General features: G+C 44.8%; 1 protein-coding gene across 1 annotated transcript; it reads left to right on the forward strand.

Moving 5' to 3' along the window:
• Positions 1-22,042: 22,042 nt before the first annotated feature.
• LOC8032087 (monocarboxylate transporter 6-like) lies at positions 22,043-48,266 on the forward strand. The gene is made up of 6 exons (XM_042290193.1): positions 22,043-22,247; positions 28,625-28,768; positions 33,993-34,808; positions 41,341-41,513; positions 47,698-48,156; positions 48,255-48,266. The coding sequence occupies exons 1-6, from the start codon at positions 22,043-22,045 to the stop codon at positions 48,264-48,266; spliced, it is 1,809 nt and encodes a 602-aa protein (XP_042146127.1).
• The last annotated feature ends 23,823 nt before the right edge of the window (positions 48,267-72,089 follow it).

Genomic DNA, 72,089 nt, shown 5'->3' on the forward strand with positions numbered 1-72,089 from the left:
ACGGCTTAAACCCAGCGGCAAATACAAAAAAGCAAAAAAAAAAAAAAAAAAAGAAGAATCCGCGCATGCAGAAACCCACAGCAACACAATATCATGATAACACTCAGACATCATACACCTCACCCCTGGGGTACCCTGTGCCGTTTGCACAAAGCGCTTCTGAAAGTGTTTCTCAACGCTGTCGCAACTTGCGGCCGAGATTTTTATAGCCTTTGACACCTGGTCCTTACGTTTAGACCTTCAGCCACTATCTAATGCGCTTCTGATGTGCCCAAAACGGTGAATATTTGACGCACATCTCCGAGAGATTCGGGAGTAAAAAGCAGTAAGAAGAGACAAGGAATGCAATTGTGAAAAAACTATTCTTGTCTTTACCTCCAGTACTTCTGTTGTAACTCAAAAACAGGAGGAGACGGACCCCTTCTACGTGGAGGAACTTTAAATGATAAATAATTCGTACACTCCGGTGAAATGTAAGCAGGCCCAATCTATCTATTGCCGTGGTCTGTATCATCATTTCATAGGCCGCACATGAAGTCGGTCAGCTGCTCAAGACGACGGTGTATAGTAGTCCGTGCAATTTTCGCACAGTGCATATTACAGCCTTAAGTGCTTCCTCGAAGGTTTCTGCACATATCCAGCTGATTTTTCGTTTCTGTCCGTCTTTGCATGGTTAATCAGAAGTATTCTGAGGAATCGTTGCCAAAACAACAACCTGCGAAGCTCGAACACCAGCGCAAAGCAGTTCGAAGGGACTCTCCGAGTGGGGTGAAGTGGGGTGAGGTGGTTGCGCCCCTGGCGGCAAGCAAGTGAACTACATACGGAGAAAAAATGCCATTGGCTCCCGGGCGATTGCAAAGGCCGTAAGAAGAGAAAGAGAGCGCGCGCTTCCAGTCCGGCCGTGGGTAGAGCAACATTACATGTTCTTCTTAACACGGAATCTAATGCTGAAGAAGTCGCACTTTTGAGTCATGACGATCGGCAGTTGCGTCTGCTCTGCACAAGCACCAAGATGGCGGTGCCCACAACAATGTCGGGTAGCAGAGCGCCGATACTCTAAATGCAGCTTATTTAGTCGCTTTACCTTTTAATACCATAAAACAGTAACAAAAAACGAATTATTTTAGTCTTGTGACAAACAATACACCCCGCGACTTGTGGATGAAGGCTCAAAATAGAAACAGGTTCTCAGAAATGGGAAAAAAAAATCTTTAATCGAAATGCTAACCTCACTTCAAATCAGTTTTTTTTTATCACCATAAACGTTACTATGAGCTTATGATACAAAAAATTTAATGTATTTTAAAGCGTTTCCCTGGTTTAGCTGTATGATATGTTATCGGCTCAAATAAAAAGAAAGTCAAAAACTTTTAAACGAGCCTCGTCAGTACACGTGACACTGTGGCCGCATGAAAGATGCAAAATTTCGCACACGGCCCGCTAGGTTTCTGAAAATAATTTATCTCGCCCCTTCACTGCCTGAGAAAGGTTCGTAAAGCTTAATTTTTATGCTTATTAAATTTTAAAAAGACGTTTCGAAAGGTTTATTTAAAGGAAAAAGTGAATCTCAAGATTTTAATAGAACTGGACATGTGCATGAATTTTTTTTTAATTATAATATACGAGTCGTGCCTCATTTTTCCAAATGGTACATGATGTATTTCATAAATAATATGGTCGCCCGTTACAAGCACATATATATATATATATATATATATATATATATATATATATATATATATATATATATATATATATGTGTGTGCAGGGTGTTTTGTTTTATTCTTACACATTTGTTTAAAAAAAACGCGAAAGTTTCACAAATCCGGTTTGTGCAGGTGGGTTATACGGCCAGGCGGACATTATGTGGGTGGCTAATCTTTGCGATAAGTCGGCTAATTAATTAAAATTTGTTAATTAACTTTTTAATTGGTGGAGATAGACATATGGTTTGAATTAGAAACTTATAGAGCATCACCGAAAACCACTAAATCAACTATTTTTGGAAGGAAATAACGCCGGTGCAGCATTTTACGGCGTTCTGTAAAAACGCTCCATTTGGACGCGTTTCTAGATTTCGGTTTCTTATCGGAGCGCATCAGCGCGCCCGCGGTTCTGCTCCCCAGTGGCTGGGACGCGCAACACACGTGCGCCGTACTTCCCTCCATTCTACGAGGGAGGCGAGGAGGTGGCTTCGAGCCGCGATCACCGGGGAGCAGGGATCGCAGGCGCGTAAATGCGCTCCGATAAGAAACCGAAATCTAGAAACGCGTCCAAATGGAGCGTTTTTACAGAACGCCGTAAAATGCTGCACCGGCGTTATATCCTACAAAAAATAGTTGATTTAGGGGTTTCCGATGATGCTCAGCAAGTTTCTAATTGAAACCATATGTTTATTTTAAGTAATTAAAAAGTTAATTAACGAATTTTAATTAATTAGCCGACTTATCGCAAAGATTAGCCACCCACATAATGTCCGCCTGGCCGTATAACCCACCTGCACAAACAGCATTAGTGTAGCTTTCATGTATTTTTTTAAACAAGTGTGTAAGAATAAAAAAACCTATATATATATATATATATATATATATATGTATATATATATATATAATTACGTAAAAGATTTGGCAACGGCTCATATTTTTTCATCTTTGAATAGAGGTAAAAATATGTTTGTTTGTTTTTCAAACGCACTGCTTAAAGGGACAATGAAGACGATTTTATTTAATTTCTTAAAATGGTGTTTTAATGCTTCTTGGGAGCATAGCATGCCGCCCAATTTTTTGTAGACATTTATGACGCGTATTTATGTGCCGACGAAAGAAGTAAAGAAACCGAAACTGAACCATCTCCAGTCTCGTTTCTGTGCCTCTGAAAACGGAGGTGACGTAGGGAGTGACGTCAAGTGTGAATAGTCGGTATCGGTAGTATTTAGGAGATCGAGACTCTGGTTATCGCGGTGGGTTATAGCAGCGCGGTGGCGCGGTCGTTGCGCCGACTCTGTCGACATTGACGAATGCCGCCCTCGCGAGCGAGTTCGAGCTTCCGTTCAGTGACCGAACACCAACGGTACGGGAGTACGTGTGTGGCGGCCTCTACCATCACCCGACGGAGACCGCCGAGCCGGCAACGAGCGGCCCGCATGCCGAAGGACGGACGCGGGGGAGATGCCGAAGGGAAAGCGGCAGCGATCCCGCCGTTCCGGGATCCGGTTCCTCCGCGGACGTCCTCTTTTTGTCATCAAAGAACACGAACAGCTACCCACACGTGAAAACTAGCGTCGCCCGAACGAATACTGGTCTTCAGTCGGCCGTTAGAACAGCCATCTACAGCTACCATTTTGCGAAATCTTTCGAGTACCGTGTTCTTTTTTAATTTTATTTTGTTGGCACATAGTTGCTCGTTTCCGGTTTCGCGCCCAGCGTAGCAAAGAAAAAAACAATGATGCTGCTTTATTTACGGTTTAGTAATCATTTCCAGTCCGATTTATACTTTTGATGGTTATTCAAGCGGAAATTAGAACAGTATTTCTAAAAATCGCGAACTAAAACGTGACCGAGGGCACGTTTCTCGTTTCGACCAATCGCTGACGCGTCTCTTGTGACGTGGCGCTCCTTGGCCCCGCATCGGTCACGTGAGCTCCGCTTCTCCTCGCTTCTCCCGCAACTCTTGGGGCCTCGCCCCAGTCGATCCCGGTACGATTATTACCGCGACTGTTTAATTGATTTGCGCGGCACACAAGCGCCGGTTTCGGCTGAAATTTGGGCAACGTGGCCTGAGACGTGCCTGGAACCCAGTTCAATCGCCAAAAAGATGTCCGAAATTGCCTTCATTGTCCCTTTATAGGAATACTTCAATGAAATTTGAAATATATCCGTCGTTTTCAAAAATAGGTTGAATATGATTCCCAATATCCGTAAATGACAATAGCACGTTGGTATTTGGAGGCTGGTGGCTGTATTTTTTGTTATAAACGGCCCACTCTAGCAAGCGTTCGGAGAAGGTCCAGCTTAGAGCATGTGACATCCGACGCAATCGTGACGTAGGTCGTCTTTGGACGAGCAAAGCTACGGCGAGGCTGACCTCAAGGAGATGTCCTAGTCGTTCCAGCCACCGAAGCGGCTGCTTTGTACGAATTTTGAGTGGCAGGTTAATCTTTTATAATCTTGTAGGGGGGCAATAGCTACTTCTGGAACACACAAAAGGGATTCTCGGGAAGACGGGAGTTCCTCCTTCCCCTCATCTCTCGTCGTGGTCGGAGGCGAGACACTCACCTTCACCCAACCCGAATGTGGCCGAGGCCATAGAACCAAACCCGAGCGTAGCTTGCTGCTCCCATGATGGAAACGGGGGGAGGCAGTAGTGACGGCCACATGCATATGACCGGAACTAACACCGAGCGCAAGGCAGAGGAATTGGGTCTTGTGTGGCAGTGGAACTGCAGAGGCTACCGCCGTAAACGTGGAGCACTAACGCAGTTCTTAGCGACGCGAGACTGCAAGCCTGTCGCTATAGCTCTACAAGAAACAGGCAACGTACCCTCGCTCTCAGGTTACGTAGCCTTCTGCCAGGAAACAAAAGACGAAGACGAGGAGCCAAGAGTCGCCACACTGGTAGCCAAGCACGTTCCCGTAATAGAACACAAACTCGCTGCGCCCGTCCCTCACGTCTTTCTCGAACTCTTGGCCAGGGATCGAGGGAAGTGCAGTCTCTTCCTCTTAAATGTCTATAGCTCGCCGAAAAAACGCAAGACGTGTTCGATGAACTTTTTCGGGACGCACTCCGCATCACTTGCCCGAGAAGGAACAACCTACTCATAGTGGGAGACTTCAACGCGCCGCACGGGGTTCTCGGCTACCCACGAGACACCCCAAAGGGTAGGAAGCTGATGGTCGTCATAGAAAACCTCGGACTGACCCTCCTCAACGAACCGGGGCAGCCCACGCGCATTGGCAACAGCGTCTCCCGGGATACCTGCCCGGATATCTCTCTAGTCAAAGCACGCGGAAACTGTACTTGGGCCAATCTCGAGGAAAATTTGGGCTCTGACCACCACATTCTGGAAATTGCAGTTCCCAACCACCTAGGAAAAAAACGAGGCAAACCACAGACACTCACAAACTGGGACTCCTTCCGTCAGCTACGCATTGCAAAGGCGGAAGGGATCCCCATCACGCAGGACGACGGAGCCTTAGAACGCTGGGTAGAACAGGTTCAAGCGGACGTGAAAAAGGCCTCAAAAACGGTGCTCACCACCGATCAAGCTCCCGAGATAGATCCGCACCTTCTCCACCTGTGGGATGCCCGTCACGGCCTCACCAAGAGGTGGAAGAAACAGAAACGCAACCGGACACTCAGGAAGCGCATTGCCGAGCTTACGCAGGAAGCCGAACAATATGCTGAAGATCTCACTCAAGCTAACTGGCACAGGATGTGCGATCAACTCCAGGGCACGCTAGGTACGAAAAAGACATGGAGCATACTCCGCAACCTCTTGGATCCGACAAAGGCCAAAACGGAGACTAATAAGGCCCTAGCTAAGCTTCTCCACACACTAAGTGGAGAGGAAAGAAGTCGTCTCTGGGAAACTTTGATTGAACGATACATCGCGGCAGGGCCCAGACCAAACTATCACCAGTACCCGGAATGCGAAGCCGAGAAAGACGAACATCCCTTAGACGCAGACATCACGGAGCAAGAAGTTCGTAATGCGCTACTACACATTAGCCGTAGCGCAGCCCCCGGAAAGGACGGAATCACGTATAGGATCTTAAAAAACCTAGACGACGACTCGATTTCGGCCTTAACAAAATACTTTAATCGCATCTGGAGCACAGGCGAGCTTCCTCGGGCTTGGAAAAGAGCGGACATTACGCTGATACCCAAGCCAGGCAAGCCGCTCTCGCTCCAGAACTTGCGACCCATATCACTCACATCGTGCATAGGCAAATTGATGGAGCACGTAGTGCTCCGGAGACTTCAACCGCACTTGGAATCGACGAGCTTCTTTGCAAACTCGATGCTCGGATTCAGACCCAATCTTTCCACGCAAGACGTTCTTTTGCAACTGAAGAAGGATGTCCTCGATCACCCGAGCAGAGCCCAAACTCGAGCCGTACTCGCACTAGACTTAAAGGGAGCGTTTGATAACGTGTCTCACGACGCGATACTAGAAGGTCTCGCCCGGTCTCGATGCGGAAAACGAACGTACGATTACGTGCGTTCGTTCCTCAGCGACCGAGTAGCCACCTTAGGTATCGGGCACCTGCGCTCCGGCCTCATCCAACTCACGGGAAGAGGTACACCTCAGGGGTCGGTGCTTTCTCCAACACTATTTAACGTAGCAATGGCAGGGTTACCGGCCCTACTAGATGCTATTCCGGGCATCAGGCACGCGTTGTACGCGGATGACATCACGGTCTGGGCCGACAGAGGCTCGGACGGCGAAATTCAGGACGCGTTACAGGCGGCGGCTGAAACTACTCAGGCGTACGCTAGAAAAATCTGGCTCTCATACGCGGCAGACAAATCCGAACTTCTCCTCATCCGGGGGCCAACCAGAAATAAGATACTTCAGGACATTACCGTCGAAATAGATGGCAGACCCGTACCCAAGACGGACAGACTAAGAATTTTGGGACTATACCTTGAAAAAGACGCGAAAGCCACATTCACCGTTCAGATGATTCGAAAACAGAGCCAACAGACGGCTCACCTCATCCGAAGAATCACCAACCGAAGAAGGGGACTCAAGGAAGGAGACTCTATCCGAATTGTACAGGCTCTGATAGTCAGCCGTATAACTTATCACATTCCCTACCACAACTTGCGTCGGGGGGAGATCGATTCGCTGAACGCTACACTGCGCATCGCGGTGAAGACGGCAATCGGCCTACCTCAACACACTTCAACAGAAAGACTCTTTAAACTAGGACTACATAATACAGTAGAGGAGCTCGTCGAGGCACAAGAGATTGGGCAGAGGACTCGGCTCGGCCGCACGCGGACGGGGCGAGCACTGCTCAGGCGACTGGGGTACGACGGGCACCCAACACGAAAGGAAGAGGAATCGGAGCGGAAACCGGCTCATCCGACGATAGCCGCGAAGATTCGAACAATGCCGATTCCCAGAAACATGCACCCGATAGTTCACGCAGGAAGGAGACTGGCCCGAGTCAGGTACCTTCGCAGACGCTATCAGGAAGACCCGGACGTGCTCTTTGCGGACGCGGCCTCGTACTCTACTCCCATCTCGGGCAGGTGCATCGCGGTGTGCGGCCCGAACGGTGAGAGGCGAACAGCTGCCTCTTTGCTCGGATCACCGTCCGTCGCAGAAGCGGAAGAGGCGGCAATAGCCTTAGCTATAACTAGCACCCAACACACAAGGAGATACGATCCAAACGAAACGGTTACCATACTCACCGACTCTCAGGCTGCTTGCAGGGCCTGGGCAGGAGGACTCCTTTCTAAATGGAGTAGAAGAATCCTAGTCCACCTAACCCACGAACAACTCCCTTTGATTCGCATACTGTGGACACCCGGCCACACTCTTCTTCAGGGTAATGAGAGTGCAAACTCTCTCGCTCGAGGACTGACCTTCCGAGCAGCCCGGCATGGGGAAGAGGAGTTGGTCGAGAGCAACTCGACTAGACCCGTCTGCAACCGTCAACAGTCAGACGACAAAACCGAAGAATGCCCCACACAAAGTCCGCAACTTGAAACCTTTAATCAGGTTACAGAATATTACCGCTCTGGGCGAAGGATATACCCACCTCCACACAAAGACTTAAACAGACGCGAGGCTACCGAATGGAGGCGTATACAAACACAGACTTTTCCAAATCTACACCACCTTCACCTCTTCTTTCCTGGCAGCTATCGAGGCACATGCCCGGGCTGCGATTCCCCGACCCCCACACTCTATCACTGTACCTGGGCCTGTCCGACTCCACTCGGAGAAGGGATCCGACCCATACCTAATCCTTCCGCATCCTCCTGGGAGACTGCCCTACTTGGCTCGGGCCCTGAGCAACAGCGAGAGCTGACCGCTCGGGCGAGAAAAATAGCGGTAGCCTGCGGGGCCCTGGACGTGGGGACCTGAACCTAGGGGGGGAAACCCCACAAATCAGAAACAATTAAAAGTTTTTACCACCACCACCACCACACTCACCTTCACTAGCTGTCAAGTTTCCTAGCCGGGCATTACAAACGAGGCGTTAGCGACAACCACCAGGTGCTCTTTGCTAATCGTTTAATTCGTTTTAAAATTCCTTTTCGTGACTTTTTTAACAAGATACTGGTGTGTTCGATGTGATACTGCTCCTTTGAACACATAGAGACCATAATATAAGCGCAGAAATTTCGTTGCAGTATCCCTTTAATATGACGAAACCATATATCTGAATTTTTTGTTGCATATGAAAGAACATATCTAAATCTTTTCTTATAAAAATTAAAAAAAAAACAATCAAATACGCGTTTTTCAAAACACGTTAACGTTTGTATTTTTACCATTTCTTCTAAAGTTTACAGTGTAGTTTCTTCTATGTAAAATATACCTATATTACAACGTTAAATTTTATAAATTTACTTCGATAGAAATTTTCATTTCATACGTTTCTTTTTCCTTAAATACCTATACATTGAAAGCTAGCTTGAGTCAAACTTGGCTCAATATTGTCAAAGATAGAAGACCCAAGAAATTTTATTTTATAAAATAAAATAGAAACGCACTTCTAGAGAACTTTATCCCTTCTACAGGAAGTCTTCAAGCAGTGATGAAAGCTATATTTCTTGTGAATAAAATAATTTAAAAGTTTCGAGACTCCCAATTTGTGTTTCTCGTGAAAACTGCAAAAGTGGCAAGACGTACTTTCTGCCCTTTCGAAGCCCGTATTCCAAGAAACAAAAATTTTCCGTAGTTTTGATTTGCAGCTTTGTTCCAGTAACACATAGGGAGAGAGGAGAGACTTTATACGAACCTTCAGTGTAAAACCTCTGACATTTTTTTTTCTTTCTTTGTTGTTCCAAAATCGTAATTCGCGACAGGTTTTAGACGAAATGAATACCAGGTCTTGTTTTCTCTGAGGTCTGCATGATGGTAAATTTACCTCGTTTCTTTATCCTGGCTACTGCGGGTCAGGAACATCCATGGTTTAAAAAAGAACCGAGTTGGATAGACATCTCAGAATTCTAACTTATTAGTTAATATCTGGAGGCGATACGTACTCAATACATGTAGTGATTGTAGGAGTGTGCCAGGTTTAAGAATATAAACTTTTCATTATAACCTCGACTGCTGATGCCAACTGAGTTTTCTAAATCCTTAATTTATATTCAACGGATATGTATTACCACATGCACCAATCGCTGTTGCTAACTCTGTCAAATGGCAATGACATCTGAAGATCCCTTCTCAAGAACATTCTTGAGATAAACTTTTTTTTTTATTTCGGTTAATATTGGTTAATATACGTTACCGGTAAAAATTTTAGGTTTAGGGTACGATTATGGTTTTCACAAATTTCAAATAACGGTTTCGTTCCGGTTACGGTTACCGACAAAAATTTCGTTCCTAGACGGTTCCCGGTTTCGGTTTCGGTTACGATTTGAGGCCCTGCCACAAACCATGGACAGCGTGTTGAATTTAATGGCGGACGCCTCCGCGCCGATTTGTTGCATTTGCGCATACGTCGAGCTTCCGCCGGGAGAGGAGGAACGCCGGCAGAGAGGTGGTGACGCTAGCAGCCGATCAACGCTTTGGACACCTACTCTAGTTTGTATAGCAAAAGCGGTTCATAAACCACACGACACCGAAAGCCCAGTTGGAAGCACCCTCAAAGCGACGTGCACTTGCGCTCGCTGACTGCAGCAGCGCCACCATAAGGGACCCAGCCCATTCTGTTTAAGCGCGTGGTGGGCTCTGAATTCTTGGCGAAAACTTTGCATTCAACGAATACTACATAATCTATATAAAAAAGAATGGATATTTAATTATTTACTATGACTCAATAACTTCGTTGTATATTTTAATTGCTTTATAATTGCAGCCGTTGTACACCTGTCTAACATCGATAGTCACTGACGGCTTCAGAAATTCAGGGAAAAATACAAAAAAGACGCGTTAGTATTCTCGTGCTTCTTGCTTGGTGAATCGTTTTTCAACGTTCTTTATCGAGGGCTCATATCGCAATCTTATTCGCTGAGGAGCAATAACAAGACGCCCGGAGCTCGACGCGCCTTAACTTTATGATGATCTCACTGAATACAAAATGCGCACTGCGATATTTTTGTCATATTATTTTTCTCATATTTTTCTCAAAGACACGCTTTTTTTTATCAACCGTCTACAACATTCAATGAATTCCAAGAACAAACATTTGACATATCTTAGATGTCAGGACGGTCGTGAGGTGTTTCCTGTCTATACCTCTTACGTATACAAAAATTGTGTTCACTTTTAATTTAGAGAGACATTCACTTCTGATAAAAAATAAACAAACATTCCATGTGCAATCTCGCTGTATTGAAATAGCGTATGTCATAAAAAAGAGTTTTCGCCTGTCATTTCCGTCGCCCCGCAAGATTCAATGAGAGCAGTATTGACATCTTTGTTACGGAGAGTGTAACATAGGGTGCCCCGCTGTTTGATAAAATCCCTTAATAAAGTTTGTTAGACATTAATAGTCCTGGTAACTGGAAGCGCGCAATAGATATGGTAACGAGAATGTCTCACCTACAATAGTTTAGCTAATCTTATCATGCATACCTCTTTTGCTATTAAAACAATGTTTTGATAATTGTGATTTCAAATAGCCCAATGCACCTCTGCTATGTGCCTCGGCAGGTTGAGCAAAGTAACTTAAGAGCCGAATCATAACCTAATTTATGAGTCAATAACGCTCCTTAAAATATCACTCGGAAAGTCATTCAATCGTTACTTTCTTGAAAAATGAGTAAAGCATAAATGATATATTGTAGGTAATAAAAATAATGATACGTTCTGGCGCTGACGTTACTTAAGGACAAAAAAAATTAACAGAATTTTTCAAGAACATGTTAATTGTGGATTCGTTTTTATGACAGATATACATATATAACGCGAATTAGAAAAACAGTCCGGCCAAAAGCCTGCGCTGAACATACAGAAAAGGGCAGACCAATTCATGGGTTTAATATTAATCATCAAACAGAGGGTGCGGTCGTCTTATCGTTGTAGATCTTGCCAACTGCTTTATTAGGGCATATCACCTTTGCGCGCTTTAAAATTAAAACTGGCAGAGAGTGCCGAAAGCTTAAAGGGGTACTCCGCCGATTTTTGAGCTACCTCAACTAACTATATTTTCTGACTCCCCGGCCTTTGCCCTTTCTGGTATGCTATTTAGTATCGTGAAATTCATAATAGTTATTGCGAAATCGGCAAATGAAAATAATGCAAAAACAAACATTCAAATATACCCGCCCTTTTCAGGGCCGTGACGCCAGGGGAAGGTTAGCTTGCCAGTCGGGCGAGCAGTCTAAAAAATAAAATATGCCAATCATTTGTTTCGTGCTGGAGCGCGGGGACTCGAGCGAGCTTCCAAAGCATTCATTTGACACCATGAAACTGCTTCGAATCAGTTGGGAACAAATTCTACAGTCCAAAGAGTGAACCCCTGCACTTCCAATGACGTCACTTTTTCATTGTTGCCAGTAGAAACTTTCAGTTTGAAAAACACGGTCAGGACCAAAATTGTAAATTCAATAACTTCGTGAAAAAATATTATTTTGTCCTAATATTTGGGATACTATTTTGGCGATGTTGTTTGGCGAGTTTAGCAAAATTTCAAGCAAATCGGGGACCATGAAGAAATCGGCGGAGTACCCCTTTAAGGCGACTCGGAAACTGTAGTTGAGATCGAAGGTTACAACCCGACGTCTCCAAAACCATTTTTTTCCGCTCTCGTTTCGTGTGGTCTAGAAATTGGACATATTTTGTGTGGAGCAGGCCGTAAAAGCAATGGCCACACTGGAACCGTGTCTGAAACGTTCGGATAACAATTTTTCCGGAGGCTATAAAATAGGAGTAATTGTGATGTGTGCATGCGCAGCGGGAAGTTAGCTTCACTGCGCGTTTGGTGCCTCAGCTGTAGATGAGAAATGTAGCCAGTGCAGTACCAGTCTGATGCCTGGAACGCGTCTCTGACTGGTATGTTTACTGCGTCCAAAAAAGCGGTCCCTCGATTTCCGCCTGATGACGTCATAGAAAAGTCACGCTGTCGCCTGTCACGTTCCTGACGGCGTCCCAACAGCTGTGGTGTATGTGTCAGACGCCTGTTCTTCTGCTGGTCGCTCTTCAGTGTGGCAGTCCACGGAAGCTTCGGCCACCAGAAGTCGGGACGCCGTGACGACAGCGCCACTCGTGCTTGGTTGTGCTACTCGCAGCTTCTCTTTAGCATTTCTACGACCAACCGCCAGGGTCGCGACATGCAACAGCATGACACTCCGGCTTCTGGGACATCATTTGTTTGCCACTTCGGGAGCACTTTTGATGTATGGGCAGCATAAACACACCAGTCGAAGACGCGCTCCAGGCACCATAGTACCACTGGTCTCCTGGGCTATTATGCCCATGGAGGTAGGAAGCATCTGGACGCGGCATGGGGCAAACAGAGGTGAAGCCAGACGTCTGGAGGGACGGCCCCGAAAGTGACCAAAGCAGTTGTTGAGTCAGCTCTCCATTTCGTCCGATAGCGCATCTTTGTTTTGGTCACCGTTGGGGGCGAATCCCTCCACACTTCTGGCTTTACCTCTGGTGTCTTCATATCGTCTCCAGAAGCTTCCTACCTCCATTATCATACCGCACGCCGGTACGATGCTCATCCAGATTGAGACGGGCAAGTGTGAGGATTGAACCCAGGATCCGAGGGTTCTGCAGTGCGAGTTTTCGCTCCACGTGCTCCGTGTTGTGGAGCTTCGGAGTACCGAGATACAAAAATTCTCGGAAGCTATTTCAACTATTTTTTTAAACATTTATATTCAGGAGTGGTTAGCTGAAGTGGATAACAGGAAATTAACAGTTTTCCCTAAGTGAAAAGAGAAAGAAGTCTAACTGCTTTATAAAGTGTGGCGCGGTTTACACAAGGAATAAAGAGTTTAGAGTTTAACTGCAATTTATGACGCCATGAATCTGATGATTTTTTCCCGCGATGTTTTTAATGATGCGGCATATTTAAAAATTAGTCTGCTCCACTTAAGAAAACATGTAATCAGAATAGGAAATTTGTTTATGTGAAGGGATTTAAGTAATAATACTATTTCTTCTAAAAAATCTGATTTAAATAAAAATAATTAATCTAAATATCTATAAATCGTATTTATTTATTTATTTTTGGAAATATTCTTCTACCTTTTCCGGACGCAGTGCAAAAAACTAAAACGTTCCGGACCTCTCAAGCTGAAGTTCACGTTAATATAATCGATCAAAATTACGTGTCTTCTGCACGCGTCCTATTCGCGACCGCTAGCAGGTAGACAACGGCAGGTGACCAAAAACCTTAGGTTTGTCATCGGGCGGTTTTTTCTTGCCATGCTCATTGCCTCGTGCCTGGACATGGCTTTATCTAGGTCTGTGTCAAAATGAGAGCCTTTGATTCCTTGATCGAGATGTTTTAACACGTAATAATCTAACCAGCTTGCCTGCCTAGTTGGTTGTTCTTTTGGAAGTCCGCTATCAGCTTGAGCTCAACAGGAATTTTGAAAGGGTATCCTATGAGTAGGGCGAGAAACGAGATAACTAAAGCTATGAAGAGTGAAAGGGACAATATATAAATTTCGTTTGCATTGTCGGAGCCAACGACGCTGGCGTCCAGTGTGCCTGGGCTGAAAGTGAACTTACCTTTTTCTATGAAACGCCGTGTAGTAGTAAAACAGGATGTATGACACAAGCCCTAATGGCGCAGGATTTTCGGTGGCTAAAATTCAGCGGCATTACCTCTGAGCGCAGGAGCACTGTATTTTCACTAAATGGTGAGGATCATAGTTTCAACCTGTTTTGCTTCTTTAGTGCTTGGAGGCAGTGCCGTTCCGAAATTATTATGGCCTATTGATGTTTCTTTTACCGCTCTATTAAGGGGGATTGACGGCCGAGTGTGGTAATGTAACGTAGCCCGGAGCAGGGGGTGCGATAGCTCGCGCTGCACAACTCGGGGACCCTGGGTTCGAACTCCACACCTGCTCATTTCGATCTGAACGAACACCGTACCGGCGTGCGGTCGTGTCCATACTCTTGCGTGGTGCACGTTAACGGCTCCTGGCTAGTTGTGGCACTGCACTGGCTAAGTTTTTTCCCTACAGCGGAGGACGCCCATTCGAGTTAATCTAACCATTCGCCCTTTCTCACCAACAGCCTCGCGCCCAATGACCAGACGGTAGCTTCAGCGCACACTAGCGCTCCCGAAGCGCTTGAAGTATTCTTAAATTTTATACTTAAGTATTTTTAGACCATGATCAACCAGCTTTTTTTTATTCCAACTATGTATTTCTCTTCCGAAATTAAAATATATATTAAAAACTATTCTGCTTATCGGGGCTATTAGACCCTAGATTATGTCCTTCTGGCATTACAACTTACCTGCACAAACCGAATAGGTGTAGCTTTTACAGATGTATATATATATATATATATATATATATATATATATATATATATATATATATATATATATATGCATTTTCGGCACTGCTTCGCTGGCTCCATATATCGGATGGTAGCACCGGCTGCGGTCGTACTTGATGTCAAACAAGTATATAGTACCCGTCAGACAAGGAACGCTGCTGTGCGAGATGGGCGGGATTGAGTCAGCAGACTTGGAGATCAAATATAACGCATTCGCGTCACAGTATTGAAACGCACAAAACATTCATGCTTTACGACTACGGATTTCAGGCCCCCCTGACAACTAGCTAGCAAGTCTTACGAGGCCTCATCCGTGATTGCTATTTTCAGCACCTGTGTGCACATTCACTCAAAGTCTGGTAATACTGCGTTTCAGTGAGATGAACGTAAACTCGACATTTTGTTACGGCGCAAGAGCCTGTGCATGTACAGCCAAACAGCTGTGTTTTTGTATTATGTCAATTGTAAATTTTTCTGAGCCTGATTATAACATGGTTAAGCTGCACGCTCGTGAAGGCTCAAAACTGAGCCTTTTCCTTCTAACTCGATTTCGTAAGCAACCTTTCTCAAGTTGCATATGAATAAGAATACCTAAAATCAGTTAATTGATCACTAAAATTTTGAATATTATTGGAGTGCTGTTCCGTTCGGTAGGTGACGATCTCAGGCGCGGAACCAAGAGTTGGGGCTGTGGCTCGCTGCTAGCATTGCCCCGAGGAAACAGGCCTGGAGTGGGGGTACTGAAGTAGAACTTTTATGTACAGTGAATATGCAAGTAGCATGGTTGCCTGGTTAATCGGCAATCGACTTCGGGCTCCCCAAGCCCATGTTACATAGCACTCCGAGCGCGAGAAGGTCCTCTGAGAGAGAGGAGCCTTTTCCGGTGTTCGAGTGTTCACGAGGTGTGCGAAGTGCGGGGGCGGCTGATGCAATTTCCGAGTGTTCTTTCAGCGAGGGGCAGATGATGTAATCCCTCGACGTTCTTGCCGCGCTCGTTCCGGTGGCTGATGTAAGAAGTCGACGTTCTTGCTGAAACCCAACGCGGACAGACCCACACACATACACAGGCACGCACTCGCACGCCGGTGTTTCTCCTTGCGAGGGCCGGCAATCTCAGATGGTCTCGTGTCCTCCGGAAGACCTTCTTTTTTTTGTGTTTGGAGCCCTCCTCGAAGGCAACCAGCACCGGCCCGATGACTCAAGGGCCGATCTCGGGAATCTCAACGTGACTGTCTAGCACCGTTGGTGACAGGTGAAGGCGAACTCCAGGACGGAGCCAAGGAAGCCAGTCCTAACAGAGCCCACAAACGCTTTACATCTTTAGGTGCTGGACTTTAGCGATATAAGGCATAGATAATAAGAACAAGCCGAAAAAGAAAATAAAACTTGAGACAAATTAGTCGTTAGTTGCTTAGGCAACAGTAGCTTAGACTACCAGTGTACAGGCGACCCATTGTTACCCACTGTAGATAAAAATAATGTAGCCTCAACAGTATGACTGATTGCCCCGGGACTTTAACGTGCGCTACGCAGTAGTGGTACACGAACGGCAGTACGACGCTCATCTAGATTTAAAAAGGGCAGGTGTGGGGATTGAAACCAGAATTCGTGGGTTCTCCAACGCGAGGTTTTCCTCTGTGGTACGGAAAAAATAGAGAGCAAAAATATTGAGTTTTAGAATAGGGGTTTGGGGAGTGGACCAGAACACGTAGGTTGTCAGGTCACATGTTCATCTGGCAAGTTGCCCGTAATAAATAATGTAAATAGCATGTCGTCTCATAACAGGATGGTGTCAGGTAATGCGAAAGGAAGCAGAAAAAATTTTTTTTTTTAATTTCTTTTTATTTTTCAAAAATGATACGGGGAAGACTCAGATATGCTTGCAATATCATTACAATATTCGTGTATTTTATAACGTGTAACGTTGAAACTAGTTGCCTCAAAACCGATGGGTGTATCTACGAATTCATAATAGTTTACGGCGGCAGCTGTTAGTGGCCCGCACCCCGGTCTCCTGACGGCCTAAGCGTACACGAAACGATTTCCCGCTAAATCTGGCAAAAAAATTAATGTCACGTGACCTGACGTCACGGGACTACAGAAAAATTCAGGTTCCCCGCTAAATTTAGCGGTAAAATTTACGTAACCTGACCTATGCCCCAGTTCAGTCTCCCCACTAAATTTGGCGGTAAAGTTGATGTCACGTGAACTGACGTCATGGGGCCTACAAATTCAGGTTTCCCGCTAAATTTAGCACAAATTTGATGTCACGCGACCTAACCACCAATTCAATTTTTCCGCTGAATTTCGTCGGAAAACACGTCACGACTTTAAAATAATTTATTCACCAACAACGTATCGACGCTAAATCAACGCAACGTCATTTCAATATCAGATCACCGTTTGACGCACGATTGGTGCAATATCAATCGATCGTCATTGTCATATCGTCAAATAAGCAGTAGAGCTGCCTTCGTCTAAACCAGACTTGTACGTAACGCGTTACAAGTAATGGATTACTTGCAATCGATTACATTTTACAGTACTTTTGTAACGCTTCAATTACTTCCTTTAAGGAGGAACGATCCTTGTAACTGAATTACTTTTTTGCTGTAATCGATTACAACATTGCCCATAACAATGTGTCTCAATTTCCTTTTTTTTTTGGGGGGGGGGGGGGGAGGGGGAGGGGGGGGGGGGGAGAGAGGGGGTTAGATGTGCTGAAGTCACTCAGCTCTGGCCAAATATCAATGTTTGTTTTTTCTTTTTCGAAACCACTAAGCACTGGCGGGACCTCGAGGAATAGTAGACCACTTTGCTGCTTCGTTTCCTGGGTAAAGGTTTTTTTGTTTTGTTTTTTGTACACCGGGGAGATTACGTTTGGGTACAAACAATTACCTTATCCAGCCTCTTGTGAGTAATGTATTTAAACGGCACTCTTTTTATTCTATTTTTTTTTTTTTTTTCACGAGAGGGATTGGGTGTGTTGGCGTCGCTCACTTAGCTCTAAGGAAAGACGGTCAAGGCTTTCTTTTCTATCTTTTTTTCTTTTAGAACAACTGAGCGCGAGACCCCGAGGATTATGCAACCGTAATAAAAAAGAAGTTGAATCAAAAGTAACGTGGGAAGTAATCGATTACTTTAGAGTACTTTTTCGATAACTTTTTTAAAAGCTGTACGCGTAATCGGTTGCCTTTTACAGTGAAGTAAATGTAATTGTAATCGGTTACTTTTTTTCATTATTGTGTGCAAGCCTGGTCTAAACGCATCGCTTCGTGTAATCGTCGTGCGATGTTTCGTAGTCCACCTTTAGAGACATAACTGCTCAACATACATGGCCCTTGTTTAAGCTTCTACCAAAAAGAAAAAAACTGATGCACTCTACGTTGGTTAGACCAACGCAATAATGTTCACAGGCCTATAATAATAACTGCGATATATTTTTCGGCAATAGGCCAAACTGGCTAATAACATTACCCAGCTTTTTTATAATTGATGATGAAACATTTCAATAGAAAAGTTGTAGAACTTATGTTGAGAAGCATTTCATCACGCCATTTCTAGTGTTTTCACTTCGTGTAACACACTACTTCAAGCTCAAAAAAAAAACATGCGAGATTTTGAAAGTGTTTTTTCTATAAAACTTCTATAAAACATCGTTTTTTTCGGAAGAATTATTCTTTGAAACGTTTGCTAAATAATGGGTGTTGATTTGCCAGTTTGACGAATCGAAATCAATATCTTGACTTGCTGAATAGGACCATGAAAAATATTTCGTTATTTCGAGCGTCTACACTGCACAAGGTTTACTTAAGGCCATGGAACCCGTTCGTTGAATCACCCTCTATATTTATTATAGAATTAAATAAAACATCCACAAAAAAGCGACCATCACCGCAGCTGCGAAAAATTCAGTATTTTCATCCGTGAGTCATAGCCAACTCAACTCCCATGTGTTTGTTGCTTGTGCTTGTGCCATCAGGCGGGAATGAAACGGTCGGACCGGTTCCATGGATTCATTGGCGTGCTGCTAGAGTGAAGATTGTGAAGCTGTTACCTGCACTCACGCTCTCGTGGTAAAAACTGAACATCCGTTATCAATCGGCGCAGCAGCAGGTCTGTAAGTAGCTTAAAACAATATTACAAAAATGTGATAATGTTATTCGTAACAAGCGTGTTGGGATAAGGATACTTGTATTATTTGAAGTATGTTCTACCTGCCCATGTATTTTTATGAATGTCTGTTTCATTTAGACAGTTTTACTTTGAAAATGAAATGAGCCTAAAGACTCGTAAATATTAATAACATGGAAGTTTTTATGTAGGTAATTGTTTCAAGTTTCGCATTTTCAGTGTGCGCATCTACCGTACGCGACGCTATTAGAGTGAACGAGCCTTCGACAGTTTATTTATCTCTCAGTATAGAAGGACTGTTATCAAGACTAATATAGTGGTGGAAACGGCTCAGCTGAGGTGATCACCTAAATGGTAAATATTTATGGCCGTCAGCACCCTTTCAATGCAAAATCCGAAAACGCACCGAAGTCGTGTTACCGCTAACAGTGTCTGGCAATGCACCCCTAGAATAAAACTCATAACCGTGAAGGTATTCTTGCGCGTAAGAATCGCTTTTCAACATTAGCTAGCACTTACCGCCTCAGTTTCAGATCGCATATATACACTACACTGTACCGGGCATTTTAAACTTTTTGATGCTTCGAAAAATATTTAGAAATTTATTATAACAATTACCCTCATCGAACAGGGAGTGAATGTTGCATTGAACAGTGCACATTTCTTGGTCTTTTAAACTCGGTATTGTTATTTTTTTTTTAATTTTTACTCAGTGCATACAGCGTTTGCCTTTTTTTTTTTCTGACGTTGTCAGCATCGTAAGGTAAATATGAAGTAATTAGGCGCTTCAATGTTTCATGTTTCACTTTTTGTTTTCTTTCTTGTGACATGCCGCTCACTCAGGGGAATACACAGCTCAAGAAGGAAATAGTGGGCTTCTTGTACGTCCATGCCCAAACACAAGAGCAGATAAAGACATATAGTTAGAGTACAAGGAAAGCGGCGGATTAAGGAAGGCGACCCCCCCTTTACACATACTAAGCTACCCAAGGGCAACTTCTTTAAATCTAAAAAGAAGGATAGACATAGACCAGCGTTTTTGGAGGAAGAGATGTGTAGATTCTTGTGAAATTGTAAATATTAGGTAAAAAAAAGAAAAAAAAATGCTTTTAGGCACGAGCAAGGAAGTCATACTATAATTCAAACCGGTGGCTGACTAAAAGGTACCGCGGAGAGCAAAACGCAAAACGCGTCAATAAATGTATGACTTACATAGTTCAGTAAATCACACGAGGGTTCAATTCTTATCATTAAAACTGTACGGAGGACTGTACTACTTTGGTAAAGTTTTCAATTCCCATTAAACATCAATTTTTTTCTTGAACCATGAAAATACCCGAGGCACGAAAGAAGTAAAAACATTGAGTGAATTGTAATCATGTTGTGGGAAGCTCGGCCTGATCCGAAAAGCAAACGTTTCGTACTGTCTTTCCGTTAAAGGGACACTGACAGGGTGTTTATGCTCGCCGAGGTTTTTAGTTGTATGTGACATATGAGAGCTGAACTACCCAGAACAGAATTTGCGGCTCGAAATTCGGTTTCTTTCCGCCCGAAAACCGCCGATCAAGAACTGGCCGGTTCGAGTCTCGCTCACTCTCTTTTCCGTGGTCACGGGCCGTTTTCTAAGGTATCGATGCGACCACCAAATTTAATCAAAGTCGTGGGTCACTGAAGGCAGACACTCAATATTAAAAATAGAAAAAAATATGAAACCCATTTTTTGTGGCTTCTAAAAAGCTGCAAATACGTTGATTGAAAAAAAAAAAAAGTTCCAGAGACAACCGGAAGCATTCTGTGCGCTCGTCGTTTCGCGTATCGTGGGACTCGCGGGGACGGCGATGGCAGCGGACGACGGGCGTAGAACCTCTATTTCAGAACTGTCGTTCGCGGTACCGGCGAATTCTGTCTACTTTTAAAAAAGAAATTTGGGAATGATCAAAAGATTTGGTATTCATCCCGTACGACACGCCCGACCACCAAGCCGATTTGGACGAAGACGTCGCCGAGCCGTCGCTCCCTTCTCGTGGCTGAAGACATCGCTCGCGCAAACGTCAAGCACGACGTGTCTACTTCGAGTTTAATATGCACGCGTACGATTTCTTCACTAGGTGCAGATGTCGCCAATGCGTGGTGCTTCCCGACTTCGACCCGGGAGTGCTTTTGCTAGAGGAAAATCGGCAACAAACTTTCCAACTTAGTTTACCGGCTGAATTATTACTAAGGAAAAAGCTCCGCCAGTGAAGAGATGCTCCAGTAGCTCAGTGGGAAAGACGTCCGCTTCACACGCGGTAGGACCGGACTCGATCCCCCGTGGAACCTTTTTTTTTTTTTTTTCGAACATTTTTTGATGTTTACATATCTTCTTTTTTTTTTACAATTATCGTTGAAGAAACAAACAAAAAAAATAACAAACAAATGTTGTGGACGACACTTCGCTGAATTAAATGGTATGGGATTTCCTTTTTGACACCTGCGAACTCAATGTAATCACTTTCCACAAAATGCAAGGAGCCTATAAATCAGGTAGCGTCCGCTTTCCGAGGTGCCCGTATATGTTCTACAGGAATTGCAGCCAGCCATTGGTACCGATCCCGTTGATCTTTCGGAAACTCCGTCGCACAATGCCCCCTTTTTTTTTCGAACGCAGGACATGTGAGCCAGCTCTTCACGCAACATCTTGGGTGTATTCTTTTCGGAGCCGATAATGGAAATTCACCACGGGTACTCACTACTCATCTCCAACTCCTCAATGTACAAAACAACTCATCTTGGAGTACAGAACAACGAGCGGAACAAACATGACTGCAAAAGAATCGCACGGCGAAGTTCCCGTACGCCGCATGTCGTGTCGTCTGCTACCGGATAAGAGAAAAAAAAAAAAATAACCCGCACGGTCGGGTGTAGCCACGTGACTTCCGCCACTCAGTCTCTTCTCTCCACTTCTCCGATCACCGTCGGGTTTCGGTTTCGGTTTTGAGCAGTTGCGTCTTTTGGCTTTATTAAAAGAATACGCAACTCTCTTGCAAAATAGTAATTGGGTAGTCCTCCGACACCATAATGAAGCGCCTGGCAAAAAATGGAAAAACATTTTTGGGGGGTGTCAGTGTCCCTTTAAGGTAAATTTTAGAAATAGTTATTACAGATGGCAAGGCTCGCTTCCTGTTTGAGCCCATTTTACTCGAGGAACATGTGGTTACTGTGCGTCATGCATCTGTCGTGCAGTTGGTGCATGACATACTGAGGCCACCAATTATGGAAGAGCTTCCAAACTTCAAGAAACGAAGAGGAATTGCTAAATGGATTCCTGTGATCATCGCCGCCTCGATGCTCTTCTTGGAGTCGTCCACGTACCGATGCTCCGGTATTTTTTACGTCATTATCATGGAAGAATTCGCCATCGCCCGTGGCCCCGCATCTTGGCCAATCACCATTCTAGGTGCATTAAATGATATCGGAGGTAAGTGCCTTCACACAATAAAAAGAAAGACGTTTACAATTTCCCAATGCCAAATTAGAGCGTAGCTTTCGAGGGGGAGGAGGGGAATGTATGCCCCTCCTCCCCCTCCCCTTCTCTCCTGTTCCCCTTCCATTTAGTGGAAAATTTTCGTTAAATTTTCAGCTTAATATAGCCAAATTTCTCCGCCAAATTTAGCGGGAAAATGTTCCCGTTAAAATTAGTGGAGAAATCTGCCGAAAATATTCCCGCTAAATTTAGCGGGAAATGGCGGGAAAATGTCCTCGCTAAGTTTAGCGGGTTAAGTTTCCCCGCTCAATTTAGGGGGAACTTGACGTCATGTGACCACAACACCAATTCAATTTTCCCAGTAAATTTAGCGGGGAAACTCTGACGTCCCGTAATGCAACACACGCGGTTACGCCGACCGCGATGCCGATGCTGCTCAATCCGGAAACGGGCGCCTAGCCGCGCTCTAAAAAAGGAATTGAATTCTTTTTAGCACGGAATCTGTTTAAGTGGCTATGCATCATCACGGGAGTAAAGTCTGAAGGGATGCCACGGGAACTGTTACGGAATGTCTAACGCTTAATTCAGATGGAATGCGTAACGCGTAATTCTGAGAATTCATCAATATCTTAATCCTACGGGTAATGCGGATATACGCACCATGTATTTTCGCGGCACGATTTGGGACTTGTGGCGGACTTCGCAATTTTTTCCTTTCTCCTTTGAATTTTGTTGCGTTAGACTGCTATGAACATTTGGAGAGGGGGAAATGAGAGCAAGCCGGGACGTCAGAGGACCAAGCTCTGGTTGGAATGATTAGCCGGTAGACGCTAACATTGTCGCCACTCATTGTTCGAACGCGGACGCCGGACGTCGGCGTTCGAGTTCGAAAAGTGATTCGGAGTTTTTTCGCTTTTGTTTTTCATCTTTGCGTATATCCGCTTAGTGAAAGAGTTTCGGGCTTCTATGCATGGAGTCGTGGGTTCGAATCTCGTCGAGTCGCGTTTAGACATTTGTTCTTTCTTATTAAATAGTTATTATTTCTTCTGAATTATGTGTTCTTTTGTATTGACTGTCGTCTGAAGTACGCGTTACACATGCCGTAATGGCTTACGTGGCGTCTCGTCACACCCTTCTTCGGGAATCCCAGTCCTTAGACACATTCTGTGTTAAATACGCAATAACTTGAACGCGTTTTTCGGTTTCGGATTCCTCTTAGAACCCGCTTTCGCGCTAGCGGTCCTGCTTCTTATAACCAAAGCGCGCCACTATAAGCATTTAGAGTAAAGACGCAGGCGATATGATGACGAATCAGAGTAGAAAAGCCGAGAGACAAGGAGCTAAAAAGTACAAGAACAATACCGTCTCAGAACCAGCTGACAAAGGATTTAATTTGACGCAGTCTTCCTTCGTCTCTTCACATATCACGAGCACAACCTCCGGTCGTCGGTAGGCACCACATTTGAAGGACTCAAACAAAAATACACGAGCACGACTGCGGTCTTAAGCTACCGGTGAGTACATCATTGTTAGACCCGCCATAACGGCGGTGTCTCATCGTCCAAAACAAACCTTAGCTCCCAAACAACGGTTTGGTACAATTTCGTGATAAACTAAAAAATGAAAGCCGTTTACAATTTCCTGTAACGCCGGTTAGAGCGCAGCTCTTGAGGAGGAAGATGGAAGCGTACTGAGGGATAGGTGACACCTTGAGGTCACGTGACCTCGAGGGGGTCACGTGACTTCAGGGGCTCACGTGACCTTTGGGGGTCACGTGACCTCTCACGTGACCTGAAGGGTCACATGACCTTAGGGGGTCACGTGACCTAAGGGGGTCACGTGACCTCAAGGAGGTCACGTGACTTCAGGGGGTCACGTGACTTCAAGGGGTCACGTGACTTCTGGGGGTCACGTGACCTAGGGGGGTCACGTGACCTAGAGGTGTCACGTGACCTGGGTGGGTCACGTGACCTCGGGGGGTCACGTGACCTCGCGGTTACGCCGACGGCGACGCCGACGCCGCTCCAGCCGGAAACGGGCCCCTAAGAGCTGCGCTCTAAAATAAAGAAGAAAATTAGGAGAAATCATCCCGCTGTACAAAGAAAGTAAACCAGAGAGAAAATAACGTCCATATCTCCTTATCCAAAGTCAAAGAGGGCCTACTAATACAATTTCCGGCGTTCGTAATCCTAATAGTGTTTTTAAAAAACCCTCTTGAATAAATATTTTTCAGTGCTAACAACAGTCGTCTCAGCCCAGTCTGGGTAACAATCATTGCACTCACTGAGATGGTTTACAATTTCAGAATTGACCGAAGAGGAATTAATCGCTGTTTTATGTTATAAAAGCCGGTGGTTAAGGCAGCGGCCGGTTTGACAAACATACGAGAACTCACGTGCCAAAAGAATTTCATACACTACTGCAATCTCACATTTAGTGGCCGGATCTCTATGATTTTTTTGCCAACCATGCTTGTCCCCCGAACGTTTACGCTATGGCTCTTCGTCAAGGCCTTGAGGTTCTGAGAGAAGATGGGGAAAAAAGGCAGGCACACACACTTCTCAGGTTTCTTGCGGAGAACGGTAACAGAACCGACATTAAAGAGAACACTCCTAAACACACTCAACTGGAAACACGAGCTATAACCCGAAGAAACCAGTCGTGTCATTTGAAAAGTAACTCTTATCATAATAGTAAAAACAAGACTTGCTCAAAGCATTTTTGAGGAGAGAGCATACTACTGCCCTTTTCACTGCTTTCGGTTCGCTACTTTGAAATAACAGCACCGGTTTCGGGGCAGCTTTGCCATAGCTCCAGCTCAATCCTTGCAAATGGAAAAAAAAATTTAATCTAAAAACTGAATACAGCCAGAAGTGCAAATTTCCCTGGTAAAGATGAGTTTCGGAGCTTGATTCTTTATAAAGGAAATCCAACGAAACACATCTGGTCCTTCAAACACGCAGATGAGAAAAATCGTAGACATACCGCTTGATAACTACACTATTCGGCACGACTGACTGAACTTTTGAAACAACCACCCGGTCTAAACCAGCTGAAAAAATTTCAGAAAGCAACGGGGCCAAGGGGGACCTAATATAAATACCCTGTTTCTGGGCGAAAACATTCCTATCAACCTCAACTGCTGCTGATCTTAGATAAAGTTCCAACGAACGCATGAAAATTTCAACATCAAGGCCAGGCAGCTTGGAACATAACCAGGTTATCATCTAACAACTGACGCACGTCGAACTTTTTTCGTAAAGACGAAAAGGGCATCAATCTTTGTACAGCGCAATGCGTGCTTTTCGCTTAAACGATTTGAACGGCGTTCCGTGAAACACCCTTTTTACGTTTCTGTAAAAACAAAAAAAAAAAAAAAACAACAACACCTGCAGCGCACGGGGATGTATGTACTTAAAGTTGCAATAGGAAATGTTCGCTACACAAATCGAGAAGTAACTAAAATGGGAGCTTTCTTCTGCTAAGTAATGTATATCTTGATTAAACGAAAGCGATAACAAATGCGACCCATTAGGTCTTATTTTTACAGATGACGTATCTTCAGCTATGTGACAAAATTTAAATAGGCGAAATGATTTTGAAAATTGCGTTACCCTGGTATAAATACAGCAAACTTCGCCACATTTCCAAGTTAAGTATGTGCGCTTGGTGGTATCCTGGGGCATCCATTTTGGGTATTTTGACAAATTCATTATTTGGAGGCTTTTACAAAAAAAATTTTTCAGGATAAAACGGTGTACTAACACAGTTTACCTCCCCGCTATTTGTCCGAATTTGCGCATAATAACTTTCAATTTCGATAACCTACCAGAAATCAAACACCTGGTTATAATCGAAAGTTTTTGTAGCATACAGTGAACAATGGTTTTCTAAATGCCTGAAACGGTGCGAAACAAACACCGAGTAGACAGACTCTAAAACAATTGTTGAATGCGGAATGTTATTACGGACTGTGGTGTAAACTGCAATACGGCTTGGCGAAGAAAAAACAAACGCCTTTTTGCGCAAAACCAAATTTGCCAAGATGATATTGTTCATGAAACACGTTCTACATGCTTCCTTCTTGATCAATGGCATATTGGGTACATTCTTTTTGACACCAAATGCGTAAGGAATGCTACGTTGATATCTTCTAAATTAAGTCTTTCGAATGAACGCATTATGGTCTAACCGTCATTCAGTTATCGGCGCTAAAAGTTGCAATATTTAATGTCCTTTTACACGCTGAGTATATATTTTCTACAATGAAAGAACCTTTCAGATTCCACCAAACAGTTACCTATGTGTTGGATTTGTCCTTGTCAGTCGCGCTGTTTCTATTATGAATACATATACCTACTAGCCCAGCTATGCGTTTTGTCAAACAGTTGTAATCATCTGCGTCCGTTTGTAATCATCTTGAACATACATTTAGAGAGACAATATGCTTTTGCGTATAATTACCACAGATATGAAAATCTATCGAAAACTATCGATAGTTTTTCCAAAACTGTTGATAGTGTTAAAAACTGCGATGGTGGACTCCAGATAGCACTATCGATAGTCCACTGTCGATAGTACTATCTATAGTTGACAATCGATAGAACTATTGAAATCTGGCTTTCGTTCGGCTATCGATACAATCAGAAACAAGCTTTCAGAAAACTATCGAGTGTTAGGAAAATTAAAGCACTACCCTAAAAGATAAGGACGACGGATATGTACGGGCAGGCAACGCCTGGTTTCGGGGAAAAGCATGACATTTAAAGGAAACCATACAGAGTGGCATTCTCGTACAATTATTTTACCGGTAAAACAAAAATGGCGGTTCGCTAGTTTTCTTGCGTGCATATTTTGTGTGTTCATGGGGTTCTGATATCAGGTTTCACACTTTAGTATGCCCGCAATTGTAATACAATTGACTATATTCAGATTTGTTTTTTTGTTTTTGTATTTGGAGTTAGGGGAAACATTTGCTGAGATATTTAGGATCAGGGTTTTCACAAGTTTGTTTCACGCTTGTGTCTACTTTATTACTCAATTGGCACATATGCTTTTTCATACCCTTTACCACTGAAAGGTGAAAATGAGCACTCTGCTAGGGATGATAGAGCTTTACTTCTTCTGATGTCCAGTTATAGCAAATATCAAAAAATCGAAAATTAGCTGTTGACGAAAGAACTTAGGCTTGTATGCCGTGTTATATTGCAACTTTTTGGTCAGTTCTATTTTGTCCGGGTTTACTAACGCTGGCTAGGAAAATATTTATCTGTTGGTGTAAAATACAACTTCAAAATCCTGACGCCGTCACATAATATATAGTGTCCTTATCAGGGGCGACCAATAAGAACAGAAAACGTTGCTTAGAAAGTATGGCTTCCGCCACATCTCTTGACTGGAGTCATCTGGTGACAGGGATGACAGGGACATCCATTTTTCTGATTGAGCTAATAAAAAGCCGCAGGAACACCCCGAACAAAAATCTAAAAAAGCAACAAAATATCCTTCGAGAACTTTCAAGTTTATATTTTTTTTATTAATTTTTGAAGTGTATACAATAGATATTTTAATAGCAGCAGCTTTTAAGGGCGATTTCTAGCGTTTTTGTGATTGCTTTCCGATACGTTTTAGATTGTTTCGCGATAACTATGCGGAAGTTCCTAATTGCAGTTGCGTCTTTTGCCGACAAACACCACATTTCCTGGATGTCGTTCGTCAACTAATAAAATCCCATCGATAGCATTGGAATAGTTGGCTATTGATATTTTCTTAATATGCGCCTATAAACAGTTTCACAATAGTGGGCTAGTATGGCTATCGAGTTTCACGATGGTCGACAATCGATAGTTTTACGATAGTCGACTATCGATAAGTAGTATCGCTTATATACTATTGATAGTAGTATCGATAGTTTTACTATGGTCCACTATTGATAGCACTATATATAGTTTTTCACTATCGGTAGTTAAATTTGGCTTCTACTAGTGAAAGTATCGACAGCACTATCCATCGTTTTCCATCACTAAGTGTCACGATATGTCACACTGCGTCACATAACGTTACAATCTCACGTCGTGCGACATCGCATGAGTGTGACATCACATGCGTCGTATTAAAGCGCCACAAATAGTTAAGATTGCGTGAAAATGACGTCACATCACGTCAATATTAGGTAACGCCGCAGTGTCAAGGACGTCAGCAATGCAGCAGGCAAAAGAACCCAAATGCAATGACATACATCTAATTTGGCAGCAGTCACAATAAAATCTCCAGTTTTTTTTTTCATTCCAAATTATATTAACAGCTCGTATAGCTCATTTCTAACTCTTCCCGAACTCAGACCCTTTACTATAATGCTTTTTTTAACGCAGGAATTCTAGCTGGGCCTCTGTGTTACCTGATTTCTTTGAAGTCGGTTATCTTGATTGGGTGCCTCGCGCACGTGCTCGGCATGGTGGGCGCATCCTTCGCACCCACAGTCGCCTGGATGTCGGTCACTTTAGGCTTCATTCACGGTAAGAGGTATTGAATATAGAGGCTACCTAATTAGTTTAAAAAAAAGGGTAGCCAAATCAAGAATTGTTCAAATATTCAAGAAAAAACTTTAAATTTATTATCACGTTCTTTTACTCCCAGATGCCGCTTAGTCAAGCGCGCGTAATGTTGTGATGACCTTTTTGGGTGTATTTGAATATGAGCAACTCTCTAAATGATGCTTTTTTTATTAGTATTCAAAAAGCGGAACACGGCAGGGTAGGATGATGGCTTATGAAATTGTAGAAAAACGTTCCTGAATATAAGACGTCTTGAAAATAAACTGCATTAAACAAACACACGTCAAAAAAAAACATACTCCACAACTCAAAAAATCGTTACAACAATTGTTAGAACTCAGCCTGCAGCATAGGGCTCACGTAGAGTGCGGATAATGGGCAGCTTCGTCCAATCACATGGCACATAACCAATTAGGGTTAAACCTGCAAAACGTTATGACAGCGCATACAGAAATAATGATTTCTTTCATATTTATCCCCAATAGTTTGGTTCTGAAAGGTGAACTGCAAAAAGAAGGGCCGATTACAATTGGCAATTGCCAATCTAGTGCTTTTTACAGTTTATTAAATAAGTAATACGAGGTTATTCGTAAATTTACTATGTGGCAATGAGTTATCGCATATAGTATTCTTAAATTTCAGAAGTTGTAAAGCTAGGTTCAAACAATGCCTTCCCTCTCCGCTCTCACTATCATAGCGCCCACGAAGGGCAGCCATATAAGAAGAAAACTGTCTTCATGCGGTGCACCTCTACTTTCATTTCTCTTTCCATGATATTGTGGTCGTTAGTCCTCTAATATTCCTCGTTGACCAGCCGATTCACTCGAAAGAAAGCTTGTTACTGGCTATCCTGCGTAACACGTAAAACTTAAACCACCGCAAACAAACACACGCAAAAAAGAACTCAGCGAATCGCTTAGGACGCGATGAGACATCAAAACGCGATCAACGCTAGGATATTGTACTTGACTTACTATCTTGCTCTTTGACCTTGCACACATCGTATTTTTCAGGTAAATCCTATTAAATAATAATTATGTTGCATGTATGTTTAGACAGCCGAAAGTTAGCTTAACTGAACAGAGGAGTTGTCTCAGTTGTAGATAAAAAGTTAACGAGTGTAGTACAACCACTGGCATGGGGTCTTTAACGTACACCACGCAGTATTAATACAGGACCGCACGCCGGTACGATGTTCATGCGGTTCAAAACAGGCAGGGGCAAGTATTGAACCCAGGATACCTGGGTTCTGCAGCGCGAGCTTTCGCCACGCTGCGAGCTGCGACGCTTTAAAACATTTCGCCACCGATCATCTCCTAATAATATTAAGGGGTTCTTTATTCGGGAAGATTATACTGTAGCTCAAGTTTGATTAGCTAAATGTTGCTTAGGAAATCCGCAGTTGCTGGTATATCTTTAAACTTTTTAGCGCGCTAGAAAAAAATCGGAGGTTAGGCAATTTATATAATTTTATATACCCTATTGAAAATAACACATCAGCCCTGATGCCCTATGGAACCCTCTCAGCGCTTCAAACCCCTTGAGCCCTATAAACCAAGCCAGACCTTCAAACCCCTTCAGCGCGTAAGAACCTTCAGCCTTTCAAGCCCCCTCAGTCCTTCAACCCCTTAGATTCCCAAATGACTGTGAACTTTAGACCAAAAAATGCAGTTTAAATCGTTACTGAAAATTTATTTCAGACATTGAGTTTTACATGCATATTGTAACTGGGTAAATTCGTGAGATGTACGGTAGTTCAACTAATAATACCGATCAGGTTCACCACACGGACACATACACACTATCAGTAGCACGTTTAGCGAAAACCACGAACACGTAACCTACATCCGCCACTCTTGAGAAGTCCTGAGCACAGTCACGGTGTCGCCTCCGGCGTCTTTTTTTCGCTCGCTGGATGCTTCGGATGACGGACGAACGAAGGGGCTGAAGAAACAGGGCATTGAGAGACCTTCATCTGCACACCCAGCTGCTGTAGAAAATGCGGAGAGCAAGTCGTCTGCTTCTTGCGCAGGAGTTCCGCTGACGTAAGAACGACGCCGAGCTCTTGTGGGCTGTTCAAAACCAAATAGTGGGTACATCTCAATGCTAGGTGCTTTGAGGTCCACCCACTATTTTTTTTTTTTTTTTCAATAAGCCAATAAGAGCTCGGCGTCGTTCTGACGTCACTGCAACTCCTGCGCAAGAAGCAGACTACATGCTCTCCGCATAGGTCCCACGCGAGCAACGGGAAGCCGACACTGAGAGTCGGTTTGTTGTTGTGCATTTAATTTGCGATCGTTGACGGAGAAAAAATAGGGCGACCAGCTTGTGACGAAGGCTCCATTTCGACTGACTGAAAACAGGTTATGAACAAACAAACAACAACACGCCCCTCTTTTACTTTCCCCACGCACCCTCTCTCCTTCTTGAGCAAAGAAAAACAGTGCAAAGGGGAAAGGGCGAAAACTAGGGAAGCTGAAGTGAGATGAGCGACCTCCTTTCCAGAACGGCTTTTCTCGAACGCGCACTTGTCCCCTTCGGTGGAGCCGCGTCAGCGTCTCGACATGATGCGAAGGGGCAACGCGTCTTCAATTTTGAAAACTCGTCACGCCCGCCCGGAACAAAATGGCCAGGCGGCTTCCCCGACGCATATATCCTGAAGGGTCACGTGATCTCCCACACAGATCCGTCAAAACGATTCTGATGGGTGCTGTCATTTCACTGAAAGCATTGGGACAAACTCCACAGGCCTCTCAAAAAGCTATGGCGGGCCTCTTACACCCTTTCGGCATTTTTAAAGCGTACGTCAGGCCCTTTAATAAACACTTTGATGGGTACGTCAAAACATTTAAGAAATCGAGCTATGGCTCATAGACGGATTTCAATAGGGTATCTATTACTAAACAAGTCTGCTTCTAAAGGTCAGCTATTAGCTCCACCTGGGTTTTTCTGAGACTCAATTTCTTGTTTGAGACTTTCTTGTCTCCGGTTGCAGTCTTTATTGGCAAAGGCCAATATAAAAAAATCTGGCACAGCACCCTCTTATCTAAGGTGTAATACATCATAGCTCAACAAAGTATTTTTTTTAAACGTTAAACAACACTATTGCTTGTTTTGCTCGTGAACCGACTAAAACAAGATATAAATATTTTGAGAGATTAATTTTCTTTTAAACAAAATGTTCATAAACAGAGCGTCACACAGTTAGCACCAGACGACATCGGCACAGTTTTTTTTGTTGTTTTTGCTGATTCAAGGTATTTATGAAAAACAAAATGTAGCACCTAAGTTATTGTAGAGGCTGGGTATGTTTAACCACATTCGTTGATTATCGAAAACCTTTTGTTCCAAGACAAAAAAAAGTGAAAGCCGTTTACAACTCCCTGTAACACCGAATTAGAGCGCAGCTCTTGAGGAGGAGGAGGGAAGGGTACTGGGGGGGGGGGGGTTAAGAGACCTGGCGGGGGTCACGTGACCTTAGGGGGTCACGTGACCTTGGGGGGTCACGTGACGATGCCGATGATGTCATCAGTGACGTCACTGATGACGTCATCAGTGACGATGACGATGCGGACTCCGATGACGTCATCAGCAATGATGACGATGGCGATGCGGATGTCGGTGACGTCATCAGTGACGTCACTGATGACGTCATCCGTGATGATGACGAGTGACGATGCGGATGCCGGTGACGTCATCAGTGACATCACTGATGACGTCATCAGTGATGATGACGATGACGATGCGGACGCCGGTGAGGTCATCAGTGACGTCACTGATGACGTCATTTGACAATGACAATGCGGATGCCGGTGACGTCACCAGTGACGATGACGTTATCGGGGAGGTCACGTGACTTTGGGGTGACCTTGGGGGTCACGTGAAATTTAGGATGACCTTGGGGTGAGCTTGGTTACGCCGACGCCGCTCAAGCCGGGAACGGGCCCCTAAGAGCTGCACTCTAAAAGGTGAAAGCCCTGTAACGCCGAATTGGAGCGCAGCTCTTAAGGAGTAGGAGGGAAGGGTACCGAGAAGAGGGTAGACCCCTCCTTGTCCTCCTCGTCCTCATTCTCCTCTTCCTCTCCTCATTCTTTAATATGCTGCGGGGGTCACCTGACCTCGGGGGAGAAGGTCACGTGACCTCGGGGGGTGTTACGTGATTTGGGGGGAGGGGGGTCACGGGACCTCGGGGAGGGGCCACGTGACCTTGGGGGGTCACGTGGGGGTCACGTGACTTTGAGGTGACTTTGGGGGGAGGTCACGTGACCTGGGGGTCACGTGACCTTGGGGTGACCTTAGGAGGGGTCAAGCGACCTCGGGGGTCACGTGACTTGGGGCTTACGTGACCTTGGGGGGTCACATACATGGGGGTCACCTGACCTTGAGGTGACCTTGGGGGTCACGTGACCTTGGGAGAGGTCGCGTGACCTCTGGGGGTCGCGTGACCTTGGGGGGCACGTTACCTAGGTGTCATGTGACCTTGGGGGTCACGTGACCTTGAGGTGACCTTGGGAGGGGTCACGTGACCTTGGGATGACCTTGGGAGGGGTCACGTGACCTCGCGGGGTTCGTGACCTGGGGGTCACATGACCTTGGGTTGACCTTGGGGGTCCCGTGACCTTGGGGTGACCTTGGTTACGCCGACGACGACGCCGCTCAAGCCGGAAACGGGCGCCTAAGAGCTGCGCTCTAAAAACTGAGAACGGAGGCGCAGTGACTTGCTTGCGTTAACTCTGTCGTGCTCTGTACCTTGAAAGCTTGTATGTTTGATGCGTCGAATTCTTTAAAGCTACGTACTCATATGCACCTTACCCTGAAGGTGTCAGAAAGCCGAATTGGCATTCCTAGTCTTGGGTGTTTCTGCTGAAGTGGCTACCAGTGTTCTGCTTTGTGTAAACGAGATTAATGCCCGGAGGTAGAATATGACCTCACATCCACAGCCACCTGTAAAAATAGGTTCACCTGATTGTGTTTTAGTTTGAATTTTTATTTCTCTCCTGACTGTAATTTCTGGTCAATAGCCGAATATCAGAGCTAATATATCCCTATTATGTACAGCTTTTTATACAGCTTGAATGAAGTTTAGCATAAAATGTTGCACTCGTGTCAGGCCATTGTCATTTAAAGTGTTGTAAAGTACGTATAATCTCAGCTTTACAGAACAGAAACGAATCTTTTATTTCAGGAATTGGAGGAGGCTTCATCCGCACTTTGCTGCAGGTGTACCTTAGCACAAATTACAAGAAACACCTCGGAATGGCTCATGGCCTGATGTTCGCTGGAGCCACTGCTTCCTCCTTCGTTTTTCCTTCCGTCCTAATGAGTTTGAAGGAGGCAGTCAATGCTCGGGGATGTATGTTAATATTAGGAGCAATTCTTCTGCACTATATTCCATTGTGCATGCTCATAAAGCATCAGGATCGCGTCGACATATCGAAAAATGTATCCACCAACGGCAACATCGAGACCATCGAAACTACGGAAGAATTAACCACCACAGAAACATCTTCAAGATCGTGTTTTGTGATTGCCCGGGATGCTGGGAAAATACTGTGCACACCAACGTTTTATATCATCGTAATCTCCTGGTTATTAGTGGTGTACGCACTCGAACTTTTCTTTATTACTATAGTGGACTTCGCAATAGACAGGGGCTTAACTGCCGATGATGCTGTGACCCTGCTCGCAGGATACGCGGTGACGGATCTCTGTGGAAGGGTACTCCTCCCAGTGGCCGCTGACAAGCAGTATGTTCGTACAAGTACGCTCATGGCTGTTAACTATTTTTTCCTCGCTAGTTCATTTCTGGCGTTACCAGAAGTGTGGTCTTTTGCCAGCCTTCTTGTTGTCGGTGCTCTGGCCCCAATATTTATGGGATGTGGACTAGCCATGACCGGTGTACTGATGGCCAAGTACATGGGCAGGGAACGTCTACCGCTCAGCTATGCAATCGCCAGTCTACTCAGCAGTCCGTTGGTCTTCCTCAAGCCTGTAGTCATTGGTGAGTAGTTTTCTTCTCATTTCTCCCTACCATGCATATTCAGTGCCTTTTCTCATTTCTTCGTGCGGTGCATGTTTAGACGCGTAGATTACATCATAATGTATTCTCTCGCGTGATATTCTATTGAAGTATCAAAGCTTATGGTAGGGAAAATAAGGAGTAATTGGAACTGTTACGTTCGACCTTGATTGTGCACGAAACCAAGAGGGGTAAGGGGTGAAATCCGTAAATAGTTATATATTTACACAAAGAAGTAAATAAAGTTAAATGAAAAAACCAGTTGAAAAGAAAAAAACACGAATTCAATATCTAAAATACAGTTCGATGTAGGCAGTTCCCGACTCACGTTGCCGTGGAGATGGAGTAAGTGATTGCTGGCAGACTTCCCTCTGAACGTTGGCTGTTGGCCACACTTGTTCCCGATCAAGTTTCCCAGGGTAGCTTTCGGGGGCAAGACATGAGCTTGCCGGACGCTGGAACTAGGCCAGCCACCGGTGTATTCGCTCTGGGACGGAGCCGAAATCTAACCGTCTCTCTCGTCCAGAAAAAATCTCTCGCACGCTCCCCGAGCCTTGAGTCTTCCTTTGTTTTCGTTGTTTCTTTTTTTTTTTCGTCCTTTATCAACCTTGTCAGGGACATTATGCCAAAAACAACCCACAAAATTCTGCGGCATGTCCTCTTATTTTAAATTATTTGCATATAAATCAGAGGTTATTTTATTGTGGTGTAGCCTCAGAGTTCCTAACTATCACAGCATGGGTGCCTCTCAAGTGAAGTGTACTTTGACTTTTCTGCGGATTCGTGACTTCGATGACTATGTGACTAGCAAAATAGTTAGAAGCCGAACCCCTATACTCTGTGCCCTGCCTTGCACAATGGGTTGATTGAATTGAATTGAATTGAATTGGTTTTATTCAGACACAAGGTCTCCGATGACAAGGCAAAAGGCAGATGGGTTCTGCCTGACTTGGCCCTATCACCAGTTTACATTGCTCAGCGTATAGTACGACACGTTGTAATATAAACACAGAAACCACGGGGAAACAGAACGGCCCACAAATAAAGATCAAAACAACATAACTTATACAGTAGTCATGTCATAACAATTTTCGGGGACATAGGACGCACTAGAATAAATGAAGCTCAACCATTGGATGCAAACACTTTTTAAAAACATTTATTCAATGGGACATGATAGAAGGTACCGTTTTATATTTCTTTTAAAGGTATGCTTTGATCCGCATTCATGAATCATTTCTCTTACGGCCGGATGTTTATTTAAGAAATGAGGAATTAAGTACGCTAATTGAGTATGTCCGTAATTCGTCCTTGACCAAGGTATTCGATAAGAGTCAAACCGAAGATTGTATTGTATATTTCTAGGAAGGAATGCGTCAAAAAAAGTGGACTGGTCACGATTGAACTCATTAAAAATGTGGATTGAAAGTTTAAGCTGGAATAACTGACTAATATTAAGGAAGCTATGTTTTAGAAAAAACGGCGTTGTGTGGTCGGTGCGCTGAAGATTTTCAATACAACGTACTGCTTTTTTTTTGCAAAACAAACAGCCTATCAATATTTGTCTTAGTCGTTGAACCCCAGACTAGTAGACAGTAATGAAGGTGGGAATGAACTAGTGAATAATACAACTGACGTCTTAACCAGCCTGGGACAAGTGTTCTTATTTTGTATAAAATGCCAATAGATCTAGAGATGCTTGCATGAATTTTATTTACATGTGGAGTCCAGCTTAAATTTTCTTCGAAGAGAATTCCCAAAAATTTGTAGATAGTGACACGCTCTATCGTAGAGTCTTGGAATTTTAAAATAATTTCGCAGTCATCCGGTTTACTTCGCGGCTTAAAAATGATATATTTAGTTTTTGTAACATTTAACTGAAGCTGATTGGAGTCTAGCCAGGACGATAACTCGCTCAGCCATGTATTAGCAGAAATTTCAAGATCACGGAGACATGGGCCAGAGAAAAATAAGCTAGTGTCGTCGGCATACAAAACTATTTCAGGAGTTCTAGGTATACGTACGATATCATTAATATAAATAATAAAAAAGAGAGGACCTAAAATAGACCCTTGTGGGACACCGTACGAAATTTGTTCTAACTTGGACCTGTAGCCATTAAGACTAGTATATTGTTGTCGACAAGATAAGTAGCTACGAACTAAATCTAAAGCAACACCTCTTATTCCATAAAACGGTAATTTATAGAACAAAATATCATGTTTAATCGAATCAAAGGCCTTTCTGAAATCGAGAGGGTAACGGAAGGGGAGGACGTGTGCTGCTCGCTCATTGCTGACGACCAATAGTGAAATGTTTGTTTTCAAAATTATTAAGTATTTTTTCTTTGATGCTAAGTAGAGCCATTTCGGTTGACTTATTCTCCGTAAAACCGTATTGCTGAGTAACAAAAGCATTTCTTTCAATAAGAAACTTTGAAAACCGTTTTTTTATAAGAAATTCTAGAACCTTTGAAAACAAAGGAAGTACAGAAATAGGCCTATAGTTGTTAATGTTGTCAAAGGAGCCTCCTTTGTGTAGAACAGCCACTCTTGCAATTTTCATGCCATCAGGAAAAATGCCCGTTGCTATTGCGTTATTGCATATATGCTGCAGAGGAAAACACAAGAGGTCTGCGACAGCTATAATTGGTATAGCCTTGATGTCATCCTCTCCAGCTGCAGTATTTGTAGATAAAGATTTAAGGATTGAATATATTTCTTGTTGATCGCTTGGAGCCAAGAAAATAGTGTCGACAGCTACAGATGAAATATATTTGTCTAAGCTTTCGTTCGGACCATGTGGCTGCAATGACGCACCTGCGTTTAAAAAATGGGAGTTAAATTTGTCTGCCAGTAAGGCATCGTTATACTCAATACCATTTAGAGTTAATGTATCGGGAATCTTACTCTTGTGTTTTCCAATTAGACTTCCTACTGCACCCCAAAGTTTTTTTGGTTCATTCGAAATAGATGCAAACTTGTTTTTATAGTACTCAACACGTGCTTTCTTGAGGTCCTTATTTAATTTATTTCTTATTTGTTTATATTTAATTAATATTGTCTGGTCCCTTAGTCGAATAACTTTATCGTAGAGTTTGTTACGTTCATTAATCCTTTTATACAGCTCGCGAGTAACCCACGGCTTCCTAGACTTCTTGTGATTTATTACAGGTCGAAGAGGAAACGCTTCATTGTAAATGTGTTTTATTTTATGCAAAAATATGTCGTAACACGAATTTGGGTTTTCTTCATTATAAACGTCATCAAAACTGGTATTTTCTATCATGTCCCGGAAAAGAGCAAGAGCATTCACGCCGAAATTGCGTCGCAATACAGGAGGGTCACGGATGTTACACTTTTTCTTTTTGACCAGAGGAAAAAAAACAATATATTGGCAAATGATCACTTAGATCGAATGTAAGAATACCCGATACAACATCCTTTGGGTCATAGCTAGTAACACACAAGTCGATCAAAGTTTCACTTTCAGACGCTAGTTTTGTTGGTGAATGAATGACGTTTGAGCAACCAAAAGATTCAATGACATCAAGAAAACGTCGGCAGGAACGAGTAGATGAAAGCAAATCAATGTTGAAGTCACCAACTAAGACAATTGGCAAATTGAGACATGACACGTAGTCTAGAATTTCATTTACAAACTAAAAAAATTCATTTATATCGCCCGATGGGGGCCGATAAACTGAAGCAATCAGTGACCCAAGGCACTTTACAACAACCGACTCATACTGGTCACTCATCTGCGTAAATTCGGGCAAGACTACATACTCAAGGTTATTTTTAAAATAAAGCGAGGTCCCTCCTCCCTTGCGATTTCTTCTGTAAACCCCTTCAGATTTATATCCTGCGAAATTGACTACGTCGTGTTCACTCGAAAACCACGTTTCAGTAAATGCCAATAGATCGAATCTGTGATCTAAAGAATCCAAGGCTGTTTCTATTTCAAACCATTTATTTTGTAAGCTTCTTATGTTGATATGAAAGATTGACATCTTATCACTTCGAAGCAGAAAAGGATCGTGCACAACAGAGTTAAATGACGTGCTGTCAAGATAAACAGTTACTGGTGGTTCTGCCATCACAAAAATACAAATAAATTAAGCTTCTAACTTTCACTGATTCAGCAGATCTTATCTAAATCAGCCTCACACTCAATGACGATTGCGCGTTCGCCCGCTGCCTTACGCACAAACAAGAGACCATTCTTCTGCCAGGCAAACTGGTACTGTTTTTCCTCAGCCTTAACCCTCATCAGCCAAAGCAACTTCTTATTCTGCGGTGTCAGGTTATCGAGAAAATACACGTTGGATTCGATATTCTTTAGAAGACCCCTTTTTGCCATCCACTGGTCACGTGTAATGCGCGACACGAAGCGAATGAGTACGGCCGGAGTTTTGCCTGGCTTTGAAAACAGCCTGTGAACGCCTTCTAGTTCGTTTTGTGACAGTTCTGGTAGTTGCAGTTCAGTTGCTAGCTCGTTTATCTTATTCAGTAGGTTTTCGTTGTCAGTTTGTGGCAATCCATGTATTTCGAGATTCTGTCGCCTACTGTACTGCTCCATGCTGTTGACTTGTATTTTTAGTTTCTGAATTTCTTGGCCAGCATTATCAGCCTCGATCTTCTCCACTTTTTTTTTCAGGGTTGCAATCTCAGTGGATTGGCGTTTCATTTCTTTAAGAACTTCGTCGTACTGTTCAGACATATGTTGAACGGACTGTTCCAGCTTGTTGACGGTCTCTTTTACCAACATCAATTCATCAACTTTGCACCTGATTACTGGTAATTCCGTTAGTTTCTTATTGATTTCCATGAGAACCTTCTCAAGGGCAGCTTGTTCGGGTTTCTGCTTTACAGCACCCTCGGCCCCACGAGCTTTCGAAGTTTCGCATGTTTGGCATTTCCATTTACTTTTATCGACATCCCCTTTGGCCTTGTAGGTTGTCTTAGAAACACCAGAACACGAGCCGATGTGGTAACTGTAGTCGCATTCCGAGCATGTTAAAAACACTCCATTTTCAGGGAGTGACTTAAGACATACCAGGCAATCGGAATCAGCCATTGTAAGCTAGACAGAGAACAGCACAACGCTACAATAGCAATAGCCACAGCAACAGCGGCGGCGGCGAGTGGGCAGTAACCATAAACGCAGTATACAGCGAAGTGTACCAACCTGCAAATTTCGAAGACAGCTGTTAGTCTCAGGCCGCTGTCACTGCCGCCACCGCCGCTGAGCAAGTGGCTTGGATCCCGGAGAAATGCGCCTTTTAACGGCGCTAGGTGACGTCAGGTGCTTGCTTGTAAACCAATGACTTGAGGCCTTCGTTGCGATGATGATAAAGTGCTCCTGGCGTTGATAACAGTACGGCGCTTCAGCGAAGTCTGCAAATTTCGAAGACAGCTGTTAGTCTCAGGCCGCTGTCACTGCCGCCACCGCCGCTGAGCAAGTGGCTTGGATCCCCGAGAAATGCGCCTTTTAACGGCGCTAGGTGACGTCAGGTGCAGGCTTGTAAACCAATGACTTGAGGCCTTCGTTGCGATGATGATAAAGTGCTCCTGGCGTTGATAACAGTACGGCGCTTCAGCGAAGTCTGCAAATTTCGAAGACAGCTGTTAGTCTCAGGCCGCTGTCACTGCCGCCACCGCCGCTGAGCAAGTGGCTTGGATCCCGATGTTGATTCTAAGGGACCGGAAACAAATACCACAGGATCTGCAAAGGAAGGAAAAACGGAGTTTATTAGGCTTTCTTGGGTTGCCAAACCAACAGATTTCTCAGTAAACCGAACGAGTCACAAACTGGACGAAATACAACACCAAGACCTCATATGCCTTTTCAGGGACATTTTTAATTATTAAGTCACTATTCCTAAAAGCATACCCCGAACGCCGTACCCGGTGCGCCGTACGCGAGATATGTAAGGATGCAAGAAATAGGTACGGAGAGGTGAGGCTAGGCAAGACATTATAAATTATGTTCAGTTTTGAGCAGTGTGTGAGTCACTTATTTAAAAAAATAAGTAAATACACATTGGTAAGAATATATCAAGAGCCTTAATGGGGCCTTCTCAAGCAGATGAATCACCTACGTCAACATGTGTTAGAACTCAGAAGGAAAGCTATACCCATAACTTCACTCTGGATTATTTATAAGTCATATTAGAAGTGTGATTATTTATAAGTTCCATTAGTACTGTGGTACTTACGCGCATGTAAATCCTACGACCAATAGTTGAAATATTTATAAAGCTACTATCTGAGACGTGATAAGCTCGTTGAAGATAGCAGTAGGCATCAGGCTACGCTTGAAACGAAATCATTATTCATAATTTTTTCAGAACTTAAAAAAAAATTAAAAAAAAAACGGCAGGATTTATGTTCTAATCACTCGGGGTTTCCGTTTTGCTTGGTTCTTTACCCTAGAATTAAATTTCCACATCTAATCTCTAAGTTCTGTTTTGTGTATTCGTCACCACACTCCAACAAGTTTTTTTTTTCAGGTTATTACCGTGATTATATTGGGTCCTATAATGACCTCTACAGACTGTTGGGTGGACTGTTGCTGAGTCTGTGTATACCTTGGACAGTCACAACGATCTGGGAGCGCCGAGAAAATAAGCGAAGGACTTTCCTGCAGCATGTGTATACAAGCTGCAATAACAATGAACTTCGAGTGAAATCGCCTTCTTGTTGTCGAGATATCTTCAATTCATGACTGGTTATCTAAAAACCTAAGTACTTTGTAAAATTGTGATCCATTATGATATGAGGCGTTAGGGCGTCAGAGGATTTCACTGTAATGTAAATTATCTTTTCATGTTTTCATTTTTCATCATGTTGATACCATCTTGGTGTGTTTTTTTTACTAAACGTGGAACCGCAAGTTATACAAACTGTACTAAATAAAAAGTGGTCTGTAGACCTAATTTCAACATTTCAAATAAATTGATGTGTCGCACGTCACATGTCTTCTGTAATAACATTCAACGGAAATTTTTTTTATATTTTTCATCTATTTTATACATTGCACACCAACAAAACATGACGAGCATGAGTGGTAATAACTCGAACACAGCTACGTAGGCTAAACACATATCTAAACACGCACATACCGGAATACAGAATAGTGCTCAATGCCAAAAACGAGCGACCGTCCACTCCTATCTCTTCACTATCACCACGTGCTCGTGAATCGCAAAAATTGCCCAAAATTTATATTCCTATTTCGAAAAGAGAGGTAGGCTGAAAGCACGAAAAGCTTTTATGATAGGCGTAACAGCCCTTAATGACATCACAGCCATGACGAGCTAGGAAGCAAGTATTTTAGGCGCTAGAATACTGGCTTTTATAGCAGATTCAGCTGAAGCGAGAGGCATGTTGAACTTGACAGGCGACGCGGTAACGTAGCTGCGTCATCCTCTCCCGCCCGTGGCCCATCTTGCGTTTTTGTTTCTTTCTCTAAAGACGCCCCGCGAAGACGCCACGGCGTAGCTGGACTAAGGGGCCACATTAACGCCACATCAGACCAAATCTGCGGGAGCTGTCGTCTACAAAACGCTCATTTAGAACGATTTTTTGGCGTCGAGCGCCGATTCGACTAAAGTAAAGACTAGTCCGCACGCTTGCGTCTGACTGCTCGAGTGCCTTAGGCTCTTTCTTTTTTCTTTTTTTGTAATCTATATATCCCAAGAGAAGACTGGATAACCTGTACGCTGGTTATTTTCCGACCGCTTGTGGGGTCATGTTCTTTATTGGTCGCATTTGCAATACGAGCTGCAAGGAAGTGCTGAAAGTTGTTGATCAGCTGCAACTGCCTCCGCCTTAAAGGCCAACTCCGGTCGAAAACGAAACCGAAATAAATGTCTGCAGGTACGAATTCCGATCACAGCCGAGATACTACGTCAAGCTGAAGCCGCATGCTTCACTAAACCCGATTTTAAAGATGCCATCAGCTGCTCTTTAGCGGACGGCAAGTGGGTTAGCCTTTAGTCAAGGAACACTCGCGCAGCACCCTTGTGACGTCACGTCACAGTGGAGCTGCGGTTGATTGGTTGCACCGCGTACCGCAGCGCCCTTGTGATGTCATATCGCGGCCGTATGGGTGACAATAAGTGTTGCCATCCCTCTAGCAGATAGTTTTGGTCTTGCCGTAGAGGCCCCAAACCAAACTTTGAGCCGTGATATTCATAAAAGCACCGCACAATATCGAGAAAATCAAATTATACCCTGTATGTCAGGGACACTGATTTAGTTGAGAACAGTCATAATTCCAAATTTATAAAAAAAAAATGAAATAGAACGGGGTTGCCTTTTAGTGACCTCTTTCCTTCTCGCCACGCGAAAAACGCACCAAATGCTTTCTCGCGACCAGTCTCCACACGAGGCGTCCGTCATTATATTGCAGATAACGCCCTTGGTTGGAGATGGACCCTCTCTTCATTGTAGGCTCTCTCCGGGACTGCGTGTAAATAGACTAAAAGGTTTGCAATATGTGCTAGATCGTATCTAAGCAATGCTTCTTAACAAAAATGAAAAGTTGAGCTAGTCGTACACGTTTATGATGAAAAACAGCGCGAAACACAAGGACACAGAGGAGAGAAATACATACAGGACAGGGCGCTGACTATCAGCTTGCTTATCTTGAAAACACGCGGGTATGGTTTTTTTCCTTCACTATGGTGTCGTTTCTTTTGCTTTTACTGTGGGGTCGCTTTATTTTTTTTTTTTCTCCCGTAACATTGCCAGAATTGGTTGAAGTCCACGGTGAAACAATGATGCGTAGAAAAGTATAAAACTATATTCGCTGATCAGAGTTTGCACGGCCATCAAATAGATGGCACCAGTGTGTATTCTAGTTGTAAGCCGCTACAAGTCAGCGCAACGCACTCGAGCTTCATTCAGCGCAAATCTTTAAATCAGCCTTAGAGGGGTGGGGTACTCCTTAGATATTTTGAGCTACCTCAACCAACTATATTTTCCGACTCCCCGGTCTTTACCCTTTCCGATACTCTATTTAGTATCGCGCAATTCATAATAGTTATCGTGGAATCGGCAAATAAAAGTGATAAAAAAGCCAACATTCATATATACCCACACTTTTCTGTGCCGTGAAGTCAGTGGCAGGCAGGCTTTCCAGTCGAGCAAGCAGTCTAAAAAATAGAATATGCCAATCATTTGTTCCGCGCGGGAGCGCGGGTACTGGAGCGAGCTTCCCAAGCATTCATTTGACACCATGAAACTGCTTGTAATCAGTTGGGAACGAACTCTAAAGTCCAAAGAGTGAACCCCTGCCTTCCACTGACGTCACTTTTTCGTTGTTGCCAGTAGACTTTCAGTTTGAAAAACACGGTGAGGACCGAAACTGCAATGGAATTCGCGAAAAAACAATATATCGACCTAATATTTGGGATACTATTTTAGCAATGTTCTTTGGTGAATTTAACAAAATTTCAAGCAAATTGGCGACAGTAAGTGCCCCATAAAAGGGCACTGACTGGTCAAAATCCTTTTCTTTTCTTATTATACGATACAACTTGAAAACTATGTCTGGACTCTGCCCTCAAAATTCGATGCTTGGGAACTCGGTATCTGTGAAGTAAAAAAAAAAAAAAAAACGAAATCCAAAAGCCGAATTAGAAGTTCCCGAGCGATACGCGCCAGAGCAGTGACGTCAAAGACTGAGTCGCCCTCTAACTTGAGTTTTTCTCCTGCCTCTGAAAGTGCCACAGCGGGAAGTGCCGTTTCCTCCCGCGATCCGCCCTTCTCCCTGCGTGTCGCCTATCGTTGCAAGCAGACGACGCTCTACTTTCGAGTTTGAAGTTTCAGCGATCTCAAATTTTTTGAGACCTTAAATTGCTTGAAACTGTGTGAAGTTGAAGAGGACCCGTAGTGGACTTGTGTGGACGACGTGAGGAACCATGTCGCCCCGGTGCTGCGTGAATGGCTGCCCTGGCGGAATCACAGCCGAAAGTACGCTGCACAGGTTCCCAAACAGTACTTCAGTGAAAACGGCCTGGCTAGCTGCAGTTCCTGGACGATTACTCGATGGTTTTGGATCCAATTCTTTTATTTGTTCCCGATACTTTGTCGACGAGGTTTACGAGGCTCGTCCAAGCGTACCTAGAGCGTTAGGAGTGCAAATGGTGCCTCGGTTGAGGCGTGGTGTTGTGCCGACAAACTTTCCGCAGCGGGGCACATCACACCAGGCAAAACGTCCAAACCTAGAGGTAAGTCTACCAAAAATATCAGACTATATGGTACTTGAACTACAGCATAATCTCGATGAACGCAAGCCAACACTGGTGCGTGGCATGAATTAATGTATACCTGCTCTTTGCTCGCCAGTCGAACGCCGTCCCGTCCCAGCCGACGCTTGACTTTAAAATTCTCCAGAAGATAAAAACAGCGCAAATGAAAACAGCGTGGAACGACATACTTCATCTTCTGAAGTATGTCGTATCAACTCGTGCAAGCTTCAACTTTAGCTTGAAAAATTAACATTTAATTAATTTCATGATTGTGGCATTGTATGCACCTCATTGCTGGAGCACACACTACGTAGACGTTTAAATGTGTATACTGTATATAGCTAAGACCGGAGGCATAGTACTGCAGGCATAAGACTATTAGGGCAGTTTAATTTGAAATTGAACAGCAGTGTCGGAGTGGCTATTTTTATTTGGCTCAAGTAAACATATGTACAGGGTGTTTTGTTTTATGTGCGCCTATTTAAAAAAAAAAAAAATAAAGGACAAAACGTTTTATGATTGCTTTTTTCAAACAAAAATACAGCAGCGAAAGAAGCACACGGACACAGACGATGGGAAACAGGAGGAGGCGCACTCTCAAGTGAAGTAGATAAGGTTAACAAGGATTTTGTGGCTATATTAGCCTGTCAACTTTCAATAAACTTCAATTGAGAGTGCGACTTGTCCTGTTTCCTTTCATCTGTGTCCCTGTGTTCGCTCGGCGCTGTTTTTGTTTTTTTGTTGTTGTTGTTGTTTCTTTTTTTTGCAATGAACCAACTGGCCCAAGTCTCCACTTCATTGCTGTTTTCACTACGTGGGCATTAGATGGGAATATAACCATTACTATTACCAGACTAATCAACTAATATTTCTTAATTAACGTTTTAATCACTGTAATTAGGATGCATGTTTATGTTACAAACTTTGAGGCGGTCGTATCCCGAAACTGTTTAATTTTATATAATTCGCGTAAACAGTCCGTGTGGTAGTCTATGCGGAGTGCAAGTTCGTCTGCTTCTTGCGCAGGGGGTAGCGGTGACGTCAGAACGCCGAGCCCTGATTGGCTGATCGCGCCCCCCTATCTGAGCGTCGTCTGCTCCTTTGCAACGTCGTCTGCTCGCAACGTCGTCTGCGTCTGTCTTACCTTTCCTGCGACTTTCGGAAGTTCAGAGGCCAGATTCACGAAACGATCTGACGCCAAAAATGTGCGCAAGACAAAACTTAAGAACAAATTCGTATTCACGAAACGAAATTTTCACAAGTTTGCGCAGGTTACGACGAAATCCTCCGACAGCTCCGAAGCTGTCTTACGCACATCTCACGATCAAATCAGCATGGCCGACAGCGTCGCGGTCGCGACGACCCTCGAACGTTTATTTTTCAACGTGCGCTTCACACGCTTCCCGACTTCAAGCAGCAAGAAAAAAGTAATAGGTACTTGAAACAGACCACGACGAAAAGAACGCTGGATCCACAAACACCCGGGAAAAGCTCCAACGGCCACGATTCCACCGAACACGACCAAGCGAGCACGGCAGTTAGGCCTAGCAGGCACTCCGCGACTCGGCGACCGTTTGCCCACGACCGGCTGGCGTGCTGAATCGAATATGCCCGCGCGGCCCTTGTAAACCCTTCCCGTATTATACTTTGATCGCTGACCTCAATTTTAGATTAAGAGGTCAAATTCTTCTTCTTGTTATCTCCTTGTTTCCCGAGGCAACGGTGACTCTCGCCGGTGAAAAAGCGGTGAATCTCCGGCAGACGCAGGAAAGGTAAAGCAGCCATCGCTTTGACTAGCAGACGTAAAGCAGACGACGTTAACTGCGCCAACCCGCCGACGCCGCCGCACACGAAAGGAGGGAAAAAGTATTTGAAAGGGAACTTGCGGACACTAACACCCTCACTCTCGTTCTTAGCAAACAAACCTCGGCACCTCGGGACACCCCGCCAGTGAGTCCTTTGACTTCCCTCCTTGATGCGCGTCTGCTAGTTGTTAGACAAAAACAACGTAGCGCTCGAGTTATTTCGTCTGCCCTCTCAGAAAAGCGAAGTCGAGCTCGCTCGTAAAGACCTGCACTTCCGAAAGTCGCAGGAAAGGTAATCAGACGCAGACGACGTTGCGAGCAGACGACGTTGCAAAGGAGCAGACGACGCTCAGATAGGGGGTCGCGATCAGCCAATCAGGGCTCGGCGTTGTGACGTCACCGCTTCTTCCTTTCTCACGCGCAGAAGACGAAAATGAGCCCACTTGCGAGGCGTATAGTGGTAGTCCGAAGGTTTCGATTTTTGCGCAGTGTAGAGCGTAATCGTTCTGCTTGTTCTACGTCTGCAGTGCCAGCTGTCTCTTGTTTTTTATGGCAAAAAGCTTTTTTCAGGCCGAATCGCGCTGTGCGATGCCGATATAATCTACACCTGCTCGTGATTCGGTGATCCCTAGGTCCAACGGCTGGTGTCCATGCGAAATGAACCAATTTCACTAGTTCCACAATCGCACGAGAAACCGTTCTAGCTCAGCACTTTTGGAATCCGAGCACGATGCGGGTGAACAGTGGGGCCGCACTGACCATACTCAAGCCGGAACTGTACGTGGCATCGAACATCTTTCAATAGCGTCACAATCTCGTGGTACTAGAACGATTCCAGAAGTCATTCAAACGGGACACCGAAGGAGAAGAACAGTATCTCGATCTGGGGTGCGGCACGGGCGACTTCACGCGTGAGGGCCTGCTTCCCCACTGTCTTCCGTGCCGAAGGATCGTCGCCGTCGATGTCTCCAAGGGCATGGTCGAGTACGCGAGGAGCCATTTCGGCCATCCCAAGATTGACTACGACGTCCTCAACGCTGTGGAAGAGGACGTGTCCGGTTTCATGGGGCGCTACGGTCAGTTCGATCACGTCTTCTCCTTGTTCTGTCTGAACTGGGTAAAGGACCAAGCGAAGGCGCTAAAAAACATCGCGCTGCTGATGAAACCTGGGGGCAGTTGTCTGCTCCTCTTCGTCGCCTCGACGTCCCTAATGCCACGCCGCCAGGAACTGGCTTTGAAGACGCGCTGGGCGAAATACGCGCAGGTGAGGAATGGCGGTGCGCGGCCTTCTTTTTTCCTGACTTTGTGTTGCGTGTACTTTAGACCTCGACGCTGGCATCTTGGAACGACCCCCCACCGCAGATTGCCTTATAAAGCTAGTCTCCAAGTCTCAATTCTGGGGCGCGTATATCATAGCATTCTAAAAGTTAAAAGACCTCAAAATCGGGAAATCATGCTTCTCTACACTGTAAAAAATTTACGTCAATTTGACGTGTCTTTCCCTCGTCAAAAAAGACGGGCACGCTCATCATTTCAAAATACGAGGATGCCCTCATTATTTATTTGGCGCGAGAGCCGAGCCTTCCAGAAAAGCCGAAATCCCAGGAGTGCAAGCATGCGCAGATGGCGAGGAGTTGAATGCCCCGCCGCGCAGTGCGCAGCCCCGCAGCTCTTTCGCGGCCCTCCTCTCTCGCAGAATGGCGGTGTTGGTCTGTTTGTGCGTTGTTGCGGTTGTTGCAACACCCATCTCTGTTGTTTTGCGGTTTTGCTCCGAGTCGTGCGCCCGTGCCGCGCAGGCGCAAACAGAGGTTGCAGCAGCTATCGCCATGCTATCGCTCTTCGGGCATTCGTCGAACTCGCCTCGGTGGCATGTTGACATCGTGGTCAGTGTAGTGTTCTGTGATGCATCAGGGCCTCATCAGCTCATCGACGACTAAATCGCCCACTTCAAGGTATGCAATGTGACTTTATCCTTGCAATGTCTTACTTACGTATTGTAATCGAATATTTCTCCATGTTCGTGGTTCGAGTGCTTTCGGTTGAAGACAGAAAGCGCTCGAGCGTGTTCGAAATCTGCGGTCTGAGAACACGGGCGTCCACCGACACATCGTGCTTTTGGTGTTTCTTTTTCAGCACGTTATGTTTCCGTTATATTATGCACGTGTTTATTTATCCGTGCTGCAGCGGCGGCGCCTTTACTCAGAGCCCTGCGCCTTATCTCTTAGGAGAACTCGTGAGTACGAGCTTTTATGGGAGCTTAGTTTCTGTGTTTGTTTTTGCAACAACATTCATGCAGCCAGAAAACATAAGCGAGCGGCTAACGTCTTTGTAACGAGGCAATGTCATTGAACGACGTTTTAGCGGCTTCGAAAACGGAAGTTTCCAGTGCACTCGATTCACGAGTCTCTAAGACGTACACAAAATTATTGGCCGCCCTCGTAATTTGACGGGAAATTTCTCAAGCAGTTTGGAGGGTTAATTATTGTAAACATCCACTTTGCAGCTCGCTGCTGGCTCTGACATTATATTTAACAGTGTGCTTATTTTTTATATCGTATTTTCCGGGCTATAGTCCAAGGTCTATACATGTTTAAAAGTTGAAATTTTAGGCTGTGCGGACTCTCTACGCGTGCGAACTATACACGAATTTTGTTTTTCAAGATCGTTCATTATGAGATGTGACGGATTTTGTGAGTGAAAGAGTATGTTAATGATGATTTATGTATATTATAGGCAGGCACGTAGCCAGGGGGGAGGCCCATGATGCCCGGCCCCCCACCCCCCTCCCCCCCGAAACAAAATTTTGGCTACGTGCCTGATTGTAGGCTTCTTTGTGTGCTAAGAAAGCAGACATGTGTCAAGGTGTGCCATCTATAAGAAGATTGTCGTGTCGACTAAGCACCAGGTGCCGACTATGCACTGCACGCGGACTATGCACCGGGTGCGGACTATCTAAGTATCTAAGCAAGAACTTTTACTTTGGACCCCCAATTTGCCCCTGCGGACTATACACCGGGTACGGACTATAGCCCGGAAAATACGGTACATATATTTTAGGTTTTTGCATGTCCTATATTCCGTTCACGCCTACGCTGACAGTGCGGTGCAAGCTACTTGTTCGCCAACTATTAAGGCCTCTTATCGCTTGACCTCGCTCTCCCCGCGTGAGTATGCGGAGAGGCGGTGACCACGTTGTGCAGAATCGACAGTTGACTGGTCAAACGAACATGCAGCTTCCACCGCACTGTCTGTTTAGCGGTGAACATTTCGCAAAATCGTAATAATTAGCTCAGCATACCCAACGGCTGATCGGCTTCCCAGAAGTTTATATTTTATTTATTTTTCTGCGCTTTCTTGTTTTATTTCTCATTGATGAGTACTGTTCATTCATTTGCACACCTGAGTCATTAGACAGCTGAAATGACGTCGAAAGCTTCTTGTGATATAGTTTTTTTTTTTGTAATCTTGAACGGATTGTAAAGGAAAATGAAGGTGATATATATGTGGATGCCGTCCTCACTGTATAATTGTAGGGCTCGGCGGACATTAGACAGGCGGATAAACGTCAAAATATGTTTACTAATTAACCAAAAATTGTAAAGTCACTGTTTAATTACATAGCTTTTTTACTTTTCTTATTTCACTGTAGATTACACTTGTGCAGCTTCAGACACCCCGGCCGTGACACTTCCCCTTTGGACTCGGTTTAATGAATTTGTGTTTAGTATAGTTGCGTTATTTGTGTTTAGTATAGTTACGTTTATTATCATTAGTGCATGATTTTTTTTAACGAGGTTATAATTGCTTCCTCTTTTTTACAGTGGCTATTTTCAAACCTAACGTTGCATTTGCATATGTTGGCGTGCATGTGCATGTGTGTGTCTGCATCTAACTGTGTCACATGACACCTGTGACATCCTAATGACGTCTGCATATAGTTGTTTCACTTTGCACTCGGGCTCAAAGTATAGCTATGTTGGACTGTTAATTTCAAGGTGGCATATCCCACAAGCCTCATGTTGGCTTTGATGTGCCCGTCATGCTAACTGATGTGTGCTAGATACAATAAATGTATTATATTATTATTATAAATATTATTATTATTATTTAGCGGTTTAATGGGCCTCTTCGCAATTGCAATCTTAATGAGAGAAATGTAGCCCAAAAACTCTAACCGGCGATTTCCGAAAAACATGGATTACCTCAAAACTTGCTGCTTTTTCACAAAATTGTTTCATTTAGGTTGGGCTTTAATAATGTCTCCGTTTAAAATTGCAATCGCAGCATAGCCCATTATACCAATACTTAAGAAGGTAATTAACATATTTTGGTTAGTAAACATAATTTTATGTTTATTCACTTATCTAACGTTTGTCATTGCTGTGGTATTGCTGGCTACTGCAGTGTGTGACCCAATTGTTATATGTTTGTTATAGGTACTTTGGCCAGATAAACCTCAAAAGAGGTACCAGGTGTGCACCATGCCACACCGCAGAGAGCGGTATTTATCCGAAAGTGCTCAGGCTCATCAAGGAAGGGAAATGAACCCGTAGGTACTATTCAAAGATTGCCAGCTGCTCTTTTCAAGCCGCATGGAGAGCTCTATGAGTTCGGCACGCGTTCCTTGTGGTCCTTGGGATATTTCATGCTGGAGGCTTATGTAATATTGGTCTTGTCTTTGTAACTTAGTGGGTATAAGGCAAGCTGTATTAAATTTATTGCAGGTTCCAGCTGCACCAAGCAGGTGCACTCACCCTCAGGTTGCAAGCCGCTCTCTTCAAGTCGCATGGAGTGCTTTATGAGGTGAGCAAGCATTTCTAGCAATCCTTGGGACATGTCGTGCTTTAGGCTTATGTATTACTGGCCTTGTCTTTGTTACATTGTGGTATATGGCAAGCTGTACTAAATTTATTGCAGGTCCCAGCTGCACCAAACAGGTGCACGCACCATTACAGATTGCAAGCCGTTCTCTTTAAGCCACATGGAATGTTCCATGAGGTGAGCGTGCATTTGTAGTGGTCCTTGGGACATGTGCTGTAGGCTTAGGCATTACTGGCTTTGTCTTTGTGGTATACGGCAGGCTGTACTAAATATATTGCAGGTCCCAGCAACAAACATTGCAAGCCGCTCTCTTCAAGCCGCGTGGAGTGCTCTCTGAGGTGAGCAATGATTTCTGGTGGTCTTTGGTACATCCCCTTCTGGGGGTTTATGTAATACTGACCTTGTCTTTTTTATTTTCTGGTATATGGCAAGCTGCATTAACTTTCTCGCAGTTCCCATCTACACCAAGCTGGTTGACCCACCGTCAGACCGCAAGCCGCTGTCTTCAAGCCGCACAAAATGTTCTATGAGGTGAGCAATCATTTCTGGCTGTCTTCGGTGCATGCCATGCTGGGGGTTTATGTAATACTGGCCTTGTCTTTGTTACTTTCTGGTACATGGCAAGCTGCATTAACTTTCTCGCAGTTCCCATCTACACCAAACGGGTTGACCCACCTTCAGGCCGCAAGCCGCTGTCTTCAAGCCGCACAAAGTGTTCTATGAGGTGAGAAATCATTTCTGGCTGTCTTTGGTGCATGCCATGCTGGGGGTTTATGTAATACTGACCTTGTCTTTGTTATTTTCTGGTATATGGCAAGCTGCATTAACTTTCTCGCAGTTCCCATCTACACCAAGCGGGTTGACCCACCGTCAGACCGCAAGCCGCTGTCTTCAAGCCGCACAAAGTGTTCAGTGAGGTGAGCAAACATTTCTGGCGGTCTTTGGTGCATGCCTGCTGGGGGTTTATATAATACTGGCCTTGTCTTTGTTACTTTCTGGTATATGGCAAGCTGCATTAACTTTCTTGCAAGTCCCAGCTGCACCAAGCGGGTAGACCCACCGTCAAAAACCGCAAGCCGCTTTCTTCAAGCCGCACAGAGTGTTCTGAGGTGAGCAATCATTTCTGGCGGCCCTTGGTACATACCATGCTGGGGGTTTATGTAAAACTGGCCTTCTCCAGTTTGATCCAGTTTTACCTAAGGAAAAGGTGGACCTCTATAGTGTGATGGACATGCATTCAATATTTTTATATACATGTATACAAAGCTGTCTATTTTGATTCGAACGAAATTAAAAAAAAAAAAAAACAGCACGAGTTACTTAAATAATTCCCTCACTGTGTGTTTGTGGGGCTTGGAGGACATTAGATAAGGGGATAACCGTTGCAGTATGTTAATCAAAACTAATGAACAAAATTTTTTTAATAATGTTTTTAATTGTTTTATGGGATACATTTCAATTCTAGTTTCAAAGGCAGTAAATATTAGACTAACAGAATTTCTGTATAGCAACAAGGTTCAAGATATGGAATGCTAAATATTTGCTTTTTTTGTCACCCGATTCGAAAATTGCGCACTCGGGGAAGACCTCAGGATGTTGTGCGGACGTGGTTGCTTCGGACGCACCTTTTTTTATCTTGGAAGCATGACGCGGATGCGTCTAGCAAGGACACACTGTCGAGATAGTGACGATGTGCCCAGTACGACTATGTCACTCTTCCCACCATTTTATTTATTTATTGATCCTTTGGGAGGGAGGATGGCGCAAGGCCGCTGGGGGGGTAAGGGGGTTGAGGGAGGGGGGGGGGGAGTGTCTGGTTTTTTCGAAATTGGCATCAGTTCCGCCGTCTTTGGTCTTCGGTGTCTTCTGCAGCACCTAAGTCATGCAGGCCATCCTGGAGCAATCGAAAGGAAAGAGTAAGTCAGCCTACACCATCCTGGTCAGACCGCTAACGCTACCAAAAGTGGCGAGAAGGTGTCTATTGGCTGGTTGATCGAAGAGGTGTTGAACGAGGGTTGCATGGTCGGAATGAGGGATGTGTACGATCGTGTCCCGGCCGGTCGTGAATGCGGAGCAATCCCATATAAGATGAAGGAGGTCTGCTTTTGCTGTCTTCTGGCAGTGAGGGCAGCTTAGGGGAATATTGAGGTCGATAGGGAGCCATTTTTGAATAATATGTGGTGTGTATGCAGCGTTAGTCATGATTTTGTTAAGAAATACTTCTTGTGCGCGCGTGTATTTGTCGGTGGGGGAGAAAAGGGTTTCGGGTGTCGCCCTCTGGAGGCGATCCTTACTATCTTTGCGGATACGTGTGCGTATATAATGCAGAAAACTCCGAGGCGTCATCAAGGTCAAATAGGGATTTGCGAAGGGGATCTGTGAGGAGGGTGGGGTTGTAGTTACGTTGCTCCCACGTGCCTGTGTGGCAGCTGCATGTGCTGCAGCGTTTCCTCCTGGGACCCCGGTATGGGCTGGCGTCCAGAGGATCTGAACATCCGCGCCCAAGTCTTGAAGCATCCGAAGGCGTTTACGGATTTCAACAGCGGTAGCATCTTCGGTCGTTGGTGTTGACAGTTCTTCTAGAGCTGCGACGGAGTCCGTGTAGATTCGGTATGTACGCGTTAGCGTCTGTTCTCTTTGAAGATCAGGGAGGTTGGGAATCGAGCAGGTCCCTCCCCATATTGCTAATAGTTCAGCCTGCAGGGCGGTGCCTTGCGGTAGAGTGCATGTATGAGCGCCAGTGAGCTCTGGTCGAGAGGTGCAATGCCACGCAAGTCCGGCTCGGTCCGCCAAAAAACTGGCGTCAGTGTAAATGTGAATGTGTCCATTATTTTCAGCGTTGTGGTGCTGGTAGGCCATGCGGTTACGGAGGTTGGAGTTTTGTGTAGGTATCGCTTTGATGGGTTTTAGGCTGATGACGGGGCTATCCCACGGCGAAGCTTCTTCAGGGCCGCTCCAGGCAACGTGACGCTGAAGGTCCCATGCTAGGGTGCTTCGCCCTTGTAAGGTACAGTGATGTGATTGCTGCGCCAATTGCGCCAAACTGCGCCAAGGGGCTAACCCTGCTACATCCTGCTACATTTCGCCGAAATATGGGTAATCTGCGCCAAGCGTGCGCCAAAGGACCAATTTCGGTTGCCTTTCAAAACCGAAACTACTGAGTACCGTAATTGAGCATGCGTGAGCTAGGTGGCGCAAGCGACCGCCCGACAGAAAGTATGCTGCATCAATCGTCCATCCGGTCTCGCATGGTTTTTCCCGCCGTTCATCATTTCGCGCTCTCGTAGGTCTCGTTTCTTTTCTCGCTGGGTACCAGCCAGGCCGTCATGTTGTAAAACGAAACCACGTTTTTGCGCATTGGGAGTTACTTGTGATCTGAAGCACTCGCTTGTGAAAGAAGCGGCCGTGGCAAAACTATTTTTGGTCCCTGCCTACCAGTCACCGTGGTTATGACGTCGGGTGTTCCCGTCCACACATTGCTGCAGGTATGGCGCTTTCTAAAATTAAACGTAAGGACCGCTGCAGGGTAATCAGCAATCCTGTCCTTGTTTAAATTAAACGCTACTACAAAACTCCCTCTAGCTCAAAGACTGTTCTGTCGAAGTACTGTTTACCTAGGTTTCTCTCGGTGGGATTTCTCTTGAGTGGGACCCCGGTACGTGAAAAGTCTGTCGCAAAAGAAAGTTTAAGACAAGTTAGCTAAAGCACAAAAAGGCAATGTCTGCATGCTGAACCCGCACAGCGCACTTGTTTATCTCGAGTTCAGTTGTTGCACAAAGCGCTCCAAGAACTTTTTGACCCTGACTCGCAATGTCTTGCATTGATGCGCTCAGGTTCTTTTTTTATATTAGCTTTATTGTCCTTGTTTCGTTTGCGCTTTTTAACCTTTTAAATTAGCTTGTGCCTCGCATACTGGCCTGGCAAGCACGCGCCACTGGACTGTTTTTCTTTTTATTATGCTGGATTGTTACATTTTGCATACAATTTTGGGGACCAGATGGCGACGGAGCGGAGTGGCAGAGTTTCGGTTTCGATCGAGCAGCCGTCTCCGCTCGCATAACGAAGCGCGTGCAACTGCAAGCTGCCGAAGTTGCCCTCACGTGCATGCGAACATGATTGCACGACAGAGGTACCAGCCGGGACGCTTGCAATCCAGTGCTTTACATTTGCTTGCTTCTGACGAAAATCTGGCATGTCGGGAAACAGTAAAACGGTAGGAGACGTTTTGGAATTGCTCGGCAACGCCTACAGCACTGTACACTTGTGGGATGTCTCAACGTCTCTTTGGAGACATTGAAAGTCGACATTCATTACTTGCCGAAAGCTAAGCGAGGCTTGCAGCAGCCTTGCAGAAAGTTTCAACAAGCAAAAGGAAAAGCACCCACCAGTCGTACTGCACCTTTTTCATGTGTACAGTTTCGTATTGCATTGCAGTAGTTACGTGTTTCATCAGTTGGATACTGCTTCAATTTATTATATTATATAACTAGTGAAGTTTATGCTTTTATATTTACTGCTAAGCTGGTCATTTTCAAATAAATTTAATATGTGCAATTTGGTTCATATTTATCTATAGCGGGTACATATATATATATCATTTAACTGAAGCGTTGCAAAATATGTTGTGTCATTGGCATTTCAGTTAACAACTTGAAAGACTCCCAGGTCGTCTAACTTGACCATAATTTGTTTATTGTGGCGAGCAAAGTGCCCTTCCTTTGTCCAGCACTTAAAACAAATATTTTTTTTTTATTTTTATAAAAAAAGCTTTCCTCCAAAAGCCACTTTTGCTGCTCCAAAACACTGTTCTGGCTGCTCCAAAACGTGCTCCAAAACGGCTTAGGCCAATCACATCACTGAAGGTATTTTCTAACCTAGAGGTAAATTGGCTACGTGCTTCAGCCATAATGACATCTATGGGAGGTATTGGCACCGTGTCCAAGAGCCTGTCGTTGCGTACGTGTTTGGGCAGACCGGCGATGGTGCGCAGCGTGGCCCTGTGCAGGCGTTCTATGTCTCGTAGCAGGGTTGGGGTGCAGTCGTAGGCTGGTGTACCGTATAGTATCCGGCCAACAGCCGTAGCACGCGCCAGTGTTTGACAAGATTGCTGCCGGGCTCCACCATATTTATTGGAGACCCGTCTAATGGTGTGTAGCAGTGGGGACCAGTGTTTGCGCAGATGTTTAGTCCACGCTTTAGGGCTATTACAGCTGGCGATCTGAATCCCTAGGATGCGAATCTGGCCATTGCTAGACTGGATGTCCTGCGAGCCGACGTGGAGGGTAATTTGGTGAGCGGGGTTCGTCACGTGCTTGCCATCTACACTGAGCAGTTCTGTTTTCTCCGGGGATAGCTGTAGACCTAGCTCCTCGAGAGTTTGCGAGACGCTGAGGACCGCCGCCTGTAGTTCGATCTGCATTGTTTGACTGTCCGGGTAATCCGCTGCTTCAGTCCAAATTGTAACATCGTCTGCATATATAGTAAAACGGGCAGCAGTGTCACGTTCCAGCCGCTGGGCCACCCGTGTCATTGCTAGATTGAACAGCAAAGGTCCGAGGATGGACCCCTGAGGGACCCCCCTATCCAAGAAATAGGTTTTCGGAGTCCATCCCGAGGCCTTTCCATTGAGTTGAATAGGTCGCTGTTGGAGGAACGAGCGAATCCAGTCTTGGGCACGTTGGCTTGGGTAGCGCTGCGCTAATTCTTGGAGTATGGCCTCCTGTGAAACGTTATCAAAAGCCTTACGCATGTCTAAGGCTAAGATATAGTCGGGAAGCGCTTTCCTACTTCGGCGGTTAATGACACGGCGTAAGAGCCACAGACAATTGTGCGTCCCCATGTTAGGCCGGAAACCTGCTTGACCCGGGTGCAAGCCGGGTTGTACATATTCGAGGTAGTGTTGAATGCGGGTATGGATCATTCGCTCCATAAGTTTGCAAACGGTAGAAGTCAGGGATATGGGGCGCAAATTACTCGGTGTAGACGGGTCCTTTCCGGGTTTAGGGATTGGGTAGATCAAAGCTAGTTTAAGACTATCTGGGACTTGCGCAGATGCCCAGGATTCGTTGAGAATTTCAAGGAGCTGACGCAAAGCCGTTTCGCTCAGGTTGCGCAGTTCTTGCCAAGTTATACGGTCATGCCCCGGTGCTGAGCGAGCCTTCCCTTGTCTGAGAGCTGCCATGAGCTCGCCGAGAGAAAAAGGCCGTTCAAGAGGTTCACGTGGCGTTGAGATGGTGATTTCGGGGAGCGGTGGAGGGGGGTTGGTTTGCGCGTGCGGAAAAAAAGTGCGAATAACCTGGTCTTCCACTGCGATGGGATCGTTTCGGAGAAAGAGTTCATCGAGAGGAGAGGCACCTTTCTTCCGCCCTAGCATAGAGCGTAAGATGCCCCAGAGATGTCGTAGGCCCGGTTCATGGCTGAGTTTAGAGCAGGTGTCCTGCCAGCGTGATGTTTCGAGCTGGCATTGATATTGGATGAGGACCTTATAGTGGTCCTTTAGGCGCATGAGGTCTTTGTGTCGCTTGCCTCCGTGTCTGTACTTGATAGTAAGAGACTGTGCCCTTTTCCACAGGTTGGCGAGATGTGCATCTATGGGCCCAACCGTGTCGTCGCAAGTAATCTCTTCAGAGGCCGTGATTCTGGTCTGCTCTAGGACGGAGGCGAAGGTCGAAAAATCGTTAAAATCTGTAGTAAGATAACTCCGAAAAAGTTCCCAATTTTTAATCCGGCGGGTGATTTTTACTCTGAATTTCTTTCGGTTCAAAGTGATAAAGCTTGGAAAATGATCGCTACCCCAGGTGGTAGTCGCGAGCTCCCAGTGACGGATGAGTTTCGTTGTTGACAACGTGAGGTCGGGAGAGGTATCTTGTTGTTTAGCATGAAGGCCAATCCGCGTGTAGGTGCCCGGGATGTTCCCAATATCGAGTTCTGTGAGTTCAATAGCGTCAGCCAGAGTTTTACCTCTGGTGTCCGCGTTTGGGTACCCCCAGTGTTGATGGCGGGCGTTGAAGTCGCCGCCAATTAGAAGAGGGGTCCCGTTTGCGTGCACCTGCAAGTTCTTAAGCCACGCAAAGTCGTCGTCTGCATGCTTACCCGTAAAAGGGCGATAATAGACGGATGCAATGATGAGAGGTTGTTGTCCAGGAGGACGCACTTTAGCAGCAACGATCTCACGTAACTCTGTGCAAAGGTTTGGTAAGTCTAAGGCTGCAGCTGTGCAGTCAGCGCGTATTAAGAGCGCTGCTTGGCCCTTTGCTAACGGCTGCGAGTGTCCCTTGTATAAGTGCGTGATGGATGGTTTCTGGAATACTGTATAGCCAGGAAGTGTACAGCTGCCTCGAGTCTCCTGCAGTAAAATGGCCAGAGGTCGTAGTCGCCGTATGTTCTCGCGTAGCAAGGCTCCTGTCTGACCAAAGCTCCGGCAATTCCATTGTATACAGATCGGTGAGAAACCTATTGCGCTTCGGAAGGTCGCCGTCGTTTGGGCTCATCATTCATCGTTAAAATATTTTTTTGGATTTCCGCTAGCATGTCTTGCATCTTTTTTTGAAGGACAGTGGTAACAGTATGGAATTCATCGCGGAGACTCCGTTCGAGACGATGATTCTCCGCTTGGCGCTCGCCCCGGATGATGTTGAGCACGCTCGTATACTTGGAGTGCTCGTCTAATAAAGGGATTGTAGGGGCCTGTTTTGAAGTTGTGTGGTGCGACTGAGTGCTCGCTGTGGTTTTTCTACCTCGAGAGCGGGAGCGACTGTGAGCCCGAGACCGGGACCCGGCACCGGAGGCTGGTTGTGTAGCTTTGTTCACGTCAGGCGCCGGTGTTGGGACGCCCATGACCTTGAGGTGGGCCAGCACCTGCTCCACTTGGTCATGCAGCCGTTTGTTTTCCTCATGGAGGCGCTTATTCTCTTGCCGCATGTCATTCATCATTTGAAGAATCTCAGGAGGTAGAGAGGATGCCGGCTTGGGGGGCGGCGGGCCACTGACTTCGGCCCATGTTACGTTACGTTTTTCAGGTGGGGCCCGCGGGGTTGGCGGCTTTGATTGGAGAAGTCGGCTAGGGCAGGCAGAATTTAGAGAGAGATGTCCAGGGACGCAACACGCGGCACAGAATGGTTCCTCGTCACATGACTCAGTGGTCGGGTGACGGCGTCCACAGTCCCTACACGGCGTCCACAGTCCCACCATTAACGGCACAAATTCTTGATCTCCTGAGCGCGGTTTTTGCATCCGACCTTAAAACACAAAAGTTGGACAATGAATATGTGGAAGCCGCTTGGCATTTCGTGAATTGTTTAAGTCGGGATACCCTTTAATATTGGCTGGCTTTTAACACTGCTGTTGCAGCATGGCCCATAAAGCCATTAGTTACAAAGCTAACAAACTTTCGTCAATTAGTCAACATACTGTGACGGTTATCCCCTTTACTGATGTCCACAGAGTCCCACGAACGCGCAATGAAGAAGACATTCTCATAACTCTCGCGGCCTTTTTTGAAAATTTTGTTAGCTTTTATATACAATGATGTGTATACATGTAAAACGACTTGTAGAATGTAATCATGCACATGATTGTATTACAAGGCTTTGTTTTTCACCCAATTAAGTAGTGCATTTTTTATCGCAACCTTCCAAAAATAAGCAAAGCATCCAGTTTGGTATTCAAATTGTATTCTATTTCGGTAATAAATCAATGTACTACTACTTGGTTCGCCTTTGGTTAAAGTAGAAGTTTGGGCTAGTTGGTATTTCATGATTAAATATTAAAACAGCGCAAGGACACGGACAAGAACAAGAAGGTAGACAAACAAGGCTTGTAAGTTGTAAGTTGTACAGTTGTAAGTCAGCGCCTTGTTTGTCTACCTTCTTGTTCTTGTCCGTTTCCTTGCGCTGTTTTAATATTTAATTCGCCTTTGGCTTCATACTGAGAATAATAGGCATGTCCGAATCATGAATTTTGGGCTTAAAGTGTATAATGACTTGAGCTTATTAACTTTTCAGTTGAATATCACAGTGTCTGCACCTCTCTCCAAGCCCGTTACTTAGTGCCGTCACGGTAGCCTCAGCCATCCTGACAGTGTTGGTATCACTTGTTTAGCTGTAGGCTGCTTTGATTACTTTAGTACATATGTTTTCAAAATGCAGTAATATGTCAGTGAAGGAGCATGATCGTGCACGACTAGTAACTTTAGGTATGGTACAAAAAATACCTAATATCAGGGGCAGATAGTCATCCACTGAAATAAAGTTAGAAGTGAATAATTTTGATTACCAAACTGAATGTTCTCTTAAAATTCTCAAGGATCTGCTTAAGCTGCACAGTTGTAATCGAGGCAGCAAGCAAAGCTTGTCATTTATTTATGCTTGTCAGCAGCATGCTGCATGGGCATATAGATTTATAAGCGTACATAATCAGCATGAGGGCAATACATATACTTTTTGATGAAATTCTAATTGATCTCGTTATCATCGCCCCACTGCCAAAGCTCAGTTAGTTCTGATCCAAATTATGTAGTGGCTCTGGCTATCATCAGGTCAAGGCCTTCAATTTCAAATTAGAACTGTTGCTGCAATGCCGTGACATAGCATGTTAGGACATTGCAGCCTAATACATATTCTTGATAACAGAATAGCTACAGTGTTATTTGTTTTCTAAATTTGACCTTGAGGGGAGTACCGACATCCATCAGATGCATAAACATTCACGTAACCATTTGTAAATTTTTTTCTTAATTCCTCCTGTGTACATGTCAAAACCTCTCCGCTATGGAGGTGTGCATTTCCCACCAAAGTATGAGTCTGCACTGCGACAAAGCGAGATTCTTGCGACCGGGATGTTACACCACCATCTAGATAAGCAGAAGGCCTCCGCACCGTCATCACAGCCAGATCGATGAGGCCTGAGATTGGGCACGAGTGCTGCATCAGTGTTCGGCCGGGGCTCGTGTTCCATCAGCGCGTCAAAGGTCGGACTCGGGCCCAGTAGCCGAGTTAGCACCATCCGACTGTGATGACGTTTCATGAAGGGAGAGGAGGCGATGCCGAGGCTTTGATTATCCTAGTTAGTGTTGGGTGTTAGTGTGATTAATGCGATTGCGGAGTCTGCTCCATGGGTTTCGCTTCTCCGCAGCGCAGTGCACATGCGGAGAAGCGCACTAAACAAAGCCAATTCATTGCAATGGTGACTTTACGAGCGCTTTGAAATGTTTGAATGGCGTAAACGACTTTATTTTCGCGAGCTTGATATTTCATACATTTTGTGAAGTGTCAGTTTTGGAAATACTTTGCGGGAGCAAAATTTCACATTCAGGAGTAATGTTTAATGTATTCGTAGCCATGGGGTTACTTATTTGCATAACCAATTTGAAGCAATTTCGATAAACTCGCAAAACCTAAGCCTTTGCAAAAATTAAGCCGTTTACAGTAGTACGATTAATGTTGAAACCAATATCAAATACCGTATAATACTAAACTGCTATAAGAAAATTTTAATATTAGCACAGCCCTGAAAAATGGCCATTTGCAGATGTTTTCGCTGTGGCCTTCATCAATCCATATGGGCTTCAAATGTAGCAGCTGCAACCTTGAATCTGGAAAAGGCTATTGTTTGTCACACATTTTCTTTATGGTGCCTAAGGTTTGATGTAATAAATGTTGTGCCCTGCAGTGAATACTATTACCTGTAGCATAGCCCTGGGCATGCAAAGAAGGCACAACAGCAATGTCTGACATATCAGACTTTCAGAAATGCTATTGTCCGATTTTCCTCACCCTTTTGTCAGGATGAAGCTGTTACTATCTTTCTTGCTTTCGTCTCATAGTGGTCCTTTGAGCGAGTTATGTGACGTTATATCATAGGGTGGCATAGCGTAATTTTCTCTTCTCTTTTCCCGCAGGATGTCATGGCACACCATCATCACCAAGGAGAGTGTATAGTGAGGAAGCTTGGAAACTTGTATAAAGTGATAAGTAATCTTTCAATTTTTGTCTTTATAATTACGTGAAGAACACTGATCATAATGAATGTATGCTACACATACATACTTTCAGCTGAAAAATGCAATCCACCTTTTCTTTATTGCTTTTCTCACACAGTTCCAGAAGACGCTGGTACGTCATTTTCACGAGGATTGTTTGGAAATAGAGCTGCCAAAGATTTCCTCGTAATTTTCACGTACAAAGCCGCAAATAAAAATGACGACTTTCCTAGTCAATTTAGAAAAACGACAGTACGTTATTTTCACGGGGGAAGATTTGAAAACGATTCAATCGTCATTTTCACGTCTATGCTCGTAAACTAACAATGCGGTGCCTTGTTTTTTTGACAACTTTTCCCACATAATTTCAAAAAATGATTGTACGTTATTTTGACGGGAAATGTTTGGAAATAGAGCTGCCAGAACTTTCCTCGTAAATTTCACGACTCATTTTTAAGAGTGTACAAGTACTACACACCCACAAAGACTACAGTCAGCTAATGAAATAGAAGTTGGAAAGGAGCGACCTAATAGCAGAGAAACACTAAAAATGTTAAACCCTTGATACATGTGCTTTCGAAATTATTAGAGAAAGTAATCCGAGAGCAATATATGAAGACCCTTTTCAAAAGTGCGCCCAATCTAATAGCTGCTGCGCATATTATCCGAGTCGGCCATAGTGTGGGCACATACCCTGAGCAGGTATTGGACACGAGGGCTGTGTCATCGTTCGGCGAGGACTCGCACCCTATCCCGCGCTTCGTACCTACAAAATGGCGACTGCCAATGTCGCTGGATGGACTTTTGAAAAGCGTCTCTAGCCCGTGTGAACAGTATGACAACTGCGTGTCATCTTACGAATCGAATTTCGTAGACTACAACTTCATGTCAAGAGTAAAAAATAAAGTTACGTGATGAGCTTCCAACAAAACTCAACATGTCTTGGCGGAACCGAGTGAATGAAAAATTTAAAGAGTTCAAAGCTAAACTGTGTGAAGGTCTTTTGGACTTGTTCAAATCATAGTCAGAACCTTATTTTATTTAAACGTATTTGTAGATATCTAAGAAATCGTTACCAACAAGTATTGGAACCTCTTGCCATGAGCAGAGCACGTCGAGGTTATCAATGTATAAAAGTTGTACAACGACTCTGTTATGAAACAACTTAAATGTCTGAACTATGCCGGGGATCATTAAGAATATGTTCTATTAAACAGAATCAAAACAGTATGTGTTTTATCAATGTAATATTGAGCCTTTATTTCGTAATAAACGTGTCGAACACGTTCTACGTATGTTTTGTTGGTTCACATATCCAGAGAAGATATAAACAGACGCTTGAAAAGAACATTCTGTACTGCCTCCTTCTTAGGTTGTGTGTTTTCCGCGCAGCGTGATTCCTATAGATTCGTATCTGTCATAGTGCCGTCCCTGTGTATACAAACATCAGAACAAAGCATCAGCAAAATGAGAGCCATTCATATTTGCGACCGAGTTTGTTCTTATGTGACTCCGAAACCGCCAATTCAGGTATGCTGGTCTTTCAGATTTGCCGCGACCTTGTTCCACCTACTCACGACCTGAAAGGTAATGATGTCCTGGAGTCGTACGTAAAGGATCTGCTGATGACGGCTCATCTTACGCCGTTGGCTTGCGAGGTGGATCACGTTGAGTTTGACTTCCCAGATCTCGAAAGCCTCACCCTTAAGTTTCCTGTAGACGCATCGCGTAATCGATGCCTTTAGGTCTTTATACATGGCTTGCACGGGCGTCACTATGGAGATCATTGTGGTGGTCTTGCAGCTGACAGCGCACCTCTCTGCAGCGTACATTTTACGCCACCGCATTTGCATTTCTATAACAAGTAGGAATGACCACCACCATAGCGCGATAACATCACCTGCGAACTTCTATACAAGAAGAACATATACGAATAGAAAGTGAGGGAGAGGAGGAGACGGAGAGCGCGCGGGGACGTCGGAGCACCGAACTCTGGCAACACCTCCTAGACTAGGAAGGCCTCAGCGCTTGCGAGTCGGAATGCAAAGATGGCGGACGGTCGAGGCCATGGCCTTTGCGGCGGGCGGCGGTGTCCGGCGACGCTCCCGTCGGCGAATTTCGTGCGCCCAGCGGTTGCCTAGCAACGGTGGCGGTGGTGGCGCGCGGAGCGCCGCCCACCCGCTGACTGCGCATGTGTGGCTGTTCAAATCGGAGGAGCCGTCGCAACTGTTGGGCTTGTTGCTTTGTTTTTTTCCACCCGACGCCACCCCCGCCTGCCCTGTCTTGTTTTAAAACGTACGCGCGCGAGTGATTGTTCGGCGGATCGACATGCCGAACAAATGTTGTGCTACGGGATGTCGCGGCAACTACAAAAATACCGAAAAAGTGCATGTGTTCAAGTTTCCTCAAGACGGTGACCTGCGGCAAGATGTACACACGCCTGTTCACGTGCCGGGATATGTAGTACATTTAAATGAAAACATTTGTGCCGTCCTTGAACTGTTCCGTTTGTACGTCAACACCAAGTCTACACGCCGCGTACTTGATGTGTGAGGAACGTTCCTTATGGATACACAGGATTTCATTCGCAGCATTCATAGGTGAGATATAGCACAATTTCAACTTGATTTGTAGTGTAGATGCGAGTAGCTCTTGACAAAAAGATCTCTGAGCTGCTTGCATTCAGGAAGAAGATTGATTTCTAAGGTTGCAATGTTGCCCAGACTTACTTAAACCAGATGCCATTAATGATCACTCTGTTTTGTACTATATTTTGTAGAAATGTTTAGTCTTCGTCGAACGGATCGCTGCTAGACACAGATAAGTTGATGTGATGCGACTTGTATAAAACAAACAAAGAGAATAAATTTTGAACACCATTCTATCTACTACCCAGTTGTCATGACTACATTACTCGCTTATCATAAATCTTAGTACTTTGTTGCAGGCATGAGATTAACGACCCTGTAGTTTTAGCCTGTTAACGCTGTGGTGTAAGCTCAAAAACTTTTATTAGAAGATAAATCTAGGAACCTTAAATCGGAAGATTTATGACAAGATTTCAGGTAATTCTAGCTGCAAAAAGAGGTAAAGCCTACTTCAGAATAAATTAAAATCTTTGTATAAATTCCTTGCCGAAATAACAACTCTACGCCAAAAGGAACACCAGACCACTAGTTTTTGCTTTTAAATAAACCACTTTGTTTTAGACACAAATTCATTTATTATACTTGTGTTTACTACATCAACCGTGTTAGCATTGTGATGTGTAATGCCATTTTAATCACTCTCTATCATGTAATTTTTGGCAAGTATTATTTATAAATAATTTATCTTGCGGGGATAATTACATCATTTACAGTTACGTGCTTCAAAGTAAACTCTATCTAGCTCGAGACCCCGATACACACCTACCCTGTTCTTACATTTTACATCAATGATTTAATGCAACAATAATTCGCAAGTTTAAGAAAATCTGTTCCTAACCCAAATGGTGTGCACAGTTGGCATTTAAGAATATGAAGAAACTCGTTGCATTGAGGGTAAACCGCCGCGCGTTGCCTTCTCTTCCGCGGCACCGATGGCCTCTTCTCTCGCCCATGCGGGAAGAGCGCTGAGGCCTTCCTAGTCTAGGAGGTGTTGACTCTGGATGGACTGATTGCTGGGTAGTCGCAAAGCTAGCAAACGCGTTCGAAGGGTGAGTAAAAACAAAGGCAGCTAGCTTGCATTGCAGGTATGGACTCCTATCGAATACCATACCCGAGACCTGGCAGATAAGCTCTACAACATTAGAGGGAAGCAGAGAACAGTGTATAGCGAATACCCGTAGTTCGCCATACCGCCGCGTATCACTATTATGTACGCCACAGCTAAAGTCACCAAATAAGCCACGCTTCAAAGTAACGACGCTTCAGCGTTGGATGGATGCTAACGCCTGTACCTTTTATAACGGGCGGTGGCTTGAGCCACATAGCCTAAAATTTGAAAACCAAAAGTGTGATTTTGCTCTTCGCACTTCTAAACCAATTTGCTTCCCCTGTGCAATTTCATAACTATCACCACGCGGTGGGAAATATCACCAGGATGACCTTTGGCCATCTTGGTTCTTAAATCACGGTTGCCAGTTGTTTGAACCTTTATCTGAAATCGCAGAAAATACTTTTGGGTCGTCCGGAAATGCTGGGACAGTCCGCGACAGAGCGAAATGACATTGCCTGAGCTTCCTGGAGGCTTATACAAAGTTCAAGAAGATAGCATTTTCAAATCGTATAATTATCGCAAATTTTGCCTGCTCCGCGAAGGAACTAAATTGGCAGCGCCACAAGAAAATCGTGGAAATGAAGAGCCGATATTCTAAGCTTAGCTAATTTAGTTACTCTAGTTTGTAGTATAGAGGCAATACGCTCCTGAACTTTCATAATACCAAGTAAAGATCCTACCCTCCATCTCCCCTGCAGGGTCTCATTTGGCGTGGAACCCAATGACGACGTTGATGGCCGAGGAAGAGAGGCCTCTGTTTCTCGAAGACATGAAAGAGCAGGCGAGAAAACTCTGGGCTATCAAGAAAGCGGGCGGTTCTCCGTTCGACGTAACAAATTTCGTGGTTTTCGCTCCTTCGGAGGTTCTGCCGTATGCTGGACTGCCCAAGTTTGATTTACCCGAAATAAATTACACTATGCTTTGATTTTCGTTGTTTCCGTTAACGCAGGTCGAATCCGACACTTATTCCAAATAAGTGTGCCAGAGCACGCGTAGATTCCTGTTTTCAGATCTGACGTCACCGCTCCTGATATTTTTTTTTTTGTGTGTGTGTTCTGGCCAACGTTGGTTTTGGTTCACGTATTTATAGCTCAAATATTTCAATTTTCCGGGTACCCTTATTGTGACGTATACACCCGTACACTCTTAGAAATAGGGGGTGCACAGGGGTACACCCCTTGTCCCATACGTAATCCCCCAAAACTACATTTGGAAGTCCAGTCCACTGACGTCGAGCGAGCAATACCAACTTTTACTAGCGGCTTGATAGCTGTTGGATATAACGTACTCAATAGCTAATATGCGTATCAAAGATTATCAAAAAAAGAAAAAACAGGTTTTGCAGTAGAGCTCAAAGAGCCTTGATTGTCATAGTTTAGCCTTTAATGCGCATATTAGCTAATTTAATAAGTTGTATCGGTCGACTATCAAGCCGGTCTAAAAAGTTGGTGTCGTCGGTTAGACCTCTGTGGACTGAACGTCAGTGTTGTTTTAAGGAGTTACATTTGGGACAAGGGGTGTACCCCTATACATTCCCCATTTCTTGGAGTGTATTGGGGGACTGACCAATCACGGAGCGCGCCTTCTACCTACCGGTGATCACGTGCGCTTCGCGTGCTTGATGAACGAACCCTGCATCTGACGCCGGCAACGCCAGTGGCGCCGAGCACGGGGTTGGCCGGGTGCACAGCTGCCGACTACTCGCAGTTATTTTTCTGCACACTACCTATCCGGGTCATGTTTGTTTCGTCGCAAATTTATGTCGGTATTCGCATTTGTGCACGGTAGTTTCTGTGTGATGATGTGAGAATCCGCCTCTTGTTCCGCCGACGATTGTTCAACGTCCCAGAGCTTGGTCGAGCGTGTAGATGAGGCGCCCTTCGAGACCGGAGTAAGGCGTTTCGGCACCGCATCTTTGTTCGTCAAGTTCCGTCGCAAACTCGTCGTGCTTTCTGTAGAGTGGCGTTAAAATGCTGTGCTCACCGCATGCTCGAATGACTCCGCCACCGTTCTGCCCCACTGGACTCCGTCTACTTCTCTGCTGGTGTTAATAAATGAAAGATGCCTACTGAAACGATGCCTCTGAAGCGGGATATATTCATCTGTGAAAAATAGTGTTCATGCCAAGTCTCACTGTCTGCGATTAGTCGCAAATCATTTGAGAAATGATTGCCTCGTCCTATACCATTGTCACGCATTGAGGCTTCGTGGGACAAAGTTACAAGAGTGCCCAGCCGAAACTCTCTTAGTTTTCACTACGCGAATGCGTGGAGCAGACGCCGCCCCATTTTCTAGACAACGGAGGCACTTGTAGCGGCCGCATTACACCCGTGGCCGCGAGGAACCTCCGCCAGCTTCCGTAGCGCTACGTATCATCTCGCTCCTTCGCCCGTATTTTTAATACGCTCATGTTCTTTGAAAACGTAATTGTGTTACGTTATTTTTGGTTGTGTGGTATTGTTGCTTCCGGTAATTATAGTGACGGCGTTGGAGGCGTGGTATATCAGGCGTGTACGAAATGAAATTTGTGGCTGAGTTTGAGAAACAAACACTTAACACTGCATTACCAACAGAAACAGAAACCTCAATAAACGGCACACAGTAGACACCGTCGAAGAAAAAAAGGTACAGACGAAATAAAGTGTTGTGGTGAACATGCGCAAAGGAACAGGATTCCAGCAAGATAGAATTGTGGAAACAACGAAGGTTTCTACAAATCCAGCTTCCATATAAGTTACAATGGAACTTAAATTCATGGCTTTAGGAACGGATAAGTGTGAGCGGTAAAAAATCAAAACTTTCACCTAAGAAAGGCAGGTTAACGAATTTTCATTTTGATATAACGCCCTACGATACGACCACTTACGACTGTTAACGACGAGCTGCAACTACAGGTCGCTACGGCAACCAATGCCCATGCACACGGTGGAAGAATAGACCAGGTTTGTTTGAAAGATTTGCTCCACGGCAGCAACCATATACTCGCGCTCCGCGCATCTCCCGGCAGATGGCATTGACGGTTGAGTCTTTCGCGCAGGTCTCTCGCCACTTGGGGCTTCGTAAACGTGCTGATGTATCAGAGCTGCAGCATTTACACAAAATGCGCATGTTACAGGAGTCTGATTGCTTCGTTTTGTTTTGGGGGACCCATTTCAAAACTTTCTCACAATTAACCAAATTACTTTTTTCTTTTTATCTTTTGCATAATTCAATGTACGACATGACAAGCACTATCCGCTGAAACCACTTGTTCACTGGCGCTCAAACCGTGCGTGAAGGAGCCTTTCTGATGAGATATCAGATATGGAAAAGCTATATTATTAGCATCCTGTAATTTGTAATGTGGAAACTTCAATTATACCCGTCCAGACTGGCGGCCGCCGAAAGACAGGAACACCCCGGTAGCTTTTTGCCCTCTCCTTTGCAAGAGTCAGACACAAGTCTGCTTTAAATTATTCAAAGCATCCTAGGTTTTGTCCATCAATTTTTGCAGTCGTTTTGTTTATTCAGTAATTCTGGTGCATGATTCGTAAGTAACCCTTGAGAAAGCTAATATAACAGTTCGGACCATTTTGCAAAGTTACTGATTCCGATATCTACAATTTGAACAGATAACTTACAGCGCTTTTTTATAATTTGTTTGAACCATCAAAGCCCCCATCAGGACATTGACACGGTCCAGGATTTAGAAACAAGATCAGGCTTGATATGCCTCTTACAGACCTAGTCCGACACATGTCGGACACGATCCAATCGGAATCGCATGTCGCCTCACGCGAAGTCATTTTTATGTTTAGGCACAAGGAACAGCGAAAACTTTTCGCGGCAGGACTTGTACACGGCCGTGGTGCACGCGGGTACAAAACGCTTCTTCCCCATTGCCAAACCGAACAAAAAATCATCCTGAAATGAGCTCAGCACATGTGCTCATCTTGACGGCAAAACACGGCACAGAAGATTGTTTTGTGGCCCCCGACCCGTGCCCCCGACACAGCAAACACTCGTTACGGCCTGGGGGTCTGAACGTGCCAGTCCGCTGCCCAGTTTCGACAATGGTGCCTACATGTTTCCGCTCTGTTTAGGGTGGCGCCAAATTCGTGGTATCCTTTCCCAGATCCTCTCCCACAGCCATCTTTCCCCACTTCTTATTTCGCTAAACGTAAACAACGTTGAGTTTCTGTAGTCTCGAAACACTGGCAACACTCTGAGGCCACTCCCGTTTCCATTCTTAAGAGGAGTCGGAGGCTCGGCGGGATGGCGGTCGTAATGGCTGTCGCTCTCTTCATTCGGGTGTTTCATATTTTGAAGTTGCGAGCAGGAAGTGTGCATTGCTTTTAACGAAACGCGAGTTCCCGCGACAAAATGGAACACAACAGACCGGCATTGCTCGCCGAAACCTCGCCGTCGGAACGAGAGCGGTGAGCGCTCCCTAGCCCTAACGAAGATTTGCAAACGCACGACCGTCGAGTGTGACAAAATGGTAGACGAAAGCAGCGGAGGTTGCCATGGTAGCGGGTTAGGCAACACTGCTCTGTCGGCAACAGGTATCACAAACGTTGTCGCCACCCTAAACAGCGGAGCGGCGGAAACATGTAGGCACCCTAGTTTCGACAGTCGGCCTAGTACGACCGCCCGACGCTAAATTTTTCGGGTTCGCTCAAGCCCGTTTTGTCGGGGTTAACTAAAACTTGCTTCGAAAGCAAATAGGCCTGAAGATAATAAAACGGCAACTCTTTGTCCATATTACGGATGCGCTCGCACTCGTATGCACGCATTGTGTTTCCATCCGAAGGTGTGTCTTTGTGCATCTGCATGTGCATTTGTGCGCGAGAAAGAAGCCATAGCTAGACAATGGCGGCACCGCCGGCAACGCAAATGGCCATCACGCTGCAACAACGGACGGTTTATTCTTCGATGTTTCGGCCCGAGTCCGGCCTTCGTCATGAAGACGTCTTCGTTAGGAAAACGTCTTTGAAACTAGGCCCCGATCATCAAGCTTCTCCACCCGGATAAGAACTGCCCTACGCTTCCCTCTCATGAAAGCTCCTACCGTCACCCCGCCGAAATTTGGACCCGACCGTAGCATTGTATAAACGTTTGCCCCACCCGAAGCTCTCCCTACGTTTCTAACGAAACTCCAACCGTGATCCCGCCGTTTTTGAAACTTGGACTCGACCGTAGCATTGTACAAATACCACCTGCGTTCATCTGTAGAAGTTCATCCTCCTGACGAAAGCCGGACTCCGGCCGAAATGTTGAAGAATAAACCGTCCGTTATTGCTGTTTTCACCAAGGGTTGTCTTCTCAGCTATACCCACGCCTTCGGCCCACCGCTACCATGCCCGTTGTATATATATATATATATATATATATATATATATATATATATATATATATATATATATATATATATATATATATATATATATATATATATATATATATGCGTGCTTTGAACGCAACACTTTTTTTTTGCTCCTCTCGTTTTGAACAGCTTAGCGAGGCATTTGTGCATACCAGGCCCACCTTGGCGTAAATGCAAAGTCCAGCCCAGCTTGCGCCTTTCATAATAGTAGTTCTAAGTTCGAGCCCGGTCTGCGGGCTGGGCGGGCGGGCTTCTCCGCATGGCCCATGGCGCC

This window comes from Ixodes scapularis, unplaced genomic scaffold (assembly GCF_016920785.2).
Source record: "Ixodes scapularis isolate PalLabHiFi unplaced genomic scaffold, ASM1692078v2 PGA_scaffold1__304_contigs__length_218370807, whole genome shotgun sequence".
NCBI lineage: Eukaryota > Metazoa > Arthropoda > Arachnida > Ixodida > Ixodidae > Ixodes > Ixodes scapularis.

Excerpts from the sequence above, each read along its gene's own strand:
- LOC8032087 (XM_042290193.1), top strand. The coding sequence starts at position 22,043 with ATGGAAGAGCTTCCAAACTTCAAGAAACGAAGAGGAATTGCTAAATGG. Across the intron at positions 28,769-33,992 it reads CACTTTAGGCTTCATTCACG|GAATTGGAGGAGGCTTCATC; the intron begins GTAAGAGGTATT and ends CTTTTATTTCAG. Across the intron at positions 41,514-47,697 it reads GCAATAACAATGAACTTCGA|CGTCACAATCTCGTGGTACT; the intron begins GTGAAATCGCCT and ends ATCTTTCAATAG.